Source organism: Salmo salar, chromosome 15 (genome assembly GCF_965601325.2).
Source record: "Salmo salar chromosome 15, fSalSal1, whole genome shotgun sequence".
Classification (NCBI taxonomy): Eukaryota; Metazoa; Chordata; class Actinopteri; order Salmoniformes; family Salmonidae; genus Salmo; species Salmo salar.
The window spans coordinates 41,273,886-41,345,974 of NC_138305.1; the positions used below are offsets into that span (position 1 = coordinate 41,273,886).

General features: G+C 42.7%; 1 protein-coding gene, 1 non-coding gene and 1 pseudogene across 4 annotated transcripts in view; 2 read left to right on the forward strand and 1 right to left on the reverse strand.

The window, feature by feature from the left end:
• The first annotated feature begins 5,972 nt into the window (after positions 1–5,972).
• On the forward strand, positions 5,973–6,028 carry LOC145860965 (U7 small nuclear RNA). Its single transcript, XR_014380770.1, has one exon. It is a non-coding gene; the product is annotated as a U7 small nuclear RNA (small nuclear RNA).
• Positions 6,029–15,802: 9,774 nt separating this feature from the next.
• Positions 15,803–58,325, reverse strand: LOC106571518 (mediator of RNA polymerase II transcription subunit 23-like; annotated as a pseudogene).
• A 6,424-nt stretch (positions 58,326–64,749) lies between these two features.
• Positions 64,750–72,089, forward strand: part of LOC106571364 (uncharacterized) — a 9,556-nt gene continuing 2,216 nt past the window's right edge. Inside the window, exons 1-7 of one of the 3 annotated variants that reach the window (XM_045695678.2) lie at positions 64,750–64,821; positions 66,829–66,961; positions 68,994–69,199; positions 69,314–69,489; positions 69,698–69,842; positions 70,190–70,329; positions 70,416–72,089. The exon at positions 70,416–72,089 is cut by the window's right edge and continues 2,216 nt beyond it. In XM_045695678.2, coding sequence (XP_045551634.1) covers positions 69,007–69,199; positions 69,314–69,489; positions 69,698–69,842; positions 70,190–70,329; positions 70,416–71,426 — 1,665 coding nt within the window. In that variant the 5' untranslated portion in view covers positions 64,750–64,821; positions 66,829–66,961; positions 68,994–69,006 and the 3' untranslated portion in view covers positions 71,427–72,089. The other 2 variants (XM_014144367.3, XM_014144368.3) reach the window with 2 other exon arrangements.

Genomic DNA, 72,089 nt, shown 5'->3' on the forward strand with positions numbered 1-72,089 from the left:
CAAGCTGCAGAAGGACGAGTAGGCTACAATTCCCCATCGTTTATCGGTGCAATTTTGGCGACCAACTAGCTGAAAAGGTTTGAGAGGGTTTATCTAATGTTCCTTCATAAGATGTCTCTCTGGTTAGCCTTAGTTGTTGATCTTGTTTTTGTTGATGTGCATAACTGAGGGAAAGAGCCTACATTTTCATGGTGGTTTGATCAATTGGACTTTAAAGTTCCCAAATGTAAGAGGACTCCCAAGTTGTATTGACATATTTGCAGAAATCCATTCAGGTGTATTTTTTGGTGAATGTGTTCTAATGATCTAAAGTCGCATTGTGGCAACTGCCTGTAAACGCACAGTCCGGTTCAAAGTGAATGATGGCAGGCCTGTGTGCAAATGGCTTGTTTACATATAGCTATGATTGGCTTAGGTGCACTGGTCTGCGTAAACTGGTCCTGGACGAGACAGATGTTTTTATTAGGTTTTATTTACTGCAGTCTATTAATTTTCCAAAAGCACAGACGCTTTCACACTCTATTGCTATAGAATTTTCACAAATGCCTTTAGTACGTAACAAACATTGTAAGAATTTATGAAAAGGTGAAAATGACCATATCTAAGTGTCAAATGTTTTAAAAAGTGTCATATTCTTCCTAGGGGTGTATATGAACAGATTTGAATAATATGTTGCTAAAATGCTGTCAGTCCCACTTTAAGCTGGCATATTAGTTGATTTAGAATGGGAAGATGTACCTAAATACATTAAATGTTTTCTATGCCAGGCCCAAATGACGCTGCATTTCAAGAATGACCTCAATCATAACAGCCACAGACAAGTTAAATGTGTCATGTTATGATATCAGTCCCAGAACAATTTATTTCAGTATATTTGTAATCCATGTTTGAGTGAAGTCAGAATTGAGTATTTCATTGTTATCTGGTGGCTGAATTCCACTGTCGATACTAGGGTCATATAAATCATATAGCAGACATTTGCTCTGTACTCTCTTACCTTTTCTCTAAGATTGTGTTTTATGATGAACTAACTAGCTGGCTGCCCTATGTAGAAGAGACCATGTGCATCTAATCCTGTGAGCCATGTGAACTGTCAATCATATGTCCAAAATAAAAACAATTTATTCTAATGCTTGGACAATCACCTCCATCCTCAACACTATTATATCTCTAGTTATACGACTCTGAAAGTTCTGATAGTCCTGGATGAATTGTGAATAATGATTGAGAAGTAATCTGAAACACAACCAAAACAAACTGCAAATGCATCCAACAAGTTTGTAGAGTCACAAGCTTGATGTAGTCAGTCATTGCGTGCTTGGAATATGGGACCAAATACTACATTTTTGATTGTTTTTAATAAAGTCATCTTTAGAGGTTTCAATAATTTTGACCCCCTAACTTTTTCAGAAAAAAAAGTATTACTTGTTAAACAAATATATAATATATAATTTCCCAATTTTTCTAGAGTATACAATATAGCTCAGTATGTGAATTATTGCTTATCTTTATCAAGGGTGTCAATAATTTCTGGCCCACTGTATGTATCTCTATGGTTGTGGCTTTGTCACCCCAAACACCTTGCATGATTGTAACAGTTCATGATAAATCCTGGCATGTATTCCTAGACAATGACAGCATGCAGGCTCACTCCACTAGGAGAAAACATATTTCATATTTTACTGTTTTCATTGGCAGGTCTGTGATTTCCACCTCATTCAACTGCTTGTGTTTGCATGTTGTTAGGTAAGATAGTGCCTTGTGAATATGTATGCTTTCTGGGGCATATTTTAACATTTGTCTCATATGCTCCATGTTTGTATTCCATTCATTACGTATTCATAACCAGAACTTTCCTCTTTTTGTTCATTGTTTTAATAATTAAATCTCTCATTCAGAAAAGAAAAGATGTCAGATCTATTCTGAACTAATGGAACTAAAGCAGAAAGAGATAGATTAGAGCTTTTGGTTTTACAGTGATGGGTAACAGATAGAAATAGATCCAGAATAATCACCCCTCATTAGATGCACAAACAATAATTTAGCATTTTTCTTTTCATGGCATGGACAAGGAAGACATAGTAGCACTGAGCATCCAACCCCCTCCCCCATAGATAATGAAGGTATTTCCACTTCCCAACAGTTTCATTGAGAGTTTAATTACTGCTGTTTTCACAACAAAGACAAAGATCTATAAATTGATTGTGCAGAGATGATTTTCTCAGGAACAGAACATAACATAAATCCTGTCAGTGAATAATTAACCTGCATGAGACTGTTTCATTTGTGTTAAATGAGGGGAGAGCTGGTATTTTTCTCGCTTCATCAATTTCCTATTGCTACTAATGATTTTGCCGATGCACCAAATACAACTATCGCATTTACGATCCATATGTTCTTTAAACTTTTTCCTCTTTCATCAGAAAAGATAAAAGCTGGTCATCCTGGGTTAGCATGTGTTCATTAGTGTATTTTCCCTGTTCCAGCGGAAACCTTAGGACTGGAGAAACAGGCACACAGCAGGACACGACAGACTGCACACACAGAGTGCTTTTTCCTTTCACCACCATCCAAACCTTGGAAATTGAACAGCAAGTTTTCTGCTTTTATTTTAATTTCCCACATTCCTAATATTGATGTCTGTCCTTTTGTTGATGCTTTTCTGACCACAGAGAGAGGGATTACTGTCAGTGAGCTGCTGGCTGCAGTGCACACAGCAGGTAGAATAAAGGCTGAAAACATGGCGTGTTGAAGTGCATAGATCAATGAAATAGCTCAAATCAAATTTTATTGGTCACATACACATGGTTAGCAGATGTTAATGCGAGTGTAGCGAAATGCTTGTGCTTCTAGTTGACAGTGCAGTAATATCTAACAAGTAATCTAACAATTCCCCAACAACTACCTAATACACACAAATCTAAAGGGGTGAATGAGAGTATGTACATATAAGAATATGGATGAGCGATGGCCAAGCGGCATAGGCAGGGTGCAGTATATGGTATAAAATGCAGTATATACATGTGATATGAGTAATGTAAGATATGTAAACATTATTAAAGTGGCATTGTTTAAAGTGACTAGTGATCCATGTATTAAAGTGTCCAGTGATTGGGTCTCAATGTAGGCAGCAGCCTCTTCGTTAGTGATTGCTGTTTAGCAGTCTGATGGCTTTGAGATTGTAAAACAGCTTCTATCTCAGTCCTAGCTTTGATGCACCTGTACTGACCTCGCTTTCTGGATGATAGCGGTGTGAACAGGGAGTGGCTCGGGTGGTCCTTGATGATCTTTTTGTCCTTCCTCTGACATTGGGTGCTATGGGTGTCATGGAGGGCAGGTAGTTTGCCCTGGCTGATGCATTGTGCAGATTGCACCACCCTTTGGAGAGCCTTGCGGTTGAGGGTGGTGCAGTTGCCGTACCAGGCTGTGATACAGCCCGACAGGATGCTCGAGATTGTGCACCTGTAAAAGTTTGTCAGGGTTTTGGGTGACAAGCCACATTTCTTCAGCCTCATGAGTTTCCACTGCTGTCCCTTTGATGTGGATAGGGGGGGGGGGGGGTGCTCCCTCTGCTGTTTCCTGAAGTCCACGATCATCTTCTTTGTTTTGTTGACGTTGAGTGAGAGATTATTTTCCTGACACCACACTCCCAGGGCTCTCACCTCCTCCCTGTAGGCTGTCTCGTTGTTGTTGGTGATCAGGCCCACTACTGTTGTTTTGTCTGCAAACTTTATGATTGAGTTGGAGGCGTGCATGGCCACGCAGTCGTTGGTGAACAGGGAGTACAGGAGAGGGCTGAGCACACACCCTTGTGGGGCCCCATTGTTTAGGGTCAGCGAAGTGGAGATGTTGTTTCCTACCTTCACCACCTGGGGGCGGCCTGTCAGAAAGTCCAGGACCCAGTTGCACAGGGCGGGGTTGAGACCCAGGGCCTCCAGCTTGATGATGGAGGGTACTAATGGTGTTGAATGCTGAGCTGTTGTCAATGAACAGCATTCTTACATAGGTATTATTTTTTTACAGATGGGATAGGGCAGAGTGCAATGTGATGGCGATTGCGTCATCTGTGGACCTGTTGGGGCGGTATGCAAACTGAAGTGGGTCTAGGGTGGCCGGTAAGGTGGCGGTGATATGATCCTTGACTAGCCTCTCAAAGCACTTCATGATGACAGAAGTAAGCTTTATGTATTATGGCCTTGATAGTAGTGAAATTATCAACAACAAAAAATTACATTAATGTGTGAGAATTCGAACCCTTCAACAGTTGAGGAAGTCTGCTTTATTCTACATTATTCTTGCAGACACAGTAATACACCCTCTCCATCTCTCTTCACAAAGCTCTGTTTCATGGGAACTCCAGAATTACACAATGAAACCCTCATCTCTCACCCCTCTGGGGACACTTAAGCACTCCACCCATCCATTCTGACCCGTGGTGTACCACGTCGTTGGACTGTAGTGGTGGACGAGAGAGAAAAGAAAAGCCCTTTTTTCCCCTAATGTTATTACCTCTACTCCGACAGGGGTATTAGACTTGTGTAACCAGCCGCTGCCTTCACAGCCTGACGAACCAGAGAAGATAGAGGAACACCAAACCCTCCCGCTCCGTTTCCCACTCCCGCTTATCTCTACCCACCCCAGTAATGAGACTGAGAAGCCCAGATTTAAAGTTGGGATAGAGGCAGTAGGGATTGAGAGGAGATAGATTCAGCAGCCCTGCTACAGCAGACTGTCATATCCCTGTGATCTCAGCTAGCCTAGCGGCTCCTGCGGCAGTGAAATTGCGTCAAGAGAGCTGATCTTTCTTAGGTGATAAACTGTACTGCTGTTGTAGACTACTGCGTAGTGATGGAACGATCTGATAGCCTGATACAGTGTGCTTGTTTTGATAAATGTGTCTACTACAGGTAGCCAGGTACGTGGATCCCTGACATTGAGGAGTACTTCATCATTTCCCCTGCCTCCATCACTGAGAAATGAATCACAAATCTACTACTACAAGTAGAGTAGGTCAATGCATCACAGCACTGCTAAAGCACTCTTTGTGATGGTCGAAATACATGTTCACATTTCTTTGACGAGTGCTGAGATAGAGTGGGTCTGGTCAAAGTCTTGATTTAATCCATCACTTAAGTCGCTGCGTCTGTGCTTACAAAGCCATTTATTCCAGTAAATCATCTTAGCCTTACAATGGTCAGTGGGTATGAAGGCCACTAATGGTTCAACATTACTTTCATCATCCCTGCCTTAGGGAAGGAGAGAGAGGATGATAGACAGCGAGAAGCCCCCATAGTTATAATGCTATTTCTTTTAGATTTCAGCCCACTATTATCCCTGACCATGAAAGCAAATATCTTCAAGTCCCTTTTATAGCAAGGTCAGACAGACTGAAAGGGTAGAAACCATCAGTGGATGAAGATGTTATTCCTGAGTGAGTGAACAGATCTACCTACCTAGCTACTTAAACTACCTGTAATAAACAAAGCTATCGCAACAAGTATACTGTATCACACTATCACATTGTTCCATTACTGCGCACTAGTCTAAAACAGCCGTACAGTTTATCACATATGGTCAACTCCTCTGTTGACGCAGTATCCCTTCCACAGAAGCCACTAGGCTAGCTGAGATCACAGGGCAGCCCACATGACTTACTGTACTATAGAATTCTGTAGTAAATTGTAGAATAATATAGTAAATACTACAGTATTAACCACAAACTCTGTAGTAAATACTACAGTAATGTCTGCAAAAACACTACACTTTTTTAACTAAAGTAAATACTACAGTATTTAATTAGCATATAACCTGCCCATTCCCCTTCCCCATATCCCAATTTGTGCCACCCATGACTGAGAAACCTACATGCCAAGTATAAATTGTGTTCAATACAGGTTATATAAAAGAGCAGAAGCTCTGAGCTATCCATTCAAACCCCAGTCCTACCTACCTACCTACCTACCTACCTACCTACATGTTATGCTATTTTAGTATTTCTCCAGTAGGTTTCCTCAAGGAGAAAGCCTCCACTTTTTTGTCAAAGATAATAAAACAAAAACACTGAACACAACAGTATATTACAGTTTGCAAAAACATTACAATAAATACTACAGTATACTACAATCCGCAAAAAACTATAGTATATACTATAGTTTTCTTTTACTACAGTATTTATGCTATAGTTAACTGTAAATACTACAGTATACTACAGTATTACAGTATTAACTATAAAGCCTGCATAGTATGTTTTCATGTCGGATGGCTGTTGCCCCTCTACCCCCCCTTTAAATCTTGGCTTCCCAGTCTCATTACTGGCCTGGGAAGAGATAAGAGTGAGCGGGAAACGGAGCGGGAGGGTTCGGTGTTGCTATATCTTCTCAGGGTTGTGCATCCACAGATATCATAAAGTGCAGCTGCAGTACAATTTTGGAGAGACACATCCATTGACTATAGAACACTCGTTTCTTTCTCTCTTTCTCTCTCTTGCTCTAGCTGTCTCTCTCCATCCATTTATTTCTCTGTCTGCTAATGAAGGGGGAGGCTGTGATGACTTCTTGTGGAACATGTCCCTCCATCCTCCCCGGCTCCCCTCCATCCTCCCAGGCTCCCTTCTGAGGAGAGATCTAAAGCTCCAGCCCTGATAGAGACCCCTAGTCAGAGTTGTGATAGATCTTTATCACTTCCTATTACACAGCTAGAGGAGAAGTGGCCGTCCAGCTTTCCACATTATAATGAAGGGAGATATGTGAGGGAATAGCATTCATTAGAATAACATTGTTGTTGAGGAGAGCATGTGAGTCCCACGCGGCTCTAGCTGCTGCCGCCCTCCACTGTGTTGCTCTGACACACCGCAAGCTCAGTAATACATGCACTCATCTTGTGTGCCTCGTCAAACCGCTTGAAGATGTGTGTTTTATCATCCTACTGCATAACTAATCTCCACAGCACAGCATCACTCCAACAGGGGAACAAAACACAGGCAACCAGATATGTAGAAGGCACAGTGTGCTGCACATGATCATGGTGTGGTATCTTACTGTGTGTAGGTATGGGGGCGATATCTATTCACTAGCTCAGGGCACCCTAATTCGAGTCAGTACTGTTCCTGTGCGATTGCGCTTCCACGTAACATTACCTCTCAAATTAGAGTTCAGACATGTAACCTTAAAAAACCTCTTGAGGATACCCTAGGATAGGGGGCGCCACAGCGCATTTTGAAAAAAAATCGTTCCCATTTTCAACGGCCTACTAATCAAACTCAGAAGCTAGGGCATGCATATACTTATTATATATGGATAGAAAACACCCTAAAGTTTCTAAAACTGTTTGAATGGTGTCTGTGAGTATAACAGAACTCAAATGGCAGTCAAAACCCCGAGACCGATTGAAACAGGAAGTGGAATTCAGAATTGTGGACTCGACTTCTCATCTTTCCCTATAAATCACACCGTTAACCATGGTTCAGTGAGCACTTCCTATTGCTTCCACTAGATGTCGCCAGTCTTTTCACAGTGGTTTGAGCCTTATACAGTCGAAACTCAGTGAATGAGACTCATTGGAAATTGGTCACAGGGGATGGGCCATCACCATTATGACGCCGGCGGCCATGTCTACCCCCACCTTTGGAAACGGTTTGAAAGACAATTAAATCATCCCCCTCGAATCTTATTGGCTCTCTTGGTGTTACAGGCCCTGAAGATTAATGTTTTACAACGTTTGACATGTTTGAACGAACCTACAGGCGGGAGAATCATTTTATCCGAAACTTCAGCCCTGCGCACATCGGAGAATTTGGAGAGAGCCCAAGGACGCGCTACCAACAGCAGGCTAATGGAACGTGAAGTATGGACTTTTTCGACCGAAAATACATCTGTTGTGGACCTGGGATTCTTTCTGATGAAGACAACTAAAGGTAGGCGATTATTGACAATATTATACAAGATGAGATGTGACATGCGATTGTTCCAAGATGGCGCCGAGCTCTGTATATTAGCTCATTTTCTGAGTATCGCATCTCCTTTTATCGCAAAGTGTGATTACCCAGTAAAGTTAATTTAAAATCTGGTATGACAGGTGTTCTCAAGAGATATTCATCTATAAATGTTAGATTGACAATATAAATTTAAAAAATCGTTATCGGATAGTAATTTAGGGAATTGTAGCATTGTTTACCGGGACGCATTTGAGGGGAAATTATTTAGTCAACGTCAGACGCCGATGTAAAATGCTGTTTTTATATATAAATATGACCTTTATTGAACAAAAGAATGCATGCATTGTATAACATGATGTCCTAGGTGTGTCATCTGATGAAGTTTGTAAAAGGTTAGTGCTGCATTTAGCTGTTTTTTGATTATTTGTGATGCAAGTGGTTGGTCAGAAAATGGCTATGTTGCTGCTTTTTACGATGGACTCATCTAACATAATCTAATGATTTGCTTTTCCTGTAAAACCTTTTTGAAATCGGACGACGTGGGTCGATTCAGGAGAGGTGTATCTATATAAAAAAATATATATATATATATATATATATATATTTTTTATTATGATTTTTTTTATGCTAATTGGCGATATGATTTTTCGCTGGATTTTGATCCCGCTAACGGGATCAGACGCTGGAGAGGTTAAAGCTGTGAGGATACACAAAACCATCATGATGACACATAGGTTTACAAATAAAATAGTTTACAGTTTGTTCATGATTAATCAAGCTAATGAAAATAGATTTTATCTTCAGACTTTATTGATATGAAGATGGTTAGATTTATCGAATAAATAATTATATGAAGCCTCCCAGTAGTTTACTTTCTCCCTCATCTTCATCTGCAGAGAATGTCTTGGCTTGGTTACTGTGGGAGATCGGGCCAAGTCTTCAGTTTCCCCCCTGAGGCAATGCCTAAAGCCAGTCTGCAGTGTGAGGGAGTGCAATGAACAGAAAAGCACAGAGACATATACCAGCGCATGTATTTATATTTCTCTGGAAAATAATCGCTTTTATCCAACAATAAAGCAACCTTGAGCTGTACTTGGAACCAAGCATGTGGATTCCAGATCCACCTACACTACATGGCCAAAAGTATGTGGACACCACTTCAAATGAGTGGATTCTGCTATTTCAGCCACACCCATTGCTGACAGGTGTATAAAATCGAGCAGACAACCAATCTCCATAGACAAACATTGGCAGTAGAATGGCCCGTACTGAAGAGCTCAGTGACTTTCAACGTGGAACCGTCATAGGATGCCACCTTTCCAACAAGCTAGTTTGTCAAATTTCTGCACTGCCAGAGCTACCCTGGTTAACTGTAAGTGCTGTTATTGTAAAGTAGAAGTGGTAGGGCACACAAGTGCACAGAAAGGGATCGCCGACTGCTGAAGCGCATAGCGTGTAAAAATCGTCTGTCCTCGGATGCAACCCTCACTACTGAGTTCCAAACTGCCTCTGGAAGCAACATCAGCACAAGAACTGTTCGTCGAGAGCTTCATGAAATGGTTTCCATGGCTGAGCAGCCGCACACAAGCCTAAGATCATAATGCCAAGTGTCGGCTGGAGTGGTGTAAAGCTCGCCACCATTGGACTCTGGAGCAGTGGAAACGTGTTCTCTGGAGTGATGTATCACGCTTCACCATCTGGCAATCCGACGGATGAATCTGGGTTTGGCGGATGCCAGGAGAACGCTACCTACTCGAATGCATAGTGCCAACTGTAAAGTTTGGTGGAGGAGGAAAAATGGTCAGTGGCTGTTTTTCATGGTTCGGGTTAGGCCCCTTAGTTCTAGTGAAGAGAAATCTTAACGCTACAGCATACAAGGACATTCTAGACGATTCTGTCCTTCCAACTTTGTGGCAACAGTTTGGGGAAGGCCCTTTCCTGTTTCTGCATGACATTGCCCCCGTGGACAAAGTGAGGTCCGTACAGAAATGGTTTGTCAAGATAAGTGTGGAAGAACTTCACTGGCCTGCACAGAGCCCTGACCTCAACCCCATCGAACACTTTTGGGATGAATTGGAACGCCAACTGCCAGACAAGCCTAATTGCCCATCATCAGTGCCCCGACCTCACTAATGCTGTTGTGGCTGAATGGAAGCAAATCCCCGCAGCAATGTAACAACATCTAGTGGAAAGTCTTCCCATAAGAGTGAAGGCTGTTATATCAGCAAAGGGGGACCAACTCCATATTAATGATGTTCGACGAGCAGGTGTCCACATACTTTTGTCCATGTAGTGTATTTCAGGTGGCTGTTCTGTCCACGAGAGGTGCAGGTGCCCTTCAGACAGCATTGCTTTCGATGCCTCTGTCTTGATTAGGGCAGTTGTGTATGGGTAGACTGGGCACTTTTTATCAAGTGTGATTACCAGAATGAGTGCTTGTCATCTTGAACGCTCTCCCAAAACTCTTCTCATTCTGATTATAATTCCCCTATAAACACTCCAGAACTGCCTGAGGGCTGGCCTGCATAATTACCTGATGCCTATTCAATTGTGAAAAAATGACTATTCCCCCGGTAGCAATGATGGATGCCACACTGTGTACCAATTGGAGCAGTATTGGAGAAATTAACAGATCTATCGTGTAATCATAATGGTATTCAGTCTACAGACCCATGTCATTATACTATAGCGTGCCTGCCTGGTATATAACTGCATCTGCTAGCTAGAAACAATAGGAAGCAATGTCAAGAATTGTCCCTCTGGGGCAATAAAGATCTATAAATGGAATGTCTGAATCCCTGTAACACTGCTTTGTGCTCAAGTAGCCTTAACCATGTTAGCTTGTCAACTGTGACCGCATGACTCTGGTGTGACCGTCCTGAAGGCTCCTCTGAACTTGGTTTGCTCTGGCTTTGTTTCTGTCTCTTGTCCACATCACACTGTCATCACTGTGGATTAAACTCTACAATTGTTCATGAAACACTGCATTATCTCTCTCCCTCCATCCCTTCCTATCTTTCTTTCTCTCTCAGACACACACACAAGCACTCAAGCGTAGACAAATACACACTCCTGTACACTATCTCTGGACAGCAGCCCACATCTCCAGGCCAAGGCTGCTCTTTGGGGAGTGAGGGAGGGAGGCCCTTGTCGCTGGACTGAACAAGCCTGCAGCCAGCGAGCGGGGTCTGGTCTGCCTCCATCTCGTCCTCTGGAGGCTGATGTGAGTGCTTGTAGCAGAAGTAATGAATAGCGAATAAGGTGGTTTAACAAGGTCCACGGTGCAGGCAGATTACACGCCAGCCATGAGGGGCAATGACAGACAGACAGACTGACAAACACCAGGTAGACACCAATCCTCCCTGTTACCATGGCAACCCTGGCTGGCGGTGAAAAATAGAGCACTAAAGATGGGAAGGGGAAATGTGCAGTTTTCCATTCAGCTGCAAATGACTGGAGTTCACTAGAGGCCAGAGACCAGGGCCTAAAATGAACACCTGCTAAATGCGGGTAGATTTTGACATTGGCAGGTAAAATGTCTATTTCATCAGCCACGTTTGCGGATGGTCAGGGCTACACAGTGCGAGCATTTCACTTGTATTTGTGAATAAAAAATTGTCAAGTATGATCACATTAATTGTCAAATAAATTCTGCCATTTTGTTTCATAGCTGGTAAATTAATCGCTGAAAAAAAGATGACTCCTATATAGCCTATTCCACTTGAAGAGCTGAGTGAAAGATTCATTTTAGAAGCGCTGCACACTGGCATAAAAGTTGATCCAATTTACTTGAAATGAAAGTCTAATGAAGTGAGACTTTGTCCTTGTGTTTCTTGGATACTTACATTGTTTTGTTCACAAGCTAGGTTGTTTTGTTATGTTTTAGTTTCAACTGCTAGGGAAGGGAAGTCAACGCTTCTAAGAGGCAGGTGAAATGTTTTGGTTATAAGACTCAGGTCACCAAAAATGTTATTAAATAATATACCACATTACTTCTTACTAGTAATACATGTATTGTTTTAGGAACATTCCAAAGCATGCTCATACGTTTTGTTGGTGTTTGTTGCTGTAATTTTAGCAGGAAAAAAATATTTGGGTTTGTAAAAAATCTGAGCGGCTGGTAGATTTTTTTAATCTACCTTCGGTGGCTGGCAGGGTTGGGTAGGTTACGTTCTAAATGTAATCCATTACAGTTACTAGTTACCTGTCCAAAATTATAATCAGTAACGTAACTTTTGGACTACCAAAACTCAGTAACATAATCTGAATACATTCAGTTACTTTTAGATTTATTTCCCCTAAAAAGGCATTAGAAGACAAAAATGTATGTTATCAATTGAACACCATCTATTGCAGGATAAATCAATGTTAATGTTTACATAGCTGGCCATATAGATGTTACATTTTACTTTATGGGTTGGTTATGTAGGCTTCTTCTAACCCATCGTTTTCTACTACATATAATAATAAGATTAAATGATATCTTTACATTAATAACCAAAGTCTATCAGAATTACAGAATTCCTGCGGCCTTGTGAATGTTAACCTGTTTAAAGGTCTTACTCTCTTTGGCTATGGAGAGTGTGATCAAAGTCGTCCGGAACGGCTTGTAGTCTCATGCATGCTTCAGTGTTGCTTGCCTCAAAGAGCGCATAGAAGTAATTTAGCTAATCTGGTAGGCTCACTAGGCAGATGGGTTTCCCTTTGTTGTTCGTAATAGTTTGCAATCCCTGCCATATCCGACGAGCGTCGGAGCCGATGTAGTAGGGTTCAATCTTAGTCCTGTATTGACACTTTGCATGTTTGATGGTTCGTCGGAGGGCATAACAGGATTTCTTATAAGCGCCTAGAATTCCCACTCCTTGAAAGCGGCAGCTCTACGCTTTAGCTTGGTGCGGATGTTGCCTGTAATCCAAGGCTTCTGGTTGGGGTATGTACATACGGTCACTGTGGGGACGACATCATCGATGTAGTTATTCATGAAGCCAGTGACTGATGTAGTATACTCCTCAATGCCATCGGATGAATCCCGAAAACAGTTTTGTAGTTTAGCATCTGCGTTATCTGACCACTTCCGTATTGAGCGAGTCAATGGTACATCCTGCTTTAGTTTTTGCTTGTAGGAATCAGGAGGATAGAATTATGGTCAGATTTGCCAAATGGAGGGCAAGGGAGGGCTTTGTACGCGTTTCTGTGTGTGGAGTAAAGGTGGCATAAGAGTTTTTTCCCTCTGGTTGCACATGTGACATGCTGGTAGAAATTAGGTAAAAGGGATTCAAGTTTCCCTTCATTAAAGTCCCTGGCCATTAGGAGCGTCACCTCTGGATGTGCATTTTTTTATTTGCTTATGGCCTTACACAGCTCGCTGAGTGCGGTCTTAGTGCCAGCATCGATTTGTGGTGGTAAATAGACAGCTATGAAAAATATAGATTAAAACTCTCTTGGTAATTAGTGTGGTCTACAGCTTATCGTGAGAAACTCTACCTTAGGCGAGCAAAACCTTGAGACTTCCTTAATATTAGATTTCACACACCAGCTATTATTGACAAATAGACACAGACCCCCACTTATCGGAGGCAGCAATTCTGTTTTGCCGATGCACTGAAAATCCAGCCAACTGTATATTATCCATGTCATCGTTCAGCCATGACTCGGTGAAACACAAGATATTACAGTTTTTAATGTCCAGTTGGTAGGATAGTCTCGAACGAAGCTCATCTAGTTTATTCTCCAATGATTGCACGTTGGCCAAAAGGATGGATGGTAGAGGTGGGTTACCCACTCGCCGCCGAATTCTCACAAGGCACTCGGACCTGCGTCTCCTAAATCGGCGTCTCTTCATGCGAATGACAGGGATTTGGGCCTGGTCCGGTATCAGCAGTAAATCTTTTGCGTCCGACTCGTTAAAGAAAAAATCTTTGTCCAGTTCGAGGTGAGTAATCACTGTTGTAATATCCAGAAGCTCTTTTCAGTCATAACAGACCGTGGCAGAAACATTATGTACAAAATAAGTTATTAACAATGTGAAAAAATACACAAAATAGCACAATTGGTTAAGAGCCCATAAAACGGCAGCCATCTCCTCCATTCCCAAAACTACAATCTGTTATGAACAGAGTGGACTATGTTTTGTAGACTTTACCCTTTGCTAAAGTTTTAAAAAATTGCATTGTTTAGGAGTGCAAAGGCGAATTGAGATATTGCACACACGCACTTCACAGAGTAGGCGTTCCCTAACGGAAATATGCAGATGCATGCTAGAACAGGCCAATAAGATCTCGTTAGCTCGTGCTTGGCTCTGCCCACCTCCTTGCTTGTTCTGCCCACTATGACTTATTTGTTCCCATTGGAAACGACAGTATGTGGTCTATCTTGGTTTAGTTATAAAAGTCTTTGGCGCAGTCATTATGGCTAAAGCTTTTCAGACAGAATACAAATCTACTGCAGCTCTCTTTTCTCAGAGAGATTTGCAACAGTATAAAGGTTACTTTTAAGAGCATCATAAACATGTATTCAACCATATGATTCAGAATATGAACTTACATGATCCTAAAATGGAAATAGTTCATGTTGAATTGTGAGGGCATGACTTTTCTGACAGAAACAGACCCTGGCTTTTCAGGCTGCCATCTACATTTACGTTGCCAGGTAACACAGAACAGCATTCTGCAAATATGCAATGACAAGCAACAGGCACTCCTGAATCATTCAGACACCCTGTAGCCTCAGGGAGAATCATCTTATGATATCCCTGACAGACACTATTAATCTCACACAAATAGGAGTCTGTCAAAGACTTCAATGGTTCATATCATATGTCTGTCTCATCAGCCAGGGAGATGATAAAGCATCAGTTTAGGAAATGACAACTGTGCCTCTCTCTTGCAGAGGCTTAACAATTTCCTATTTCAAATAGTGACTGCAAATCAATTATCTACTCTGAGTATAATAAACATTAGGAACACCTTTTGCCCTCAGAACAGCCTCAATCCGTTGGGGCATGGATTCTACAAGGTGTCGAAAGCCTTCCACAGGGATACTGGCCCATGTTGACACCAATGCTTCCCACAGTTGTGTCAAGTTGTCTGGATGTCCTTTGAGTGTGAGACCATTGTTGATACACACAGGAAACTGAAAAACCCAGCAGTGTTGCAGTTCTTGACACAAACTGGTGCGCCTGGCACCTACTACCATACCCCGTTCAAAGGCACTTATATTTTTTGTCTTTCCCATTCACCCTCTGAATGGCACACATACACAATCCATGTCTCAGTTGTCTCAAGGCTTAAAAATCCTTCTTTAACCTGTTTCCTCCCCTTCATCTACTCTAATTTGAAGTAGATTTAACAAGTGACATCAATAAGGGATCATAGCTTTCACCTGGATTCACCTGGTCAGTCTGTCATGTTAATGTTTTGTATGCTCAGTGTATATCAACTCAACTCATTGTCAACTTGTTACATGCATGCACCTGTTACATGCATTGAGAGTGGTATGGCCGGAAAGAAAACATGAATAATATGGAAATTGCATTGATTGAACACAGCAGAAAAAAGCTATAGCCATGAAATGTCGATGTCTGGTGACGCACTCTGGGAAAACATTTTATGCATATTTCCTGGCGTCCGTCTCACATCTGCAGCTCATTGATTTGTGCCATTTGTGACTGTGGCATGTAATTAATGGCCATCCTGTCATCCAGAGCAGGGCTGGCTGTCTCTCCAGTCTTTAATGACAGCTCTGGCCTGATTACCATTCATCAGGAGTCCCAGGGGCAGAACGCAAGGCAGCAGATGGAGGAGATCGGGCTGGGGTCCTGAGGCTGAGCATCTGAGAAACTGGAGGGCTGAGAAGCCCAAGAGGCTGGGGCTAATGGCCTGGGGGCAGGTGCTGAGTGTCTGAGAAGCTGGAGAAAGGCTGAGAGTCTGGTGCAGGCTGGGGAAAGGCAAGAGCAGGGTCAGGCCAGAATAGACAGTCATGGATGCCCCATCAGCCTTCTGAGCAGGTTTCCTGTTTCCTGGCACACCGTATTGTTAATTCTGTCACAAACCTCTTCGTCAGAAGATATGTTGAAATCGCTGTCGGACAAAGTGGACCAATATGCAGCGGATTGCGTGCTCATCATCATTTATTTTAAATGTGACCACCAGGGAAAAACAATAACCAAAACTCACGACAGGAACAGTGTAGCAGGCTAAACAAAAGCAGTGCTAACATACACCACAAAACCCCAGAACACATAAATAACACACCCCTCTAAGCTATACACAAAAAAAAACCCACCATACAAAACAAACATACCTCTGCCACGCCCTGACCAAATAATACAAATAATCCTCTATACTGGTCAGGATGTGACAGTAACCCCCCCCCCCCCCCAAATGTGCAGACCCCGGATGCACCTTACACAAAACCCAGTAGATACTCCAAAACAAACAGAAAAATCCCCCTAAACTAAAGGGAGGGAAGGGAGGGTGGCTGCCGTCAACGACGGCACCTGTGCTACACCCCCCCTCCCAACCCACCTATATTGGAGGCGGCTCAGGTGCGGGACGTGGACTCCGCTCCACCCTCGGCGTCGCCCACTTAGGTGGCGCCCCTGGCCGCGTCGGAGGACTGGTGGGCGACCCTGACTGCGCCCGGCTGGCGGGCGACCCTGACTGCGCCCGGCTGGCGGGCGATTCCTGCTGCGCCCGGCTGGCGGGTGCCCCTGGCTGCGCCCGGCTGGAGGGCGTCCCTGGCTGCGCCCGGCTGGAGGGCGTCCCTGGATGCGCCCGGCTGGCGGGCGACCCTGGCTGCTCCCGGCTGGCGGGCGACTCTTGCTGCGCTCGCCTGGCTGATGACCCTGGCGGCTCCAGACTGGCGGGCGACCCTGGCGGCTCCAGACTGGCGGGCGGCTCTGGCGGCTCCAGACTGGCGGGCGGCTCTGGCGGCTCCAGACTGGCGGGCGGCTCTGGCGGCTCCAGACTGGCGAGGCTGGGCTTACGCACTAGAAGCCTGATACGTGGGGCTGGTACTGGACGTGCCAGCCTGGAGACACGCACCTCAAGGCTAGTGCGTGTAGCGGGAAACACTGGACCGTAGAGGCGCACTGGCGGTCTCGAGCGCAGGACTGGCATCACCCCTACTGGCTGGATGCCCACTTTCCCCTAGGACATGCGGGGCGCTGGTACTGCGCGTACCGGCCTGAAAAATACCAGGCCTCGCCACAGCACCCATCACCCCAAAGCACGGGACCTGTCCAGTAGGTCTCTGCCCAAAAAGGGTACGGGGAGCTGGCCTGGGGCTCCATCCTTGCCCAGCCAAACTACCCTTGTGCCCCCCCCAAAAAAAAATATTGGGGCTGCCTCTTGGGCTCCCTTACCAGCCGTGTTCCCCGGTCCTCACCAGATTTCTTCCGCTGCTTGGTCCTTTTAAGGTGGGCAGTTCTGTCACAAACCTCTTCGTCAGAAGATATGTTGAAATCGCTGTCGGACAAAGTGGACCAATATGCAGCGGATTGCGTGCTCATCATCATTTAATTTAAATGTGAACACGAGGAAAAAACAATAACCAAAACTCACGACAGGAACAGTGTAGCAGGCTAAACAAAAGCAGTGCTAACATACACCACAAAACCCCAGAACACATAAATAACACACCCCTCTAAGCTATACACAAAAAAAAAACCACCATACAAAACAAACATACCTCTGCCACGCCCTGACCAAATAATACAAATAATCCTCTATACTGGTCAGGACGTGACAAATTCTCAGACGAGTGAGCATGGCATTTGGAGAAAGAGCTTGTTGTACCCTGCTGGGAGAATAACAAGGACTGAGAATGCATTGCATTTTCAGATGCAGTCAATATAAACATACTTGATAAAATACAATTGCAAGGGAAATAATGTAATAATGATGTACAGTGCCTTCAGAAAGTGTTCAGAGCATACAGGTCGCAGTGGTGGGTAGTATATGGGGCTTAGGTGACAAAACGGATGGCACTGTGATTGACTGCATCCAATTTGCTGAGTAGAGTTTTGGAGGCTATTTTGTAAATGACATCGCCGAAGTCGAGGATCGGTAGGAACTTGAGCGTGGCTGAGGTTAGTAAACACAGTATCCAAGGAAGGGCCAGAAGTATACAGAATGGTGTCATCTACATAGAGGTGGATCAGAGAATCACCAGCAGCAAGAGCGACATCATTGATGTATACAGAGAAAAGAGTCGGCCCGAGATTTGAACCCTGTGGCACCCCCATAGAGACTGCCAGAGGTCCGGACAACAGGCCCTCCGATTTGACACACTGAACTCTGTCTGAGAAGTAGTTTGTGAATCAGGTGAAGCAGTCATTTGAGAAACCAAGGCTATTGAGTCTGCCGATAAGAATGTGGTGATTGACAGAGTCGAAAGCCTAGGCCAGGTCGATGAATACGGCTGCACAGTATTGTCTTTTATCGACTACAGCAATATAGCAAGGCTAAATACAGGGAGTACCGGTACAGAGTCAATGTGCGGGGGCACCGGTTAGTCGAGGTAATTGAGGTAATATGTACATGTAGGTAGAGTTATTAAAGTGACTATGCATGGATAATAAACAGAGAGTAGCAGCAGCGTAAAAGAGGGGTCTGGGTAGCCCTTTGATTAGCTGTTCAGGAGCCTTATGGCTTGGGGGTAGAAGCTGTTAAGAAGCCTTTTGGACCTAGACTTGGTGCTCTGGTACCGCTTGCCGTGCAGTAGCAGAGAGAACAGTCTATGACTAGGGTGGCTGGAGTCTTTGACAATTTTTAGGGCCATCCTCTGACGCTGCCTGATATAGAGGTCCTGGATGGCAGGAAGCTTGGCCCCATTGATGTACTGGGCCGTGCGCACTACCCTCTGTAGTGCCTTGCGGTAGGAAGCCGACCAGTTGCCATACCAGGCAGTGATGCAACCAGTCAGGATGCTCTCGATGGTGCAGCTGTAGAAACTTTTGAGGATCTGAGGACCCATGCCAAATCGTTTCAGTCTCCTGAGGGGCAATAGTCTTTGTCGTGCCCTCTTCACGACTGTCTTAGTGTGTTTGGACCATGGATAGTTTGTTGGTGATGTGGACACCAAGGAACTTGAAGCTCTCAACCTGCTCCACTCCAGCCCTGTCGATGAGAATGGGCGCGTGCTCGGTCCTCCTTAGAGACTTACCCAGAAAGACTCACAGCTGTAATCACTGCCAATGGTGATTCTAACAGTATTCAACCCACTGAGTCAATACATATCTAATCAATATATATTCGTTTTTTGTTGTTTTATTTATATTTTTACAAATGTTAGAATTTTTCTTCCACTTTGACAGAGTATTTTGTGTAGATTGTTGACAAAAAATCAATTTAATCCCACTTTATAACACAACAAAATGTTTTGGCATTGTAGCTGTTAACGGCAACTGAATTTGTGGGGGGTATAGCAGCCATTACAGTGCAGCCTACAATAAAATGTCAGACACAGCATGCACTTCCAGAAAAACAAACGGTTGTTTTTCATTTTGGAATAAAGAACTCAAAATTCTAAAACAAAAACAATCTTATGTTCAGCCTGTTCCCTTCCACAGAACATAAACTTTCAGCCCTCGTACAAGTAGCATCACTTGTTTTAATTGACCGTCTCGGCTTTAACCAGGGATTACTGAAAGCAATCATGCTTATTGTAGCACCTGTGTGACCCTACAGAAAGGGCCTGATCCTCTGAACACAGGAAGCAGCAAAGCACCTTACCCAGACTGTCCCCACTCCCTCCCTCTCTCCAGTTCTTCCTCCTTATTTTTTCCCTCGCTCTCTCCCTCAGGCTCCCTGGAGTCACATTGGATCTCTGATCTGGTCTGAAAGGTCTGGCTGGTCACTGTGACCATGGCAACTGCAGCAGTCCACCAATGGCAGGCCCTTGGGACCATTAACAGGAAGTAGAGGTGAGGTGGGAGCTGAAGACTTGGCCCTGTCTCTCCACAGTAACCAAGCCAAGACTCTCTGTAAAGGACGATATTTGTTTGGGCATCCTGGTTGTGTAGGAGAGAGTAAGGTCTGCTACTGGAAGACTTTGTGTACTTATTTATTAGTGACACTTTCTTTACATAATTCCATAAAGTAGAAATCTGAACCTAACGTAACATTAATCTCATTAATTAGATTTATCGTGAGCAAGCGAAATTCGATTGGCCTGTGTTGCCTTTACCATGTATTTATATATCGTCTTTTCCCAAATTATTTTATTATTATACTCCCTGAGAATAACTCTATTAATGTCACCCAGCAGCTACATATTATCAAATCCAAACAACAAACCATTAATGCCAAATAAACTCTTGGGCGGTTACCCAGGGACATAAATATGATGATACAATAATTGTGCAAATAGATCCCCAGGGGCATACAAAACATTTGAGAGGATGTGAGTAACTTAAACCCCTCCACATCTCAGACGACAAATACCCCGGTACGTAGGCTAAGCATCTCAGTGATCATTTGTATCGACAGGAGCCCGCTGCCACCTCCCTTTTACATAGCCATCAATATTCAGGTCCTTTTTATATTGATTGACATATGTGCAATCAAAAGTCATGTGGTGTGAACGATCTGGAAGGGCAACTGGGAGAATAGATACTGTAAGGGTTAGTTCAGGAATGTATGAAGTGTGAACACTGATATACCATTAGTGCCTTGCCACTGTCCTCCAGGACTCCACAGCCTGCTGCTTTTTTACTGAGCTTCAGCATCAGCAACCACTTGATGCATTTCACGTGTCTCTCTATTATGCATGGGAATACTTGGGAACAGATTTCCAAAATGTAAATCACTTGGAGCTGATTTCCTGGTGTTTTTACAGTCTGTTATGTCCAACAATGAAAATTAAAAAATGTATGTTTTTTTTGGCTTAGAAAACTTTGGGGGGGGGGGGGGGGGAATAAAAGCACCTGCGAGCCAAATTTGTCCGTCAGTTGGGGGATGCTGGTCTAAGCTACTATATTTCTCCAGTTTCCAACTGGAAAGATGGGAGAGAAAAAATGTAAAACCATATACTCAGCTAAATTTATATCAACAAGTGCTAGAGGCATGATAGCAAATACACTGCCCCAGTTTTTTATCAAGAGCGTCTTTAAATTAGTGTCATTGCATACAGTACCAGAATTACAGCCATCTTATACTGTATACATCATTCAGTGCAGCAGTTGACAGCTTTCTGAAACCTCTTTATAAAATCTATTTCTTTCTATAGATTATGCGAATCACATAATCCATAGAACATCGCACTAGGCCTGGGCTTCCGGGGCTTCAACCCCGGATGTTTTTGGTCAAACCCAACCTTTTGATTGGCAAATCAAGTCTTGTGAGTTTCCATAAGCACGCATCACTTGCGCTATGCAGTATAAAACAACAAATGGAGTGATGCGGTGCCTGCTGTGATTGGTCAAGATTTCACAATGCAGTGTAACGCTCACATCCCTTGGCCCACCCCTACAGCACCAGTTAGATGTCATCACTCAGCAAAACGCCTGTCACTCAGTATGAGTGTCTATAAGAATCCTAGGGCATGGAAATGAATTACTAAGGTTAAGTAAATACATAAAAGATGATTACCCTATTCCCCTCGTCTGAGTTCATTTCCTATTCCAATGTGACATTAGTGTCCTTGGAAGGTGAAAGGCTCCTTTAGGAGAGTGTAGCCTTGTGCGTCTCAATGAACACTGGACTCATTCCCAAAAAGTTGCTATCATATACTCTTTCTGAAAGAACTACCACTCGTACTGTACATAGTACCCACCTAAAATGACTTCCATTCCAGTTAGCACAGGCCTTGCAACAGTGCTGACATGAAATCACACATCCCCCCACTGACTGCTAGTGCTGTCATGCTGTTTGTCAGAGCCCCATCTCTAACTTGGTAATGTCTTAAGAGCCTGCTTTAGCAGCAACACCTAATTTCCTGTCAATATCTGAAAAATTATTGAAAAAAAGCTACCGGCACTGAAGGCAGCAGACAGTGATAAGGTATGATTGACCCAAATTATACATTAATTTATGGGAGATATGAACACATGCATAACACATCTAAAGGACTTTTCTGACTTATCACAACTGGTAAATCAAATAAACACAGGCACAGTCAGCCCCTAAAGAAAACACTAGCAACATTGCCGTTTTTTCTATGTATAAGAGAATACTATATGAAACACCATCAAAGGACTAGACAAGGGAATCCACAAGAGGTTTGTAACGATGTACGCTGAGAGTCGGGAAATAAGTTCAGGGAGTGAATACATTTAATTAATAAATGAACAAAACAAGAAACAAACAGCACACCGACATGAAACAGCAACAATGACGACTGGGGAAGAAACCATAGGGAGTGACATAAAGGGCAGGTAATCAAGATGGAGTCCAGGTGAGTGTCATTATGCACGTAACACTGGTGACAGGTGTGCGCCCTAATGAGCAGCCTGGTGACCTAGATGCCGGAGAGGGAACACAAGTGACAGGGTTATTATGATAATTCAGTCAAATCCACTTGACAGCTTCTTATTCTGCTTGAGGAGTTCTAGAGCATCCTCAGAACCAGTCAATCAATACTCATTCAAATCCATTCTCATGTTTTTACACATCTCACTATGAGTGGATTGACTCACTCCAATCATGTGGAGATAGTGTTAACACACTAAGCCTCTCCAGTCAGTTTGTGTTTAAAGAACAGTGAGTTGTTGACCCTGTTCTGACCTTAGTGTTTGTGCATCAACATACAGATGTAGAATCTTAATTTGAGACAGTTTGCTACAGCAGGAAAATAATCCTGCATCAAAAGGAAATGTGAAGTATGTGGATTATATTTAATGGACACTTTTGTAGGGGTTGATACATGTTTTCGTAAGGAAATATCAAGTCTGAAACTTCGAAGTGAAATTACAAACTAAAGAAGCCTTTTTAAAACTCAAGCACACTACAAAGTTATCCTGCAACAGGGTGATCAAATTAAGATCATACATCTGTACAGACATCTGGCAGAGGTCCTGAGCTGACAGACTACAGATCCTTTCTACAGAGCTCAGTACAGAATAACACAGATGATCAGACAACAACAATCCAACACAGTACCCTGTAGTCTAAGACATTTTTATTATTATTATTTAATGTGAAAAATACAAGATCAACCACCTCTTTCATGATTAAGTGGGGAGTCACAAGGCGCTGGTCCGTCTCATGTTATTACAAAGGAAGAGCAATAACAGAGCGAGAAGCATACATCAACCCTGATCTTTTATGTACACACTAGGAGATCAATGATTGCAGAGGAAACACTTGTCTTTTTCCAATACACTCCTCAACAAGATCTATGAAAAAGCACTATAAAGCTAAAGTTTATAAAAATGTATGTCTGTGATGTGTAACAGTTCATGTCTGTGTCTGGTTGTGCTCGGTTGTGTTTGGACTGACTGGCTGTTTTAAAGCTTTGGAACAAATCAAATCAAACTTTATTTGTCACATGCGCCGAATACGGTTGATGGTAGACCTTACCGTGAAATGCTTACAAGCCCTTAACCAACAGTGCAGTTCAAGAAGAGTTAAGAAAATATTTACCAAATAAGCTAAAGTAACACAAAATAACAATAACTAAGCTATATACAGGGGGTACCGAGTCAGTGTGCGGGGGTACAGGTTAGTTGAGGTAATACAAACGTGCACACACACAGCACGTGCACATACCCACCCACACACCCACCATCAGCTCTATTCTCTCTAATGGACGAGGGAGTGTGGAAGGGAATTTCATTTACAGGCCTTTTGTGTGGGATTGTATGGTGTATTCGGGTTATACTGGGACATGGGGGAGGAAAGGAGGGGGGATATATGGACAGAAGTGGCCATAGGTCAGTACCTCTAGCATGCAGTGGGTCCTCTCCTGTTGGAAGCGCTGGAGGAAGGGCCCCACCAGGTGGTCCACATAGAGGAGTTGGAACTCTGTCTTTACTATGGGCTTCAGCACCTCAGACAGAACCTGGGGAGGGAGGAGAGAGGAGATGTTAGATGTCTAAGAAAGATAGAGACTGAAGAGGAGAGAATGGACTGCTCTCTCAAAGACATACTGGGAAGGAGGAGAAAAGGATAAAAACATCTCTATAGAAATTCATGAAAGGCTTTGTAAAGCCAAGGACCTGATATTAAGTGACTAAGGCGCTCACTGTGAGAGCTGTGTGCAAATGGGAGAAGACAATGGAGGCACTGAATTTGAATGATAAACTACAGGCTTTTCTGAATGAACAGACAGCGGATAATAAACCAGATGTACAGCAGAACAAAAGCTTCAGAGTGTGTTTGCAGATGACAAGATAGATCCCAGGGGTGGGTGGGTGTGTGTGTACACACAGAGTTTTTCCAGAGCGAGAGCCATGTGTGTTCTGTGTTTCAGAAGCGTCAGTGTGAGGCGTACACACTCGGCTGCCTGTGCCACTAGGGGTGTCTCATCACCGGGCTCTGCCGTCAGAATGCTGCGTCGCCCGCTGAGATCTCCCATGTCTCATGTTCCGCCCTCCCACATATCACGGCCCACACTGATGGCATTTCCATCTGCTTCACAGTAATGTAATCTCAGCAGGCCATAGCTCTGCTGTCATTTCACATGACAGTCCGTCGGAGCAGGAAAGGCACTTGCTGACACTTTAGCTGACTTTTGAGTCCAGCAAGGCCTGAACACACCGTTATGGGGGAGATATTCCCAGGCTAGTTGAGAGGCCCTGCTGAGCTAAGCCTAAACTGGGCCTGGGAGGCAGCAGGACTTTAACATCTATGTCCAGATAAAACAAGGTAGGAGTGGAGCAAACAGAGGTTTAACTAAACTCCAGCTGATAGGAGTCAGCAGCTTGGGCTGGCAGAGGCCTGGGCTGAGGGAGGAGGCAGGACTGTGGGGGTGGAGGGAGGAGGAGTGAGAGAGAAAGAGGAGGGTAGAGGTGTCCCAATTATCTCTCTTTCTTCCCAAAATGTGTAGGTGTTCACTTCCCTTCTCTCATTTGAAAGGAAATGACTGGTATAAGAAATATTATGGAAACTGCCACTAGCCCATGCCTGCACCAATCCAATGCTTTTAGATTTGTGGGAAGTAATGAGTGTACAATTTAGGAGAACAGAGATATACAGTGAGGGAAAAAAGTATTTGATCCCTGCTGATTTTGTACGTTTGCCCACAGACAAAGAAATGGTCAGTCTATAATTTTAATGGTAGGTTTATTTGAACAGTGAGAGACAGAAAAATAAAACATCCAGAAAAACGCATGTCAAAAATGTTATACATTTATTTCCATTTTAATGAGGGAAATAAGTATTTGACCCCTCTGCAAAACATGACTTAGTACTTGGTGGCAAAACCCTTGTTGGCAATCACAGAGGTCAGACGTTTCTTGTAGTTGGCCACCAGGTTTGCACACATCTCAGGAGGGATTTTGTCCCACTCCTCTTTGCAGATGTTCTCCAAGTCATTAAGGTTTCGAGGCTGACGTTTGGCAACTCGAACCTTCAGCTCCCTAGCTCCCTCCACAGATTTTCTATGGGATTAAGGTCTGGAGACTGGCTAGGCCACTCCAGGACCTTAATGTGCTTCTTCTTGAGCCACTCCTTTGTTGCCTTGGCCGTGTGTTTTGGGTCATTGTCATGCTGGAATACCCATCCACGACCCATTTTCAATGCCCTGGCTGAGGGAAGGAGGTTCGTCCCTTTGATGCGGTGAAGTTGTCCTGTCCCCTTAGCAGAAAAACACCCCCAAAGCATAATGTTTCCACCTCCATGTTTGACGGTGGGGATGGTGTTCTTCGGTGTCATAGGCAGCATTCCTCCTCCTCCAAACACGGCGAGTTGACTTGATGCCAAAGAGCTCCATTTTGGTCTCATCTGACCACAACACTTTCACCAGTTGTCCTCTGAATCATTCAGATGTTCATTGGCAAACTTCAGACGGGAATGTATATGTGCTTTCTTGAGCAGGGGGACCTTGCGGGCGCTGCAGGATTTCAGTCCTTCACGGCGTAGTGTGTTAGCAATTGTTTTCTTGGTGACTATGGTCCCAGCTGCCTTGAGATCATTGACAAGATCCTCCCGTGTAGTTCTGGGCTGATTCCTCACCGTTCTCATGATCATTGCAACTCCACGAGGTGAGATCTTGCATGGAGCCCCAGGCCGAGGGAGATTGACAGTTATTTTGTGTTTCTTCCATTTGCGAATAATCGCACCAACTGTTGTCACCTTCTCACCAAGCTGCTTGGCGATGGTCTTGTAGCCCATTCCAGCCTTGTGTAGGTCTACAATCTTGTCCCTGACATCCTTGGAGAGCTCTTTGGTCTTGGCCATGGTGGAGAGTTTGGAATCTGATTGATTGCTTCTGTGGACAGGTGTCTTTTAAACAGGTAACAAGCTGAGATTAGGAGCACTCCCTTTAAGAGTGTGCACCTAATCTCAGCTCGTTACCTGTATAAAAGACACCTGGGAGCTAGAAATCTTTCTGATTGAGAGGGGGTCAAATACTTATTTCCCTCATTAAAATGCAAATCAATTTATAACATTTTTGACATGCGTTTTTCTGGATTTTTTAGTTGTTATTCTGTCTCTCACTGTTCAAATAAACCTACCATTAAAATTATAGACTGATCATTTCTTTGTCAGTGGGCAAACGTACAAAATCAGCAGAGGATCAAATACTTTTTTCCCTCACTGTAATTGGGACGTACCCCATGACTGGAGGACAGTTAATCCAGGCTGCTGGTGGGCCTGACTTGGTGAGGAGAGTTAGAAACAGAGCTAGTGGGGAGAGACAGGACCAGGCTGGAGAGGCAGAGGACAGTTGATCCAGCCTGGGCTGAGAGTCCAGAGAGCTGCTGGTACCAGGACTAGAGAGGTAGAAACCAGCTAATCAGGGGGCTACTGGTACCAGGACTAGAGGGGTAGAAAACAGCTAATCAGGGTGCAGCTGGTACCAAGACTAGAGGGGTGGAAAACAGCTAATCAGGGTTCAGCTGGTACCAAGACTAGAGGGGTGGAAAACAGCTAATCAGGGTGCAGCTGGTACCAGGACTAGAGGGGTGGAAAACAGCTAATCAGGGTGCAGCTGGTACCAGGACTAGAGGGGTGGAAAACAGCTAATCAGGGGGCAGCTGGTACCAGGACTAGAGGGGTGGAATACAGCTAATCAGGGGGCAGCTGGTACCAGGACTAGAGGGGTGGAAAACAGCTAATCTGGGGCTACTGGTGGGTCTTACTTGGGTATGAGGGAGAGCTGTCCGATGCTGGAGTGGTGCCAGATGGTGTGGGCCAGGGCCAGCACGTAGCTGCAATACATCTAAGAGTAGGACTGGCGGCAGGCGGTCCAGAAGTGCGAAGGGGTACCCCACCCACTCAGTCTCTGATGTGAGGCACGGGTTGCCCAGCACACTCATAATACGGTCCTGCAGGACCACCCAGTAAGGCTCCTAGAGATGAAAACATACAACGTTAAGCTCGCTTCTTTTCAGACTTTAGAGAAGCTTCCAGACAGGAGTCTGGAGGATGGATGAAGTTATGTTTATTTGGGTAAAGCCATCACTCTTGTCTTACAGCCCAGAATTTCACAGTGAGCAGTAAAAGACCACAATTTATGGACCTTGTCTTTCATGGATAGTTGAAACTTAATCATGCGAATGGGGAAAAACAAGTTTGCTGTATGCCATGAACTACATTCCTGATCTGTAACAAAGCGTGCGTGTGTGTGTGTGTGCGTGTGCACGTGTAGAGAGGAATCTTACAGGCAAGGAAGTGATCACCAGCGTTCATCCAGGCACTTATGTTCCCCCAAGACAACAGTGGTTGGCTGTTAGAGGGCACATGACATCAGGAGGCCAATCCACACACAACATAAGCATCCACACACAACACAGATACAGACACTGTCATCTAGAGGGGCACACACTGCAGAAAACTAACACACTGCAGTGATTCAGCACCACTTCAAGATGACTCATCATCCATTCCTCACACAAGGCTTCTGCATAATAATGGAGACTTTTATTTAACCTTTCTTTAACTAGACAAGTCAATTAATTACAAATTCTTAATAACAATGACAGCCTACCCTGGCCAAACCCAGACGACGCTGGGCCAATTGTGCACCGCCCTATGGAACTCCCAATCACGGCCGGATGTGACGCAGCCTGGATTCGAACCAGGTACTGCACTGAGATGCAGTGTCTTAGACCACTGCACCACTCGGGAGCACATGCATCAAGAGGACAGTGCAGTCAGAATATATGTTTTTTTTATATAGTCTAGAGCCCGTTCTCAGACTTCTCCCCCTCTCAATGGCTGGTTAGCAGCCCCTGTTCGACCTACGAGCCTTGACCCCATGCTGACCTCTTGAGGACGACGCTGAGCAGAGCGTTGCCAATGTCCTTGCCGGCCACTGCCAGGGCCATCAGCTCTACACAGGTGACATGCAGGGCGTGGGAGGCCGGGTTGGGGAACTCATTGAACCTCCAGTCACAGTTCGGGAATGGCCCGACAGTCAGGGAGATTTGAAAATTCCAAAAACAATGACTTTAGCAGTATATATTTTGTTATGTTTGAGCAAAATAACAGTATTAGTCATGGGAAAATGCATAGAATTGCAGGAAATTTCTCTCAGCTCCATGGAAAAATGTGTAGAATTGTGGAAAATACATGCTATACCAGGCTGTGTACACAATCAAAGCTACAGACCACAACCATTCCCCCTCCCCCTCCCTCACGTGAAACTTGTAGAGTCCTCCCAGGTGGTCCAGTAGCGTCTCCGGGCAGCAGCTGCAGGAAGTGGTGGATGACAATGTTGAAGACGAGCAGGATAAGGAGGCACACGTTACCGAAGTAGATGGGCAGGTAGTGGGACTGATGCTACATGGGCGGATTTACATGCTCCGCCTGACCCTCAAAGTACATGAAACGTCAAACGCTGTAACTGTCTCATCTTTAAGCTTTATTAAAAAAGCATGTTTGATAACAGCAAAACAGTAAGTGGTCAAAGCAATAGTCACCACAGCAGAACAGAACGAGAGACAACCCATTTCCACTGCTCAGTTAAAGAACACAGTTGAGCCAATGTAAATATCAAATTTAAACAGGACCAAACGTCAACAGGGAATGGAGCAGGCTGAACAATAGCGGCCTCTCGTTGACATTCACGTTCTTATCGCCTTGAGCCACTGTGTGCCTAGTGGTTCTTTCAAACCGTCTTTCTGGCAACGCTGCTCTTTTCATGCTAGCAGACAGCAGAGTCGGAGCCAGTATGGTACCATGTGGTAGGTCATGTGGGCTTGAGGAGCTGGATGATAAAGTAGCACCTGGGCCTCGTTACCCTCGTGACTCCTCATGGCCTGGACAGGAGGGGGGAGGAGAGGGAGAGATGGGGAGAGATGAGTGAGGAATGGGAAAGAGAGGGAGGTTAATAGGGAATTAAACATGTGTTTGATAGCTGCTGAACCGGCACAGATTAATATTGAACAAAGAAATATGAATGTATGTTATCACAATGTAATTGAAGCTTCCAAAGACTTAAATAGAGTTCAAACATATGACTGGACCATAGTTCTAAATCTGTTTGTCTCATTCTTAGGGATGGATCGAAATTTACAGAATGGTTACCTGGAGGAAAATTTCAGAGCCGGGGAGGGTTTAGTCTTTTTTAAATCTAGTCCAACGGAGGGTCATGTAATTCGTAATTAATGAAATTTCAGAATTTAGAATTAGTTGCTTATTAGGCTACAGTATACACTGAGGATACTAAACATTAAGAACACCTGCTCTTTCCATGACAGTGTTTATCTGGTCAGTCTATGCTCCCTTATTGATGTCACTTGTTAAATCCGTTTCAATCAGTGCAGATGAAGGGGAGGAGACAGGTTAAGACCAGGCACCACAGGCTAATAGGGATTTTTTTTCTTATTTAGTCTAGTCAGACTGAATCTTTACCAGTTGAAAGTATACATAAATACAACATGTTATTGTATTACAAGTTTGATATATTTTAACATATATATATGCAAATGAGACAACCTACTTTAATATGCGTCAATTTGCATATTACAGGAAACCATTTTTTTTCAACACATTGCTTCAAGGCAGATTCATTTTTTATTTTTATTGTGATAAGACACTCAATGGTCAGACTTTTACAGATCAGTTGATCAAAATATTGATAAACACTTCACATGTATGACTGATGCATATTTTTCATATATTTACATATAAAATTACACTTAAAATCAAAACAACACAAGATATAAAAAAACAGCCTCTGTAAAAGTCTGACTATAAGACCTAAGAACATGTATGTGGAATAATGTGAATGTACGTCCTTGGAAGACTAAGAAAAATGAATTGGCGCACGGGGAACATGTAATTTTCAGAAAATGGCCGATAGAGATATGCTAATGCAATTCAAATGTACTTTCCATAAATATGACCATTTGTCACATTAATTAAACTCTTATTCATATATCACTTAAAAACTGACAAATAAACATCAAATATACCTTTTACAAATAAATACATTAGCACATTTTACATTTTAGTCATTTTAGCAGACGCTCTTATCCAGAGCGACTTACAGTAGTGAATGCATACATTTCTTCTTTTTTTTTTTTGTGCTGGCCCCCCGTGGGAATCGAACCCACAACCCTGGCGTTGCACACACCATGCTCTACCAACTGAGCTACAGGGAAGGCTGCACGTTTAATACATTTGTTTCTAGCAATAGAGCATATGCTTTGAATACTGGTCTGTTGGGCAAATATGCAGTTTTGGGCAACTTCTCATATCGCTTTGCTCAATTTGTCACATACAAGGATTTTGTATGGCTGTTGAAATGTGCAGAACAAGAATCAGCTATGCCTGCCCCATATGTAAGGCCCTCTTTGAGTTGTTGCTAGTGCCGCTTTACTTTCTTGACTTTGTCATGGGACCTGCGCCTACGCTTGGCACACTCCGTTGAAGCAGCATCAGCTCTCACAACACGCCTCGCATCCTCCTCTCTGATTGCTTCCAGTGTCACCAAGGTGCTGTCAAGCCACAATTTGTCCATCATATTTGATATAGCAGTGGCTCCCTCATTGAAGGTTGCTACTGCCATACTGGCTGCTGCATCAATGTGGCTTTAGCCCACGAAGACAGTTTTGGGGCATCGCGACCATATTAGAGTTCAGACATTCATTTGCATTCTGGGTTCCTCCGTACTGCATTCTTTTGAGGAGGTTATCATTTGACATCCTATGATATAGAGGTACCATTTTCTGTGCAACCTCTCTATTCAAAAATGTATGGCCTCCATGGTTTTGTGACTGGGTGGATCTTCACCATTTTCTTGGGCTCGCTGGTACCAGCACCTTGATGACGAACATCTACCGTGATTAGGGATTTTGTCTGTTGACATGGAATGGACAAGACCAGCTCAGATAGCATTCTTCATGCCCTCTACATCACCCTGGTTATCAAGAATCTCACCCCCGTAATAGTTTTGCAGACTCTTACATTTTTGTGCATTGAGTTTCCCTACACCTCTCCCCCCAAGGTGTTTCTCTGAACTAAGTTTACGAAGCGCTGTACCCATCCTCTTGTGGGCATGATTGATGCATTCTAGTTCCCCTTTCTCAATGCCTGGGTAGGGATCTAATTTGACAACTGCATTGTATGCAGTACTGTCACCATCTGAGAGCATCTCGGTGGTAGCGACTGACTGATCTGGTCCACATGCATTTAGCGGATTCCTGCTCCCATTGCTTTGCTTGAACCAGAGAAGTTTTGAGCACAGTCATCTGCATGTGAATCCTTCCATTCCCAGAACTCCTCCTCACTAATTCCACTTTTCCTTTTCGTCACACATGCATGGCAGTATGAAGACAACACCTCATAGTCTATCACAAGACCTGTTGCAATGTCTATGCACACACCTATCCGGTTGATCGCTGCTAGCTTTCATCTTCGTTTCAACTAATGCGCTTGCGCGCTGCTGCCGCACCTCCTTTTACTCATCTACCTGTACTGCCACTGCCTCAATCGGCTGATCAGGCTCAATTTTATTTCATTCAATGCTTTTCTCGCATTGGCTAACTGAGCTCGACTATTTTTATTCACATACTGTTGGTATATTCTTTGAGATTTGCTGATTTTGTCTCGCTTTACGTAGATCCTTCGCCAGAGATATTTTCAAACAAGGAAGTGCTGCGCGCACGTGAGGCATTTTAACCAATCAGGTTGCCGGAAAGGACCTTTAAATGCCAGTAACCAATCGGATGTCAGGAAATTACTAATCTTTCAGCACAAAGCACTACGTCTACAAAGCATATCGCCATGTATGGACTAGCTAACGATATGCTCTGTAAAACAAGCTTTTGAATGATATATGATTCAACATGGAGAGTTTTAAAAATAGTGGTTGAATATCTACATGAAACATGCTAACAAGAACAAAATGTATGCTAGGTGTAGTTGACGGAGTTGGGATAAAATGATACAAATAAAGTATTTATATACATTATTGCCGATTTATTTAGACATTTTATGAAAGTAGGGAAGTCATAATAGTAGTTATATAAGTTATAGTAAAATATCCCAAAATCTGAAAATTGACCGATGGATGCGAAATCTAAATGTTTGCCTGTGGTGCCTGGCCTTAAAGAAGGAGAGTCCATGCCCCCAACAAATTGAGGCTGTTCTGAGAGCAACTCAATATTAGGAGGGTGTTCCCAATGTTTGGTATACTCAGTGTATATCGACGTGTGCCCGATGCAGCTTTTCATCTCTGATTCTCCGCTTGGCTCGCAATATCAAGTGCGCCTATAGTGTGGTCTTAATCAAATGACCCATAGCCTATAGGCTACAAAATGCATGCTCGGGGGAAGCACAGAGCAAAGTTATATTTCTAAGATCGCTGCTGGGATGGTGTAACTACAACTAGGCTGCATTACATACTGCAATGGATATTCCATCCCTGAGTCCCGACCTGCTCTGCTCTTACTGATCAAAACGTATTGTGTGCTGCCTAAACAATGCTGTGCTGTGTAGGCCTACGGTGGCAGTTCAGGAGGAGAGTCAGGCTTCTTCCACTCTCTTGCATGCCTATAGCCTATGTTCTGTTCAGTTTGAGAAGGAGAGCGTGAAGATGAGAAGGAGGACCGGAGGTCAACTTTGATAGCTTGCTACTACTAGAATTGATTTTTATAAAACAAACAATATGTTTCTTGGACATGATGTATTTATCAGAGTTATTGACTTCACAGTAAGCCAAATTCGAGTAACTTACATTGTGGTGCTGAAACTTGAAGCAACAGCCGTGGCATAATAGGGGCGGCAGGTAGCCTAGCGTGGGGCCAGTAACCGAAAGGTTTCTAGATCGAATCCCCGAGCTGACAAGGTAAACATCTGTCGTTCTGCCCCTGAACAAGGCAGTTAACCTGTCTCTGTCAGGTCAGTGTATCTCTGTCTGTTCCTAGGCCGTCATTGTAAATAAGAATTTGTTCTTAACTGACTTGCCTAGTTTAAATAAAGGTTAAATAAAAAAATACATCAGAAATGGACTGCTCATGGTGCTGTAAGTAGGTAAATTTGAGTAGTCAAAATTCATTTAAACAGTCTTCATTTTAATTAGACTTTAACAACAAAGAGGGATTTGTATTGTAGCCTATTTCTTCCTATTTAATAAATAACAGGTACGCCTCCCTGTTCGATAGACGGAATTAGGCTATAGGCTGCTATATCCATAGATGTGTCGGTCAAATCCTCCACCCACCACGCACTCTTTAATGAGCGTACCTCCGAGTCAGTGAAAAGCTGTTAAGTTAAAACCAGGACTCGAATTGAGGGGGTTTCAGAGGGTATGCCATAGGCCTACCTCTTCTTAAAGAAAATGTCAAAAAGGACAGGCCTACCACTTATTAGTTTAAGATATTTAAGAAAATAACACAAATCCGATTATATAAAGTGATCTATAACAGTGCAAACAAGCTGTAAAATACTGTCACGTGTGCTCCTGTAACAGTTCTGCTTCGGTCCCTCCCCTACCGTGGGCTCGAACCAGGGACCCTCTGCACACATCGACAACAGCCACCCTCGAAGCATCGTTACCCATCGCTCCACAAAAACCGTGGCCCTTGCAGAGCAAGGGGAACAACTACTTCAAGGTCTCAGAGCGAGTGACGTCACCGATTGAACCGCTATTAGCGCGCACCACCGCTAACCATTTCACATCGGTTACACTCACCCCCCTTTTGACCTCCTCCTTTTCCGCAGCAACCAGTGATCCGGGTCACGGCACCAATGTAACAGTTTTGCTTCCGTCCCTCTCCTCGCCCCTACCTGGGCTCGAACCAGGGACCCTCTGCACACATCAACAACTGACACCCACGAAGCATCGTTACCCATCGCTCCACAAAAGCCACGGCTCTTGCAGAGCAAGGGGAACAACTACTTCAAGGTCTCAGAGCGAGTGACGTCACCAATTGAAACGCTATTAGCGCGCACTCCGCTTACTAGCTAGCCATTTCACATCGGTTACACTCCCTCTCCGGCCTTTAGGTCACCAGGCTGCTCTGTGGTATTAAAAAAGATTCTGCTAATATGTAAAATGACGTAGAATTGCATGAAATGTTTATAAAATGCTTTTTTCTCGGACCTGCAAATACGATGATAGATTCATGCAAGGCTTTTACTATAAAGGAGATATTTTCATCCCTACTCTTGTCCACGGTGCGCTATGAAAACTACTGCATAACCATGTAATACTCACAGGACGAAGAACAGTTTCTAAAACGGCATTTCTAAGGCTCTGGTCTGTCCAAGACGTGAGGGTTAACAGTAGACATGTTCTCTGCTATCCACTTTGTTTAAATTCATTATTTTGGGTATAGGGGAGGGTCACGTTTCCAAGCGTTAAGAATGGGTTTAGTTAAAATATATTTAGCTAAAGGGAGGGCCATCCATTTTCATTTCAGAGAGGTACGATTTTATCCATGTAACCCTTATTATAAATAATGTTCACACCCTTACCAGACACAGGATGAGTCTGTCCAGCGTGACAATGTTGTACTTCCACACCATATTGTTGAGGATCTCGATACACTTGTTGAGCTGCTGGCCACCGGCCGACGTGGAGAACTCATAGACCAGGAAGTCTGCAAATGTCCTGACATGGGCCACCAGAGCCCGCGCTCCTATCCTCTCCAGAACGCTGGGGCAAGACATGACACACTGCCTGGTCAGGATGATGGCCTCACCTCACAACGAACGCACAGACACGTCAAATTGGCATAATGTACTGTAACATGGCTCATTGTTTACCATGAGTCATCATTACTAGTCTTCCTCTGAATTCAAAAGGCCATCTGTCAATAACAAGATCATTTCATGATTCAACGCAAAGCTGTTGTCTCAAACACTATCAGCACCCTTAAAACAATCATCAACACAAACAACCACCAAACAGCTTTCTGACACCATCTGCCTCTAGGTGTGTGTGTGTGTGTGTGTGTGTGTGTGTGTGTGTGAGTGTGTGTGTGTGTGTGTGTGTGTGTGTGTGTGTGTGTGTGTGTGTGTGTGTGTGTGTGTGTGTGTGTTCCTCAACAGCATCCAGAGACAGAGCGCCAGGGGCCCACAGCAGCCCCTTCCTCTTCCCAGTGGTAGTTCCCCCTGCAGACCCCTTCCTACCACCACACCTGGCCACACCACAACCACTATACTGGCATCTCCCAATCCCCCAGCTTCCTGGTAGACAGGCCCTATTTAGATAACAGGAGAACAGTTTTACTGTACCAGCTCTGCTGCGTTACAAGACAGTCATTACCAGACTTCCAGTCACTGGAAGAGTAAGCACACTTTCCCCTCCAAAGCCTTTAGCCACTTCTTAATTTAAAGCCCTTTTGGAAAATACCTGAGGCTTTCACTGGCGGTAAATCATATTACAAATGGAGGTGTGCGGCGCTTGACACAATGCTACAAAAAGCCCACCATGACTGCCTTCTCGAGAAAGCCATCACTCTCTGCTGGGTAGTGACGTAAAGAGCGCAGGCAGGTTACAATAGAAAAGGCTTTATTCATTCCGGACACTCAAACTCTGTGGGGGAAAGAGGGTGCAGATTCTTTCCTACAGATGAGAGATGGAGGGAGAATTGGAGAGAAAGTGCCAGGGTGGGAGAGAGAAAGAAAAGGGAGGGAGAGAGAAAGAGAGAGAGGGAGAGGGATATATAAAAAAAGAGAGGGAGGGATAGAGAGCGGGATAGAAAGTGCTAGGGAGGGAGTTGAAGTGTTTAATAACATTCGCAGCAACTCTCTCCGGAGGGTTACGCAAACAACAGTCCTTCACAGACCCATTATCACTCCTCCTGCCTGGTGATAAGCAGAAAGTCTCTGCTCTCCAAACCCCTGGCCTGCAGAGAGAGCAGACATCAGATAGAATATAGCCTCTGTTGAACAGTAGTTCTCAGCACATGGCTTGCCATGTGGCTCCAGGGATTGGTTGTGAGGCTGTGCTGATTTTTACACTGTGAGAGGGAATCCACAACAGCACTTTAGCAGCACGGCACTGGCTACAGGTTGTCAGTCAGACTCCACAACTTCTGTTTCAGAAAACACTTTAAAACTGCCTTGCTAGTATAGACTGGTCCTGTGAAAAAAAAATTAAAGATGGTAGCGGCAGGGAAGCTTTATCGGTGCTGTCAGAGACAGTGGAGAGTAGAGATTCACATTTAGCCAAGTGTAGTTCTCATTCAGCGCTTGTGATTAGAATGACAAGTGGGCTGATGAGGAGTGTGTGTGTGTGTGTGTGTGTATGGTCAGGCTGTTTCCATCCACACAACGTACAGTTATAAACAGGGTGTGCCGATCTCGTAAAACTACTATTCGTCTGCGTCACACTTGATACTCATAATAGGATTCACTCGTGATCGGAAAACCCAGAAGTGTGCTTTAAATGCCTGTAAAGCCATTTACTGCACTATCACCCAGAGCGCATCTCAGAGGGTTTCCACTATTTACCACAGCCACAGAGTAAAAATGGGCTATATTGAAAAAAATGTATGAATTCTTTTTTTAAATTTAAGGTTAGGGTTAAGCATAAGGTTAGCAGTGTGGTTAAGTTTAGGGTTAGGTTTAAAATCAGATTTTAAGAAGATAAATTGTAGAAATAGGCAGGGTTTATGACTTTGTGGCTGTGGTAACTAGTGATGACCATCAGAGTACAAAGAACAAGAACGGCATATGAAAATACGCATGATTCATTTACTTAGTTCTATTCAATTATCAATGAAATAGGCTAATAAATACCTTAATGGATGTCTAGCTATTGCTGCTGCAAGCTTTTGACTCTGTTAATCACCACATCCTCATCGGCAGACTCAGTAGCCTTGGTTTCTCAAACGATTGCGTCGCCTGGTTCACCAACTACTTCTCTGACAGAGTTCAGTGTGTCAAATCGGAGGGCCTGCTGTCCGGACCTCTGGCAGTCTCTATGGGGGTACCACAGGGTTCAATTCTTGGGCCAACTCTTTTCTCTGTATACATCAATGATGTCGCTCTTGCTGCTGGTGAATCTCTGATCCACCTCTACGCAGACGACACCATTCTGTATACTTCTGGCCCTTCTTTGGACACTGTGTTAACAACCCTCCAGACGAGCTTCAATGCCATTCAACTCTCCTTCCGTGGTCTCCAACTGCTCCTAAACACAAGTAAAACTAAATGCATGCTCTTCAACCGATCGCTGCCTGCACCTGCCCAGCATCACTTCTCTGGACGGTTCTAACTTAGAATTTGTGGACAACTACAAATACCTAGGTGTCTGGTTAGACTGTAAACTCTCCTTCCAGACTCACATCAATCATCTCCAATCCAAAGTTAAATCTAGAATTGGCTTCCTATTTCGCAACAAAGCATCCTTCACTCATGCTGCCAAACATACCCTCGTAAAACTGACCATCCTACCAATCCTCGACTTCGGCGATGTCATTTACAAAATAGCCTCCAATACCCTACTCAACAAGCTGGATGCAGTCTATCACAGTGCCATCCGTTTTGTCACCAAAGCCCCATATACTACCCACCACTGCGACCTGTACGCTCTCGTTGGCTGGCCTTCGCTACATAATCGTCGCCAAACACATTGGCTCCAGGTCATCTACAAGACCCTGCTAGGTAAAGTCCCCCCTTATCTCCGCTCACTGGTCACCATAGCAGCACCCACCTGTAGCACGCGCTCCAGCAGGTATATCTCTCTGGTCACCCCTAAAGCCAACTCCTCCTTTGGTCGTCTCTCCTTCCAGTTCTCTGCTGCCAATGACTGGAACGAACTACAAAAATCTCTGAAACTGGAAACACTTATCTCCCTCACTAGCTTTAAGCACCAGCTATCAGAGCAGCTCCCAGATCACTGCACCTGTACATAGCCCATCTATAATTTAGCCCAAACTACTACCTCTTCCCCTACTGTATTTATTTATTTTATTTATTTTGCTCCTTTGCACCATATTATTTATATTTTAACTTTGAACTTTCTTCAAACTACAAATCTACCATTCCAGTGTTTTACTTGCTATACTTTATTTACTTTGCCACCATGGCCTTTTTTGCCTTTACCTCCCTTATCTCACATCATTTGCTCACATTGTATATAGTCTTATTTTTTTCGACTGCATCATTGATTGTATGTTGTTTTACTCCATGTGTAACTCTGTGTTTTTGTATGTTGTCGAACTGCTTTGCTTTATCTTGGCCAGGTCGCAATTGTAAATGAGAACTTGTTCTCAACTTGCCTAAATAAATAAAGGTGAAATAAATAAATAACTAAAAAATTCCAGACACATTTAGCCTATGCCTATTTAGCCTTTAGCCTATGCCATAGCATTTGTACAATGAAAATAAACTCAGACTTCCCCCCCCCCCCAAAATTACATTACAGCCTTATTCTAAAATGGATTTGAAAAAAAAGTCCCCCTCATCAATCTACAAACAATACCCCATAATGACAAAGCAAAAACAGTTTAAGACATTTTTGCATATTTATTAAAAATAAATAGTATTCAGACCCTTTACTCAGTATTTTGTTAAAGCACCTTTGGCAGCGATTACAACCTTGAGTCTTCTTGGGTATTACGCTACAAGCTTGGCACTATAAGTACACAAGGCGAGACCCAGATGCAGACACAGGAGGCAGATGGTTTGAGTCTTTGATATGTATTATTCAATCCAAAAGGGGTAGGCAAGAGAATGGTCGTGGACAGGCAAAAGGTCAAAACCAGTTCAGAGTCCAGGAGGTACAGAGTGGCAGGCAGGCTCGAGGTCAGGGCAGGCAGAATGGTCAGGCGAGTACCGAGTCCAGAAACAGGCAAGGGTCAAAACCGGGAGGACTAGTAAAAGAGAATAGATGCAGGAGTACAGGAAAACACACTGGTTGACTTGAAAGAGATACAAGATGAACTGGCACAGAGAGACAGGAAACACAGGGCTAAATACACCAGGGAAAATAAGCGACACCTGGAGGGGGTGGAGACAATCATAAGGACAGGTGAAACAGGTCAGGGTGTGACAGGCACACCTGTATTTGGGGAGTTTCTCCCATTTTTCTCTGCAGATCCTTTCAGGCTGGATGGGGAGTGTCTCCTGTGTTGTCTTGGCTGTGTGCTTAGGGTCATTGTCTTGTTGGAAGGTGAACCTTCGCCCCATCCTGAGGTCCTGAGTCCCCTGGAGCAGGTTTTCATCAAAGATCTCTCTGTACTTTGCTCCATTCATCTTTCCCTCGATCCTGACTATTCTTACAGTCCCTTCAGCTGAAAAACATCCCCACAGCATGAAGCTGCCACCACCATGCTTCACCGTAGGGATGGTGCCAGGTTTCCTCCAGACGTGACGCTTGGCATTCAGGCCAAAGAGTTCAATATTGGTTTCATCAGACCAGAGAATCTTGTTTCTCATGGTCTGAGTCCTTTATGTGCCTTTTACTGAAGAGTGGCTTCCATCTGGCTACTCTACCATAAAGGCCTGATTGGTGGAGTGCTGCAGAGATGGTTTTTCCTTCTGGAAGGTTCTCCCATCTCCACAGAGGAACTCTGGAGCTCTGCCAGAGTGACCATCGGGTTCTTGGTCACCTCCCTGATCAAGGCCCTTCTCCCCCGATTGCTCAGTTTGCCCAGGCGGAGAGCTCAAGAAAGAGTCTTGGTGGTTCCAAACTTCTTCCATTTAAGAATGATGGAGGCCACTGTGTTCTTGTGGAACTTCAATACAGCCTTCCCTGTAGCTCAGTTGGTAGAGCATGGTGTTTGCAACGCCAGGGTTGTGGGTTCGATTCCCACGGGGGGCCAGCACAGAAAAAAATGTATGAAATTGTATGAAATGTATGCATTCACTACTGTAAGTCGCTCTGGATAAGAGCGTCTGCTAAATGACTAAAATATAAATATAAATACGGCAGAAATGTTTTGGTACACATCCCCATATCTGTGCCTTGACACAATACTGTCTCGGAGCTCAACGGACAATTCCTTCGACCTCATGATTTGGTTTTTGCTCTGCCATGATCTGTCAACTGTGGGACCTTTTAGAGGTGTGACGTTTAAACAAATTTGGCATTGTGAACGTTTAGAAAAAATTCCTAACCACAATGCAGTTATCACAAAACTACCACTAACAGGTCCAAATCATAATCATCATAAAGGCAAACATTTAAATTAAACAAATACCTAATGCAACAATGCTGTAACTAGGAGATATACATCTTTCAAATTATTTGCCATGGATATAAAGCGCACCGCACGTTGTCATCAGCTGCATAGTTGGAAAAATGGCAGAGAGGGAGACAAGGAAGCGACAGCAGCGAAGTCTTGTATGGCAATACTTTGAGAAGTTAAATGAGAAGGTGATGAAATTCAAACTTTGCGAGGTGGAATTGGGCTACAGTGGCAGTACAGATGTAATGCTGAAAGGAAGGCACCGTGAGACCCAACCCATTGCTGGCAGCAGTGTGACAAGGGACAGAGTGAGAAAATCCCAGTGCTGATTACAGAAATGATTGCAGTTGATATGCAGCCATTGTCAATGGTAGAGGATGTCGTGACAGTCCTGATGGATCAGTTTTACAATGATTGCTCTACAAGTACAAAGCGCGATCTCTCAAATGCCATATGTGGCGTTAACAGATTGTTGGACGTCTATGAACACGCTGTCATAAATCACTGCAACGAGCCATCACATTAATGAGAAGTGGGACATGAAGTTCCATGTACTAACCACTGAGAACAAGGAGAGGCACACAACAGAGAACCTAAAACGGTATTAATACCATCGTTGCCCAATGGGTGGGGGACAGCAGTAAGGTAGGTAGCCAGCCAGGATCATGTGGATTGAACTGCATTGCCCCCTACCGGTCATACACAGGACCATATCTGAATTGTGAATTCCTGTCATTTTATGTTATTCATATCCACCACTCTTGACAACTGTGTTTCTGAACGTGCGGAAATAATTGTGCATTCTGATACCTGGCCCAGACCGGTTTCAGGGACCTCGGCAACTAGTAACTTGCCCCCATTGACCAAGCCACTTGGGGGTACTGTTGCCACAGTAAATGCTTGGGGAGGAGGGCCCCGAGCCAAACAACCTTTTTGACGAAACAGGCTCATCCAAATTCATCCGCCTGTCCCTCTCAGGAATCCAGAGAACCGGCACGTTTATTTGGAAGCACCGTGCTAGGATTAGCCCTTGTTAGTCTCTGGAGTGAAGTAACTCGCCACTCATCTGCAAAAACTTTAAACGGGTAAGCGACACTTCGCTGCAGGGACAGGAGATAAATACCTTCATCCAAACCTGGAGGAACTCTGCTTTGATAGAGAAAACGCCATCAAAGGCGCGTTTACCACCAATTGTTCACTCTCCTCCGCTGATTCCAAAGATGACTGATGTCAACAGATTCTCACTTTGAAAACCCTTCAGAGCCAATCAGGAATAGTGCATAATCTCTGCCAACGAAACCAGCATGAGCCCCACTCGGCTGGTTAGTCTTTTTGAACTGACTCTTACCACTGGCCATCTTCCTCAAACAAGGAAGAACTGGCTACACAAGCAGAGCAGAAAGTAGTTAGCTTTTAGCAAACACAAAAACCATTACCAAGACCCAAAACTCGCAACATCTAGGGGGACAAGTACTCTCTCGCCACTAACAGACACCTAAGTTGGAGCCGAATCTCGTAGCCTTCAAGTGCTTGAAAAGTTTGTAAATTGCGTGACACGTTATTCCTTCAGGCTCACTGAAGAGCAAAGAATTTAGGAAATGGATGCAGGCCCCGGTATTATAGCCCGGAAGGTGGGGCTTCAGAGGGCGAGCTCGGCATCCATTGGCCCGTTGGGCGTGATTTCAGTTTGCTTCGGTGAATAGGATTGGTCGTTGACTCCTCATAGTATGTTATACTGAGTGATAGACTGAAAGGGAACTGTCCTTTGTCTGGAGAGGGAGCAGCTGCACCACAGGGAGACCATGCCCTCTATTCCCCATTCACTTAACATTCACAGAGCTCACCTAATCATCTTATCAAAAAAATGTTACCTTATTACAATGTTCCCATGTTAACTCATATTATTTATTAATGATATATATAGATTGAAATACATTTATTTGGTCCTAATCTATGGATTTCACATGACTGGGAATACAGATATGCATCTGTTAGTCAAATCAAATTCAATCTTATTTGTCACATACACATGGTTAGCAGATGTTAATGCGAGTGTAGTGAAATGCTTGTGCTTCTAGTTCCGACCATGCAGTAATATCTAACAAGTAATCTAACCTAACAATTTCACAACAACTACCTTATACACACACAAGTGTAAAGGAATGAATAAGAATATGTACATAAAAATATATGAATGAGTGATGGCCAAATGGCATAGGCAAGATGCAGTAGATGGTATAGAGTACAGTATAAACATATGAGATGAGTAATGTAGCGTATGTAAACATTATATAAAGTGGTATTGTTTAAAGTGGCTAGTGATACATTTATTACATACATTTTTCCATTATTAAAGTGGCTAGAGTTGAGTCACATTTTTAGAGTGCCCTTTTATCATCCCTGGCACAAGGTGCACCTGTGTAATGAGCACGCTGTTTAATCAGCTTCTTGATATGCCACACCTGTCACACCTGTAAGGATTTTCTTGGTAAAGGAGAAATGCTCCCTAACAGGGATGTTAATTTTGTGCATATGGAACATTTTTGGGATCTTATGTCAGCTCATGAAACATGGGACCCACAGTTAACATGTTGTGTTTATATTTTTATTCAGTATAGATACAGAGATAGATATCTATCAGATTCTCTGAGTCAATAATTCTCTATGGCTGCCCCTGTAGACATAAACCCTAAGCTCAGTCAGGGACTAACTCTCTGTACCTGAAGAGGAGCAGGGAAGATGCTGAGGGTGTGAGAGGCCCAGCTGTGAAGAGTGAAGTTCATCATGGTCTGCAGGATGTCCTTACACCAGTACCCTGGATGGAGTCAGTGCCTGTGAAGAAATCTGGGACAGGGAAAGCAGAGGAAGGAGAATTAGTCTTGTGTTGGGACAGTAGTACTCATTGCGCAGCCCACGGGCCTCCCTACTTTTGCAGCTCGTGGTTATTTTCCCATTTTCCATTCATAATACATAACAATGATACAATTTCAATTCAATGTGTTTAATGCAGGCCTGAATCACTTCATTGAATATATCTATTGTTCCCTGGATGGTAGATAGATGGCAGTATAGCGTAGCTGTTGAACAGAAAGGCCAAAATACAACGTTTGCCGAAATAGAAAGCAACCGCTCACCTACAGCGACTGACACATCAATATGCTACTAGCTCATTTTGCAGTCTGGTCGACATGGATCGATTTATTGTTAAAAAATAAACGTAAATCTATTGACAATGAAATTGAGGGGGAAGAGCTGGAGAACAACGTGACAGCTATGAACGAACAACCACCAGATAACCAGGAAGATGGAGGCGGGGAAATGCAGCTAGCTAAATGATACAGTCGATTCAAGAAGAACACAAAGTTCCAAGAGAAATGGACAGACAAGTATTCTTTTGTACTGCATGACGGGACTAGCTCAATTTGTCTTATTATACAAGGCAGTCAATTTTTTTAAACAAGCACATTTAGAGCGACATTTCCAGTCACACCATGCCCACTTTGACAAAACATATCCGCCACGAAGCAATCTCAGAAACAACAAAATAGCGCAAGTCAAAGGACAGCTAAAAGGACAACGACAAATGATGGACAGATCTTGCACTGTTGCAGAGGAAACGACAAGAGGCAACATAAGAGATTGCTTAGAATACTCGCGAGAAACAAGAAGGCCTTCACAGACGTGGAGATTGTAAAATAATGTTTTTTGGCCTCAGTCGAAATATTGTATGCTGATTTCAAAAACAAGAAAGCTATTTTAAATCAAGGGACTGCAACTCTCAGACTCGACCATAACAAGACACATCGGTAAGCAACTGATTACTGACATATCCATGGCGCCGTGTTTTAGTATTGCGCTTGACGAAAGCACTGATGTAAGTGACATTGCCCAATTATATTTGGTTCCGCTTCCCTCAAAACGAGTCGTTCATAGAGGGACTTTTATGTTTACTGCCCCTTCAGGGACAAACACGAGGAGAGGATATTCTGAAAACCCTTGTTACATTTTCTGCTGATTAATAATATTGACTGGTCAAATGTGGCATCTGTGTGCACTGACTGCGCCCCAAACATGTGAGGAAAGGAGAAGGGACTCAACAATGAGCATTGTGAAACAAAAACAGAGAAACAGACTGACCAATGCGCACCTGGCTTGCCTCACAAGGACAGCAACAGCAGACTATACATTTAGAATGAATTCAGTCAAGGAGCAGAAGGGACATTTTCGCTCATCCAACTACTGAGGTAACCCTTAAAATGGGTCTTATACATGTGATGTAGCCTATTTGATGTGTGTATGTATATATTTGTGATGTACTGTACATCAAATCAATTGCATGTGCTCTATTGCTCTGAATTTGCTCTCAATTAATAATTGATAATATTGGAAGAAAAAGTACAACAAATGAAATGACTGAATGACTGTCTCAACCCAAAGTGGCCCCCTTACAAAAATTGTGAGTAACACTGGGTTAGGAGAACATTTTCTTAACGCTAACCTACTAGTTAGCGTTAAACACTGACCTATAATGAGTTTCACAGCCTTTATCAGAAACGTGTTAAATATTGAACTAACATTAGATAGAGGCATACCTGTCATGTGGGTGGCTTTGACCAGAGTGAGGATGAGGGCACGGTTGAGCTCCTCATATTCAGCTGACAGCACTGTTTTGGGGTCACTGAGGAAGCGGAATTATAAAAGCTAGTGGTTATGTTGTAGAAAATAGCGTATTTGCAAAGCGCTGACCCATTCCGGTGTTTCTAAGGAATGTTCTTACCTAATTACTTCAATAGCACATCATTCACCTTCTCATTTTAAGACACTGCTGTATAACACCTTGTCTTGCACTGACTTGACCTCAGAGTATAGACTAGTACTAAATCCTTCCCAGTCTGAAGTATCTGTCAGCATTATTGTAATGAGTCAGGAAAAACTGCTGGCCCTTATAAACCTGGTCAAAAAACATCTGGCCCTACAAATAGCGTCTGACTGTGCCTGATCCTGGGGTTACTGACCAAAGGTGAAGCTGGTTCTTGTTGGTCTGGGGCACTGCGGCCAGCGAGTGCAGGTGGCTGAGCGGCTGGACACGGTTGTGGGGCTGGATGTAGCGCATATGGTAGCTGAACTTCTCCAGCAGAGTGTGAAGGATGCCCCAGGCGTGGGACCTGAACACGTTGGGCAGGGGCTGGCCTTGTAAAACAGGACATCCTGTTGTTATAGTTAGAACATTATGTTGAGCCATCTGGTATTCATACAGTGCCTTCAGAAAGTATTCATACCCCTTGACTTATTCCCCCCAAAATTGTGTTACAGCCTGAATCCTAAATGGATTAAATATTTTTTTTTTTCGTACACATCTACACAAAATACCCCATAATAACAAAGCGAAAACTTGTTTTTAGACATTTTTGCTAATTTATTGAAAATTAAATACAGAAATGTCTAATTTACATAAGCATTCACACCCCTGAGTCAATACATGTCAGAATCACCTTTGGCAGCGATTACAGCTGTGAGTTAATGGGTAAGTCTTGAACTAGATAGTTGGTTATGTGCTCGTGAGTAAGTATTTCACGGTAAGGTCTACACCTGTTGTATTCAGCGGATGTAACAAATAACATTTGATTTGATTTGAGTCTAAGAGCTTTGCACACATGTATTGTACATTTATTATTTTTCTAATTCTTCAAGCTTTGTCAAGTTGGTTGTTGATCATTGCTAGACAGCCATTTTCAAGTAATTAGGCCACTCAGGACACAGGGGTGCCTCCGGAAGGCGTGTGTGCCTTCCTGTGCCGGGTGAGCAGGGGCCCCAGGGGGGGCGACCCTCGGGGGGCCGCCGGGAGTGTGAGTAGCGCTCTGGTGGCGCTGCTTGCTGTGTTGTAGATTGTCCTGCTGAAAGGTGATTTTGTCTCCAAGTGTCTGTCGGAAAGTAGACACCCAGGTTTCCTCTAGGATTTTGCCTGTGCTTAGCTCTATTCCGTTTCTTTTTATTAAAAAACTCCCTATTCCTTGCCGATGACAAGCATACCCATAACATGATGCAGCCACAACCATGCATGAAAATTTGAAGAGTGGTAATCAGTGATGTGTGTTCTTGGATTTGCCATAACTATTCAGGCCATAACTTTAATTTCTTGCCACATTTTTTGCAGTTTTACTTTCGTGCCTTGTAACAGGATGCATGTTTTGGAATATTTATATTCTGTACAGGCTTACTTCTTTACACTCTGTCATTTAAGTTAGTATTGTGGAGTAACTACAATGTTGTTGCTCCACCCTCAGGTATCTCCTATCACAGCCATTAAACTCTGTAACTGTTTTAAAGTCACCATTGGCCTCATGGTGAAATTCCTGAGCGGTTTCCTTCCTCTCCGGCAAATTAGTTATGAAGGACGCCTGTATCTTTCTAGTGAATGGGTGTATTGATACTCTATCCAAAGTGTAATTAATAACTTCACCATGCTCAAAGGGATAATCGATGTCTGCTTTTATGTCTACCAATAGGTATCATTCTTTGCGAGACATTGGAAAACCTCCCTGGTCTGCGTGGTTGAATCTGTGTCTGAAATTCCCTGCTCGGCTGAGGGACCTTACAGATAATTGTATGTGTGGGGTACAGAGATGAAGTAGTCATTCAAAAATCATGTTAAACACTAATTGCACACAGAGTGATGCGACTTGTTAAGCACATTTTTACTCCTGAACTTATTTAGGCTTACCATAAAGTGGTTGAATACAATTATTATTTTTTTAGGGGGTAGATCAACTTTAATCTGGCAGATATATTATAGCTTCCATTAATGTAATTGTCTGCATCATCTCCAATCCCCCATATATTTTTTGTAAATATACATACAGTACCAGTCAGAAGTTTTGACACACCTACTCATTCAAGGGTTTTTCTTTATTTTGACTATTTTCTACATTGCAGAATAATAGTGAAGACATCAAAATTATGAAATAACACATATGGAATCATGTAGTAACCAAAAAAGTGTTAAACAAATCAAAATATATTTTATATTTGAGATTCTTCAAAGTATCCACCCTTTGCCTTGATGACAGCTTTGTACACTCTTGGCATTCTGAGCCCTAGGACCATGCCTCAGGACTACCTGGTATGATGACTCCTTGCTGTCCCCAGTCCACCTGGCCGTGCTGCTGCTCCAGTTTCAACTGTTCTGCCTGCGGCTATGGAACCCTGACCTGTTCACCGGACGTGCTTGTTGCACCCTCGACAACTACTATGATTATTATTATTTGACCATGCTGGTCATTTATGAACATTTTAACATCTTGACCATGTTCTGTTATAATATCCACCCTGCACAGCCAGAAGAGGACTGGCCACCCCTCATAGCCTGGTTCCTCTCTAGGTTTCTTCCTAGGTTTTTGGCCTTTCTAGGGAGTTTTTCCTAGGGAGTTTTTCCTAGCCACCGTGCTTCTTTCACATGCTTTGCTTGCTGTTTGGGGTTTTAGGCCGGGTTTCTGTACAGCACTTTGAGATATCAGCTGATGTACGAAGGGCTATATAAATACATTTGATTTGATTTTGATTTGATTCTCTAAACCAGCTTCACCTGGAATACTTTTCCAACAGTCTTGAAGGAGTTCCCACACATTTGACTGTACTGTATATACACACAGATAGTGTGTATATACAGATATACACACAGATATATATATATACATCCCCACACACACACACACACACACACACACACACACGTACAGTACCAGTTAAATGTTTGAACATACCTACTCCTTCAAGGGGTTTTCTTTATTTTACTATTTTCTACATTGTAGAAGAATAGTGAATACATCAAAACTATGAAATAACACATATGGAATCATGTAGTAACCAAAAAAGTGTAGCCACCCTTTGCCTTGATGAAAGCTCTGCACACTCTTGGCATTCTCTCAACTAGCTTCATGAGGAAATCACCTGGAATGCATTTCAATTAACAGGTGTGCCTTGTTAACCTCTATGGGTTATGTGGGACCTACTCAACAGCCAGTGTAATCCCGTGGCGCGATATTCAAATACCTTAGAAATGCTATTACTTCAATTTCTCAAACATATGACTATTTTACACCATTTTAAAGACAAGACTCTCATTAATCTAACCACACTGTCCGATTTCAAAAAGGCTTTACAACGAAAGCAAAACATTAGATTATGTCAGCAGAGTACCCAGCCAGAAATAATCAGACACCCATTTTTCAAGCTAGCATATAATGTCACAAAAACCAAAACCACAGCTAAATGCAGCACTTAACCTTTGATGATCTTCATCAGATGACACTCCTAGGACATTATGTTATACAATACATGCATTTTTGTTCAATCAAGTTCATATTTATATCAAAAACCAGCTTTTTACATTAGCATGTGACTAGCATGTGACTAGCATTCCCACCGAACACTTCCGGTGAATTTACTAAATTACTCACGATAAACGTTCACAAAAAACATAACAATTATTTTAAGAATAAAAGATACAGAAATCCTTTATGCACTCGCTATGTCCGATTTTAAAATAGCTTTTCGGTGAAAGCATATTTTGCAATATTCTGAGTAGATAGCCCGGCCATCACAGGCTAGCTATTTTGACACCCACCAAGTGTGGTACTCACCAAACTCAGATTTACTATTAGAAAAATTGGATTACCTTTGCTGTTCTTCGTCAGAATGCACTCCCAGGACTTCTCGTTTACACCCAATGTTGTTTTGGTTCCAAATAATCCATAGTTATATCCAAATAGCGGCGTTTTGTTCTTGCGTTCAAGACACTATCCGAAGGGTGACGCGCCAGCGCGTATCGTGACAAAAAATGTCAAAATATTCCATTACCGTACTTCGAAGCATGTCAAACGCTGTTTAAAATAAATTTTTATGCGATTTTTCTCGTAAAATAGCGATAATATTCCAACCGGGAGATGTTGTTTTCGTTCAAAGACTGAAAATGTAAAATGGACTCTTCACGTGCACGCGCGCACCCATGTCATTGTTCTCAGATCGACCACTATCCAAATGCGCTACTGTTTTTTGCCCAGGGACTGCAGATATCCTCTGTTTTCGATAAAGAGGCTATAGAAGGCCAAGAAATGGTCAGAGAGGGCACTTCCTGTATAGAATCTTCTCAGGTTTTGGCCTGCCATATGAGTTCTGTTATACTCACAGACACCATTCAAACAGTTTTAGAAACTTTAGGGTGTTTTCTATCCAAATCCAACAATTATATGCATATTCTAGTTTCTGGGCAGGAGTAATAACCAGATTAAATCGGGTACATTTTTTATCCGGCCGTGAAAATACTGCCCCCTATCCTAAACAGGTTAATCCAACCACATTGTCCGATTTCAAAAAGGCTTTACGGCGAAAACATAATGTTAGATTATGTTAGGACAGTGCCAACACAAGAAAAACCACACAGCCATTTTCCAAGCAGGAGAGGGGTCACAAAAACCAGAAATACAGCTAAAATTAAGCACTAACCTTTGACGATCTTCATCAGATGACACTCCTAGGACTCAATGTTACACAATACATGTATGTTTTGTTCGATAAAGTTGATATTTATATATAAAAAAAACATTTTACATTGGCGCGTGATGTTCAGAAAATATTTTGCCTCCAAAACTGCCGGTGAATCAGCACAACAATTTACAAAAATACTCATCATAAACGTTGATAAAATATTAAACTGTTTTTCAAAGAATTGTAGATAAACATCTCCTTAATGCAACCGCTGTGACAGATTTTTAAAAAAGCTTCACGGGGAAAGCACACTTTGCAATAATCTGAGTACGGCGCTCAGAAAAATACATCAGGCAATACAGATACCCGCCATTTTGGAGTCATCTAAAATCATAAATAGCATTATAAATATTCACTTACCTTTGATGATCTTCATCAGAAGGCACTTCCAGGAATCCCAGGTCCACAATAAATGTTGTTTTGTTCGATAAAGTCCATAATTTATGTCCAAATACCTCGTTTGTTGTTTGCGCGTTCAGTAAGCTACTCCAAATGTAGGTGCGCTGAAAATTTCACGACGAAAGTCAAGAAAGTTCTATTTACGTTCGTAGAAACATGTCAAACGTTGTATAGCATCAATATTTAGGGCCTTTTTAAACTAAAACTTCAATAATATTCCAACTGGACGATTCCAATGTCTTGAAAAACGTTATGGAACACAGCTACCTCATCAGGTGAATGCGCGCCAATGAACTCATGTCATTTTCTGAGTCACCAACTTCCCGGCCATCTTGTTCGCTCTCTGTTCACTGCAAAAGCCTGAAACAAGTTTCTAAAGACTGTTGACATCTAGTGGAAGCCTTAGGAAGTGCAAAATGAACCCTAAGTCACTGTGTGTTAGATAGGCAATGACTTGAAAAGACTACAAGCATCAGATTTCCCACTTCCTGGTTGGATTTTTCTCAGGTTTTTGCCTGCCATATGAGTTCTGTTATACTCACAGACATCATTCAAACAGTGACAGAGCTGTAGAGTTCCTCTGTAGAGATGGTTTTCCTTCTGGAAGGTTCTCCCATCTCTGTAGCACTCCACCAATCAGGCCTTTATGGTAGAGTGGTCAGACAGAAGCCACTCCTCAGTAAAAGGCACATGACAGTCCGCTTGGAGTTTGCCAAAGGGAACCTAAAGGACTGTCAGACTATGCGAAACAAGATTCTCTGGTCTGATGAAACCAAGATTGAACTATTTGGCCTGAATGCCAAGCGTCACATCTGTTGGAATCCTGGCACCATCCCTATGGTGAAGCACGGTGGTGGCAGCATCAGGCTGTGGAGATGTTTTTCAGCGGCAGGGACAGTGAAACTAGTCAGGATCGAGGCAAAGATGAACAGAGAAAAGTACAGAGAGATCTTTGATGAACCTGCTCCAGTGTACTCAGGACCTCAGACTTGGGCGAAGGTTCACCTTCCAAAAGGACAATGACCCTAAGCACACAGCCAAGACAACACATGAGCGTCTTCGGAACAAGTCTCTGAATGTCCTTGAGTGGCCCAGCCAGAGCCCGGACTTGAACCCTATCAAACATCTCTGGAGAGACCTGAAAGTAGCTATGCAGCAACGCTCCCTATCCAACCTGACAGAGCTTGAGAGGATCTGCAGAGAAGAATGGGAGAAACACCCCAAATACAGGTGTGCCAAACTGGTAGTGTCATACCCAAGAAGACTCGATGCTGTAATCGCTGCCAAAGGTGCTTCAACAAAGTACAGAGTAAAGGGTCTGAATACTTGAATACTCATATTTTTTAAAACCTGTTTTTGCTTGTCATTATGGGGTATTGTGTGTGGATTGAGGAGGAAAAACAATAAGCCTGTAACGTAACAAAATGTAGAAAAAGTAAAGGGGTCTGAATACTTTCCAAATGCAGTGAGAAAATATTTGCCCCCTTACTGATTTTCTCTACGTTATCAGATCTTCAACCAAAACCTAATATTAGATAAAGGGAACCTGAGATAACAAATAACAAAATAAATGTATACTTAAATAAATAAAATAAAGTTATGCAACACCCAATTCCCCTGTGTGAAAAAGTAATTGCCCCCTTATACTCAATGACTAGTGGTGCCACATTCAGCTGCAATGACTGCGACCAAATGCTTCCTGTAGCTGTTGATCAGTCTCTCACATCACTGTGGAGGAATTTTGGCCCACTCTTGCATGCAGAACTGCTTTAGCTCAGCAACATTTGTGGGTTTTATAGCATGAACTGCTCTTTCAAGTCTTGCCACAACATCTCAAATGGGATAAGGTCTGGACTTTAACTAGGCCATTCCAAAACTTCAAATGTGTTGCTTTTTAACCATTTTCATGTAGATTTGATTGTGTGTTTTGGATCATTGTCTTGCTGCATGACCTAGCTGTGCTTCAGCTTCAGCTCATAGACGGATGGCCTGACATTCTCCTGTAGAATTCTCTGATACAGAGTAGAATTCATGGTTCCTTCTATTAAGACAAGTCTTCCAGGTCCGAGGCAGCAAAGTGTCCCCAAACCATCACATTACCACCACCATGCTTGACCATTGGTGTGAGGTTCTTGCTGTGGAATGCAGTGTTAGGTCCCATTATGTCTGGCGAAAACCAATCTCGTCTAAAATGTTGACGCAAGTTTGTCAAAAAGCACCTGGAAGACTCTTCGAAGAATGTTCTATGGACAGATGAGTCAAAAGTCTAACTTTTTGGACTGTGGACATATTTATCATGATCTTAAAACATATTTTTAGCTTTGCTTTTCCCTAGGATGGTTTTTAGTTATTCAGTTTGTCATTCTTTTGTTTTGTATCTTAGGTTTGTGGTGTGGTAAATATTTCAGCTTTTATTTTCATTGTTTTGTTATATTTTTCCTGTAAAGCAAATTGCGTTGCATTCCATGTCTGAAATGTGCTGTATAAATTAAGCTTAATTTGATTTGGAACATAGCAGACCCAAATGTCCGCGCTATATCTGACGTGACTTCTTTTTCTACAGTGAAAGGCATGTTTGTTCAACATAATGTTTTATTTGAACGTTCCACAACGCTGTGCCCTGCTGAACACAGCCCAGGACTTACTGATGAATGCCTTGATGCCCAGGGACTCTATCTCCATGTAGACCAGCAGTCTGCTGTAGTTCTCCACCAGGACTGGGGCCAGGGCAAACTTGATCACCCGCGTGGCAATGCTGTTGATGAGGCTAGAGTGAAATTAGACGGGACATTTAGTCTGATTTTATTTTTATATTGAGTTTTCGCTTACCTTTTTTAATAGGCTTTGATCACTAAACTGTCAGAATACCGCATATGCAAGTGTTGGTATTTGCAGAAAACAGCTGAATGTTCGAGGCATTATTGGCTTAGAAATTGCAGATGGCTTTTTATTGTAAAATCAATAAGCACTGAATCCTCTGCAAAGCCGCCAGAGCATATTTTTTCATGACTTAAAGAACTCATCTCTGTAAAAATAGCTTTTAGGTTGAAATCGATATATGTTGTTTAAACTCATCACCACCACCACCTTCTATCCTCAGTTCTAAATGGCAACTAACAGCAGGGAAAATACAACCATGATCAACAAGAGAGGGAGGAAGACGTCTCGCTTCAACATGCTCATCTGTTTTTTGTGATGTATCACAGAGAAATGTAATTTCATACACACTGAACTGAGTGAGGTGAGATGACGACAACGTATAAATGTTATGTTTAAATATAAACTCATTATTTAAAACTCATTCCGTTTTAAATAGGGCAGTATTAATGGGAATAAATTGACATGGCATGTCATTAAAAAAAACACGACAAAGATCCAAATGAGTATTTTTACCACAGTATTTCAAGCAGGGTGTTTTTTTACTTAATTTAAAACATCATAGGACGCATCCTCAAGTCTTCCTGTAAGCCTCTCGTATGCTGAGGATATTCTATTTTTACTTCAATAACCCCTATTAAGAGCTCTAACTACACTGACCACAAATAAACGCAACATGCAACAATTTCAACAATTTCACTGAGTTACAGTTCATGTAAGGAAATCAGTGAATTTAAATAAATTCATTAGGCCCTAATCTATGGATTTCACATGATTGGGAATACAGATATTCATCTCAAAGGAGAAATGCTCACTAACGGGGATGTAAACAAATTTGTGCGTACGGAACATTTCTGGTATATTTTATTTCAGCTCAAGAAACATGGGACCAACACTTTACATGTTGCGTTTATATTTTTGTAAATGAAGTATGACGTTACGACGCCGAACTGCAGTCAGGTCAATACCCTGGTGAGGACAATGGTCACGCAGATGAGCTTCCCTGAGACGGTTTCTAACAGTTTATGCAGAAATTCTTTGGTTGTGCAAACCCACAGTTTCCTCAGCTGTCCGGGTGGCTGGTCTCAGACAATCCCGCAGGTGAAGAAGCCCGATGTGGAGGTCCTGGACTGGCCTGGTTACAAATGGTCTGCAGTTGAACCTACTGTCAAATTCTCTAAAACGACGTCGGAGGCGGCTTATGGAAACAGCTCTAGTGGACATTCCTGCAGTCAGCATGCCAATTGCACACTCCCTCAAAACTTGAGACATCTGTGGCATTGTGTTGTGTGACAAAACTGCACATTTTAGTGTCCTTTCATTGTCCCCAGCACCAGGCACACCTGTGTAATGATCGTGCTGTTTAATCAGGTTCTTGATATGCCACACCAGTCAGGTGGATGGATTATCTTGGCAAAGGAGAAAATCTGTGCACAACATTTTTGAGAAATATGCTTTTTTTGTGGAACATCTGTGGGATCTTCTATTTCAGCTCATGAAACATTGGACTAACACTTTACATGCTGTGTTTATTTTTGTTCAGTGTAAATTAATCATTACTGTTGATGTTGCTGTATTATCCTGTGAGCAGAACAGTAGTAGTGGTTGTAGGGACAATAGAAATATATGGTATCTGTATCTATCTCAATGGTAAGTATAGCTCACCTCATCCTGGCGTGGACAGTGAGAGAGTCCAGGAGATTCATGGGTAGTGGTGTGACGGAGGCTGATGCGGTACAGTTGGTGCCAGGTAAGGTTATGCGCATGCTGCCGTTGCCATAGATAGATAGTCTCCACCAGCATGTCCATGGGCAGAGTGAGGCACTCTGAGTTAGTGGAGTAGGCATTACACAGCAAGGCGGTCTTATAATCCATCATCCCCAGGGACTTGTTCCTCAGACTCTGCTGGAGAAACCTAAACACACAAGGACAGGTAGAGTTCAATATGAGGCAAGTCGTTTAAATGCAATTGAATCCCAGATTTGAGATGTTGCTTTTATCTCAAACTCAAGGGATCAAAAATCATGCATCTGAGAGTAACACTGCATGTTGGTGACCACTGTAATACTTTTAGACTGACTGCCTAAAGCCTTCTTTCTGCATGCTTCGGTTCAGCTGGTGCCTACCGAGCGAGTGTGCTCGCATACTCCCTTTAAAAAAACTTTAACTTGAAAAACAATAACAAAATGTGGCAATAGTACTGTTTGTCCATCTTGAGACGCCATAGCCAGCATACTTCCTCAAAATAGTCAGAATTAATCAAGAAATCTGTCATTAATTTTGACGTTTTGCCGATCTTAATCGCACAATTTTACATTAAGATGTTTATTGCAGTATTTCTCAAGTGACAAATTGTATATGAAAACGATTCATCTCTCGCTGAATGACAACAAACACTTAATTGAAGAATCCATTCTGTTGACCAATCACCAACGAAGGGGCGTAGACTTCGGCTACAGACTACCGACTTCGAGTTGTCTTGAGATTTCTTTGTGTGTGCACTAACAGCTGGAAAAACCCTTGCCGAAGACCAAAATGTCATCATAATGTATATGCATGAACTGTTCTGAACTGATTCGGATGGGAAGCATGTGGACACCTTACATGTAAGTGTATCCATCTGAGCTTTCTAGTAGACAGCATGACAGATAAGAGCTGGTATTAAGGGCCTATTGTTCTATAAGGTGGAGGAGACAGTCTCTTACTCATGGTGCAGCTTGAGGGAGTGGGAAATGCGGATCTGGCGTGGGTCGACTGGGGCTTGCTGATGTCCGGCACCGGGATGCACTGTAGAAATACACACATCACAATGTCTTTAGCAATCCCAATAAAACCTTAAATAAATCGTCTTCAATAAATCCTCAATTCATAACAATATCTTGTAAACAAAGTAGACACCAAGTAAATAGCTTTAGAACCGGACTATTATAATGCATTATTATCTCATTGAAACACGTTACTCATCCGTTCACAATTTGCTGTATCATCATTGGTCAAAAGCTAATAAATAACCACTTAGCTCCGGGCTAAGCTGTACGAGTCAACCATGGTGTGTGTGTTAGTGCAGCGTTAGTACACAGATTCAGTATTTACATGCTAATGCAAGATTTGGCTGGCAGTTAATTGATGGAGATGGGGCTGCAGATGCCTTAATTGCGTTCCCTTGGATACAGCAGCTCCAGATGTAGTTAGGCTCAAAGTGGAGGATCCTGGTTCCTGCAGGGCTGCTCAGACAGATGGAGGAAACTGAAATAACAGGCCCTCAGAGCTCTGATGGCAGCACAGTCACTTCTTACTTGAGCTACCACACAGATACACAGGGGGCAATGCTACTGTATAGTCCTACTCCATGATCTCCCCTCTAGATACAGTGAGCATGCTAACCTCTACACCGGTAGACATACACATACCAGGGGAGAATGACTGGCCCTTCTCATTGAAGCCACGGAAGTTCAAGGCCACCCGTGGTACTACAGGCCTGGTTTGCAGAAAACAGGATCCCCCATTATTAGGAATGGAAAAATTGCAATCTTTGTGTGTCAAAAATATTTTTTTCAAGAAAATAATTGATTCCAATACACCAGATGTATGACCTTGAACCGATAATTTTATAAATCACACACACAAGAAATAAGGACAATTTAGCAGCCTACAGTACCCCGGTCGGCCTTCAACTCGAGTTACTCAATGAGAGGGGGCAGCACCGAGCTAGCCTGCAACGTCACTTCCTGGAGTAGCTCAAACTGCTATGTTATGTCTCCATGACACACCATCTTAATAATATTTTATAAATTTTTTGGGTACTTTTTCTCCTTTTTCTCCCCAATTGGTAGTTGGACAAGACAACAGTCTTGTCCCATTGCTGCAACTCCCCTAAGGACTCGGAGAGGCAAAGGTCGAGAGCCTTGTGTCCTCCAAAACATAACCCTGCCAAGTCACTGCATGCTTAACGCGGAAGTCAGTCGCACCAATGTGTTGGAGGAAACACCGTCCAGCTGGCGACAGAAGTCAGCTTGCAGGCGCCCGGCCCACCACAAGGAGTTCCTAGAGGACAACGGGACAAGGAAATCCCGGCCGGCCAAACCCTCCCCTAACCCGGACGACGCTGGGACAATTGTGCGCCGCCTCATGGGTCTCCCGGTCACGGCCGGCTGTGACACATCGAACCAGGGTCTGTAGTGATGCCTCAAGCACTGCGATGCAGTGCCTTAGACCGCTGCACCACTCGGGAGGCTGCCATCTTAATCTTAACCAACTTTATTTGGCTTCAATGCGCTATTGAGTCACATAGGAATGGATGTAGTCACGTGACCCATGGCTTTGTCCATTCATATATTCAGTCATTGTCACACACACACCTCTTTCTCTGGGTAGAGCAGGTCGAACAGCTTCATGACAGGGAGGAAGTCTGCCTGGGCGTTCTTCTGGATGCTGCCAGAGATTAACTGGAGCAGGACCCATATCAGGTGGTCTCTGCCTTTGATCAGGCCTCGGCCGGCCAGCTGAGGAGCAACACACACAAGACAGACATTTTAGACACGGTCTGTCTTACGGTCTCTGTCTCACACACTAACTGTGTGGAACAGAAGTGCTTATTCATCCGCTAATGGTAAAAATTAAGCAAGAACAAGTGTTAAAGATAATAGGACAATTGACTGTGTCCACATCTACAAGTGTGTTTCTGTTCCAATCAACACCATCCCACCTTCTGGTGAAGCGAGAGCACCATGTGTGGGAAGCTGCGAACTGGAAGAGCACAAAGAAAATAAGCTGGCTGGGGAGGTGCTGCCACAGGAGCTAGCTGGTGCCGCCGTCATAAAACTGCTCCTACATCTCAGAGCGCTCAATGGCGTACACCAGCTGGTCCTCGATTACCGGATGTGAGGGGGGAGGGCCCAGAGAGAGCGATGCCAGAGGTCAGAGAAGGGTGTAAAATTCAGTTAATGTCAATACAGGGAATTCGCTTGACTTTGGGTGGGGTGTTCCAACACTGACCTGCACTTCACCAAAACAAGTGAGATCAGCCAATAGTGGATTCAGAAATATTGTTCATTTAAAAAAAGGTGGCGCTTGACTGGCCTCATTGACTGCTTCATTCTAGTTCCCTTCCCTCTCACCCCAAACACTGTCTCACACCAACATCACTAAAGTCACTTGGCCCAAATGGGAGTCTCAGAAAAGTTGGTTAGAACAGAACACACACACAAAAAACAGCATGACATGAAAACTACACCACTGCCAAAGAAAGCCCTGATCCCAGAGAAGATGGACTATATCACCAGATTGGTCACTTTTGCGATCAAATAATTGCCAAAGTAATTTCAAAGTAATTAATATGCATGCACTTGTATTTTTAATACATTTGCAAAAATGTCTAAACCTGTCTGATGTGTAGGCAATTTGCAGACTATTCAGATTAGAATGGCAACTGCAGAAACCATACAATTTAAAATGAACTACAACTTCCGTTTAAGAACAAGTTTTATCAAATAAAAACTAAATAAAAATGTTGTATTGTCACAGATACCAGATGGGTGCAGTGAAATGTGATGTTTTACAGGGTCAGTCATAGTATTACTGTGCTTTGCCCCTGGAGCAAATTAGGGTTAAGTGCTTTGCTCAAGGGCAAATCAACATATTTTTCACGGTGTCGGCTCGGGTATTTGAACCAGAGATGTTTCGGTTACTGGTCTAACAGCTAGGCTACCTGCCGCCCTACATCACCTTGAAGAGCATTTGGAGTTAACGGTTTCTGTTGCAAAACGAATCGGCGTAATGAATGCACCCCAGGTTAGTTGACAAATCTATGGCGTGTTGTTCATTAGCCAAGGAGTAACTCAGACTATGGAACAGTGTTGGAAGAACTACCCAATTGTCATCCTTGAGTAAAAGTTAAGATACCTTCATAGAAAATGACTCAAGTAAAAGTGTCACCCAGAAAAATACTACTTTAGTAAAAGTTTAAATCATTTGGTTTTAATACTTAATTATCAAAAGTAAATGTAATGGAAAAAATATACTCTGCGATGCGTCGTGCCTAAGAACAGCCCTTAGCCGTGGTATATCGGCCATATAACACATCCCCGCGTTCTTTATTGCTTAAATATGCTCTGAAGCTGGGTTTCCATGAAATCGCCATGTTTCAACGATGAAAAGTAACATTACGAAATCATTTCAGAAATCGCAAAAGCACTTTGCTCCATTCACATAGCATGGATTGCCTTTGGATGCAACGGCCACGGAGTTTCTAAACTGTACTGTCTTTGCTAAGGCAAATATTTGTATAACAACTCTAGAACTGTCATCATCTGTAGTTCAATTAAACAGTTAACTGGACGTTTGTACAGCCTTAAAAACAAACCGATGTGGCACAATCAAAACTAAATTGTTCCACATCTGTACAGTAATTTCATCTAATATAAAAAAAATATGATCTACGGTTCAATGAGATCAGTGGCATATCTGAAATGGAAATATGACTGAGACCGCTACATTTAATATGTCTCGTCCAGTTAAAATGAATTCAACGTACTTATTCATAATAATGTAAAACATCAAGAGCTTCAAATCGAGTGGTGCCATTGGTGCTCTTTTGACAATCTGATTAATTATTCAGATCAGTCAAACCAGTCTTCAATCAGGCAATCAAGTACATTAATGACTGCACTACCGTCTCAAGAATGTTGTGGGCCTGACAAAGGGTCAATGTTATTGTGCCCTACAAAACTAAAGTTATTACAAAATCTTGTATATTCTTCTGTAAAAACATTTAATTATCATATATCATGTCACATAAGTTATCAAATAACCTGTGTTACCCAGTCAGAATAGACCAGTGCTTTAATTAGGCAATAATTGTAGGGTTAATGTGTGCTTTACAACCGGTGTGAAGAGAACTCGATCCGGTGGAATACGACGATACAGAGCGCTTATTTCAAAGAGCGCTCTGTAAGCCACGCCCCAGTGGGCAGAGGTAGGCATGTTGGACTGGGACACGTTTCAATATGATAAGTATCTTTACAATGCGTCCGCCTTGGTTCTGTGTAACCTAGTTATGCTAATATATTCGAGACCACTGTATGCATTGAATAATACATTCATAAATGGCAAAAAGGACAATCAAATAAAGAAATTAATCTTAAGAAACAAGTTTTTGAAGTGTCTGTCCTAAATCTAGGAGAGATTTTTTTTAAAGTCATCATATATATATATATATATATATATATATATATATATATATATATTATTTTACACATATTTAAGTGCACATTTTCTGCCTGACTGCGGTGCTCTTTACCTGATCTCTGTTAGGATTTTCTTGTGATCACAACTACTTATTTTGCTCAAATAAAGATAGAATTCAATTGTTTTCTTTGAAAAGATGGGCCTGGCTGAGAAAAGTACATTCCTCTTTCTGTCTAAGTGTGGGGCTGTTTACCGCAATTTTCTTCATTATTTGGTTAACAGAACAAAACAACTTATTTTTCTCAATTCGAGATTGAATGAAATGGTATTTCTTTGAAAACATAGGCCTGGCTGAAATGAAAAATACATTAAGGGGATGGGACCCACAGAGACAGAGACTGATTATCTGTCTGCATGTCTCTTTATTTCCAATGCTGGCTGCCATGGTTGAATGCTACCCAAATTGAATCAGACAGGGTAACATAAACAGGCCTACAGTGACACATAGAGGTCAAACGGGTGTGTGTGTGTTAGTCAGATTATCCAGTGTCCACAGCAACACTACTGATTATTCTCTACTCCAGTGCATGTGGTGTGTACTATAGTCTTAGCCATTCTCTCACTAACTCTTAACTTTTATTTTTCTCTGTATCTCTTTTCGGAGGGGCTGAGGCACTTGGACCGTGACTGAGGACAGCTGGGCGTGCCTGGCCCAATCCCACCTGGCTCCCCTCTACATGCCTGTTACTTTAAAATCCATAATTAACTTATACAGCTCTGGATCCAATGTCTTACCCACTACTGTAACAACTTGTGTCAATTATTTGCTTGTTTATATAACACCCTTTTTTACTAATAATTCAAAGGTGTGTGACCATTAACTTTGGCTGCATATCCATTTAACAATGGCGTAAAGTAACTCAAGCCAATGCTTACACCTATCCAATGCTTGGGTACCCATTAGGCGAGGGATGGATAATTGGTATGCAGCCATTGATTTTTAGGTGGCTTCATCAACAGATGGAATGTCTCCCAAATGGCACCATTTTCCCAATACATAGTGCACCACCCTGCCTACTGTAAACCATTTCTCCATCCCATTCCCCCAGTTAAGCAAAATAAAGGGAGAGCCGGTGACAATAATTGATGTTGTAAATTACTTTCCTGTCAATTACTTTATTTTATAAACGTACTCTATTGTGTGTGTGACCTTTTTGAAGTTTTAATAAAACCTTAATTCAGCCAACAAATCCATCTTTTCATTGATGCAGTATTCAACAGACTGAACCGTCATGTACCAATGAGATTAATTAGCATTGCATTTGTGTCTGGTGTTGTTGCCATTCAGGCTCATCTAGCCTTGGTATGGAATACCTGATAACTAACAAAATACCTCAGCCATAGGAAATCCTTAGGGAAAGAAGTCACACTTCCAGTTTGCAATACTTTTTATTTGACTGCTGTAATACAAAGATACAGGCCGTATAAAAGCATACATTCAAGACCCTATGGTCAGATCGCTTTTCATAAAGTCGTCATGGTAACAGGCAGGTAGCAGGTAGAGTGTGGACAGCTTGGATTGGGCCAGGCATGTCGAGGTGTCAGGCCAGGGAGTCCTCAGTCACGGTTCTAGAGCCTCAGGCCCTCCGAAAGGGGAGACAAAGATAAGATGAGTGTTAGTGAGAGCATGCACTGGAGGTAGAGAATAATCAATAGTGTTGCTGTGGACCCTGGATAATCTAACTAGCACACACCTGTTCGACCTCGCTGTGATACTGTAGGCCTACTTATGCTACTTTTCTGAGTAAATTCGGGTAGCATTCAATGTCCTGCGTTTGTGTTAACCATGGCAGCCAGCATGGTAAATAAAGAGATGTGCAGGAAGATAATCAGCCTGTGTGTCTGTGGATCCTTTCCCTTTAATGTATTTTTCATGTCAGCCAGGCCTGTCTTTCTTTTCAAAGAAACAACATTTTTTTAAATCTCTAGTTATGTAAAATAAGGTGTCTATTGCTTCAGTCCTTGTTTCATTTTTCACTTCTTGTTACCTGGTAAATAACCAACAACCATGGATCACCTCAAGGAGAATAAGGTGAGAAAACTGTTAATGTCATCCAGGCCCATCTCTTCAAAGAAACACCATTTATTTCAATAGCTAGTAAAATAGGTCGTTTTGTTCTGGTCACGAGATAATCCAGAAAATTGCTGTAAACGGCGCCACACTCAGGCAGAAAACGGAATCTTCTTTTCTCAGCCAGGCCAATTTTTTAAAAGAAAAATTATATATCTATTTGAGCCCAATAAGTAGTTTTGTTGTGATCACATGAACATCCTAACAATTCAGGTATGCAAAAGTGGCTCCACCGTCAAGCTGTAAAATCTGAATGTTCTACCAAAATGTGAACAATTAGTTTCCCTGCCTGATATGGCTGCTACTTAAAAATACATGATATTCACTGCTATAAATACATCTCTGTGTGAAAAGGTGTCCTCTGATCTGTTTTGTCATAAACTCAATGTATTCCGAACACTGCTGGTAACCAGATGTTCCCAATAATTTAAGTAGCCTAGTAAAAAATGCCCCCCTCTGGTATGTTCTATTGCAAACTGTCTAGACTCGTTGTTGTTTACCTGCTTACTACTCAAATACACTCAAAGATATTTGGCTTATTAGGTCAAAGACGAAATTAACTGCAATAGATTGGTCTCAAATAGCCTATATTATCATAACTAGGTTACACAGAACCATGGTGGACCCATTGTAAAATGAGATAGTTTATCGTATTAAAACCTATGGAAAGGGGAGACTCTTACGAACACAATGGTGTTCTCCGTTTTGCTCTTCAACCCAGGGAACTTGTCTGACGGTAACAGGTGTTGTGCCGAAAATGTCCCCCCTGCCAGAATTCTCCCTCCCTTTGGGTGAACGCGCACACACTCAATTCTTCATTGCTGCGACTTGCTTGCTAGTTGAGATTTCTGCTCTTCACTCTGTCAGTTTAGCCTACATTTCACTGATCTTAGTAGCAGAAAGCATTTCTTATTTGTGTCCTTCAAGGAAGCTGTCAATCCCTCCTCTATGTTTAATATAACACACATACATTAATTATTCATTTCGGTTGCCTATCCTAAAGTGAAGTTTGTTCTATAGAAAGTATTTGACTCTGATGTGTGCCACAGAAACTATTTGACTCTAGTGACAAAATGAAGGAATTTAGAATGGGGGGAGAATTTCGTCAGGCAAGAAAATGGCCTTGCCGAAATCCCCCCCTCCCCTTCTAAATTCCTTCATTTTGTCACTAGAGTCAAATAGTTTCTGGATAGGCAACCGAAATGAATAATGAATGAATGTGTGTTATAGAGGAGGGAGTAAAATATAGGCAAGCAATAAACATTTCAGAACAACTACTAGTCGAATAAGACATGGGAGAGATGACTTTTGGCAAAGAGATGTATTTGTAGACTACACTTGAAACAAATAGCCAAACCGAAAACTGCAGACATTACTAGTGCCTCCCCCACAATCAAATTGCCATAAAAAATGTAAAGGAAATGCAGCTTAACATGATAATTGACAGTTACCTTAAAGGACACAAATAAAAAAAGCTTTCTGCTACTAAGATCAGTGAAATGGGGGTTCTGGCAGACTTTCGGCACAACACCGGTACCGGTTTTAAAAACCGAAGGAAGTTTGAAGGTAGTTTTGAACCTACCCCCAAAAAGGTGCTAAATATGTGTAAAATAAAATAATAAATATATATATTTCCGGATTTTTTTTTTATGTCTCCTAGTTTAAACCTTGTTTCTTATTTTTAATTTTTAATTTATTGTACTTTGCCATTTATGATTGTATTATTCAATACGTTTCTATGGGCTTTAGTAGTAAAGGCCAAAATCAATATTTTATCAATTCATTTTGTAATACTTTTGATTCTAAATCAAATAGCTAAATGATCCATAGTATGACCATCTTTAAAAAAAAAATCCATGTCAGTTTAGCAGCCCCCTCCCCCCAACGTTTTAGAATGAAAACGTGTCCCAGTCCAACATGCCTAGCTCTGCCCACTGGGGCGTGGCTTACGGAGCGCTTTCTCACCATACAGATGCGTGTTCACTAAATTCCTCCTTGCTTACTGTAAATAACTCCACCCATTTCACGTATTGACAACAAGGCTACCTGACCAAGGTAAAGTAAAGCAAATAGCAACATAAGACACTGAAGGAGATCCTCGAACTGAATAATTTACTGTAGCCGATTGGTTGAAATGTCCATGAGCTTAATATTATATATTTGTTTTACCAATGCTACCGGAAAGAATGGTCAAATATCTCTTGATTATTTATCTATGGACGGCAGGTAGGCTTCGTTTTCATTGGCTGCGTCTCATAATCAGTAATTACAAGGAAAATGTTTACTATTGTGGTATGTAGTGTAGTTTACATCTTATCACATATTGAGCAGGCAAGTTTAATTATGTCTTAATCTCAATATTTTGCTAATACAAAGTATTATTTTCCGTCAAGCTATAGGAATTGTTCAGCTGTCATTGTTCAGCTGTTGTAGATCAATTTGGAAGATACATGTTGTATATCATTTAAAATTCCCATTTCCCATCAATAATAATACAAATAAAACACTTTTACCCCCCACACACAGACATTTATGGCATAATGCTGTGCCATAAGGATACTAAAATATTTTCAGTACATTTATTAAGTGAAATATAATAGAAACAAAAACTATTCATAAAAAAATACAAGTTGGACATAAACTAATAATTTTCACTGCCTCTCAAACCTGATTCTGGGTTCTATTCTTCTTTGCTGTCACTGTCCTTAGGCTCACTGTTCTCACTATCAGAGGGTATGATCCTAACTGCTCAATTGCTTGTCAATGTCAGTGGATATGTTGACAAAAACATTGACCAAGGCCATCTTTTAACATCATGTAACATGCCTTTCATTACCCTGAAAAGTACCCTAACTACACAACGTTGCCCTGAGGCAACAAATATAAAACTTTTTTGAATATATATAAAAACAAAATATGTTCAAAACCAATCAAATATGCTTCTTTAGAAATTCCTACACAAGTACATGTCTCTATTCACACAATGCTTTCACTTCACTCTGCTTCCTACCTCAATTGATACGTCATACCAACTTCTGCACCTCATTGGATTGTTTACAGACATTTCATCAAATATGCATAAAAAAACATGTTTTGTTGTCACATACACCGCCCGAATAGGTGCAGTGAAATGTGTTGTTTTACAGGGTCAGCCATAGTAGTACAGCGCCCATGGTGCAAATTAGGGTTAAGTGCCTTGCTCAAGGGAACATCGACAGATTTTTCATCTTGTCGGCTCAGGTATTCAAACCAGCGACTTTTCAGTTACTGGCCCAGTACTCTAACTGCTTGGCTACCTGTCGCCCTATGGGGGGTGTGAGGGGCAAAAAGGTTTTCTGTTGCCTTAGGGCAACGATGTCCAGTAGATGGTTAAAAATGCATTTTAAGCATGCTTAACCAATGTAATCATTTTGTGTCATTTTAAAACTTGCCCAAACACACCTTCAGCTGTAGCCAACTGCAGCACTTATGTGGGTGGCATTTACTTTGGTTTACTTTTGTTTTCACTCCCTCTACTGTATTTTATCCCAACCTTAGATAGTATGTGCTATATCGAAAAAATATATAGTTACAGAGTTGAGTAGTGACATATATAACACTTAATGCTAATGCTATGCTGAGGCATTGATCACAACAAAAAGTATGTTGAAGTTATGAATGGAGTTAATATGGTTAATATAATCATGAGAGGTCCTTGAAAGACCTGTTTGACTGAGCACATGTGGTATTCTGAAACACACAGGAAACAAATGTGGTCTCGTGCAGTTGGGAAAATAAGCGTTTCTTTGTGAGGGCTTATGAAATATCTTATCTCTCAACCTTAATCACATCAACATCCTGTTGTTGTTCTATACAATGTTTCTCTTCAACTAGAACTTTAAGACATTCTACAGTATGTTAAGGAAAAAGGATGTCATTTCATTCTCTTAATGATCTTATTATTTATTTTAGAATTGTTTACAGGGAGTGATGCTCTCTAAAAAGTGTAATGTGTCTCAAGTTGACAATTTGTAATGCCCTTGGCAGTTGATCACCTACTTTCTGCTGTTTCTCCTTTCCTAGTTGTCTCACATGGGTCCAGTGTCGGATGTCCTGAAGGAGTTCATTTTAACTCTGTGAACCTGAGGAACATTGTAAAGTGGCATCCTGGGAAAGACACACCAAATGACACACATTACACAGTGGAGTATGCAATGTAAGGTCACTTTTATACATTTCCATAATCTTGGTACCCAGAACCAAATCAGCTCCTCAATTTTGTCACGAGAGACTATTTCCATGAACTAGTTAAGCAATAAGGGCCGAGGGGGTGTGGTACAGTGGGGGAAAAAAGTATTTGATCCCCTGCTGATTTTGTACGTTTGCCCACTTACAAAGAAATGATCTGTCTATAATTTTAATTGTAGGTTTATTTGAACAGTGAGAGACAGAATAACAACAAAAGAATCCAGAAAAACGCATGTCAAAAATGTTATAAAATGATTCGCATTTTAATGAGGGAAATAAGTATTTGACCCCTCTGCAAAACAGGACTTAGTACTTGGTGGCAAAACCCTTGTTGGCAATCACAGAGGTCAGATGTTTCTTGTAGTTGGCCACCAGGTTTGCACACATCTCAGGAGGGATTTTGTCCCACTCCTCTTTGCAGATCTTCTCCAAGTCATTAAGGTTTCGAGGCTGACGTTTGGCAACTCGAACCTTCAGCACCCTCCACAGATTTTCTATGGGATTAAGGTCTGGAGACTGGCTAGGCCACTCCAGGACCTTAATGTGCTTCTTCTTGAGCCACTCCTTTGTTGCCTTGGCCGTGTGTTTTGGGTCATTGTCATACTGGAATACCCATCCACGACCCATTTTCAATGGCCTGGCTGAGGGAAGGAGGTTCTCACCCAAGATTTGATGGTACATGGCCCCGTCCATCGTCACTTTGATGCGGTAAAGCTGTCCTGTCCCCTTAGCAGAAAAACACCCCCAAAGCATAATGTTTCCACCTCCATGTTTGACGGTGGAGATGGTGTTCTTGGGGTCATAGGCAGCATTCCTCCTCCTCCAAACACGGCGAGTTGAGTTGATGTCAAAGAGCTCCATTTTGGTCTCATCTGACCACAACACTTTCACCAGTTGTCCTCTGAGTCATTCAGATGTTCATTGGCAAACTTCAGACGGGCATGTATATGTATTCTTGAGCAGGGGGACCTTGCGGGCGCTGCAGGATTTCAGTCCTTCACGGCGTAGTGTGTTACAAATTGTTTTCTTGGTGACTATGGTCCCAGCTGCCTTGAGATCATTGACAAGATCCTCCCGTGTAGTTCTGGGCTGATTCCTCACCGTTCTCATGATAATTGCAACTCCACGAGGTGAGATCTTGCATGGAGCCCCAGGCCGAGGGATATTGACAGTTCTTTTGTGTTTCTTCCGTTTGCGAATAATCGCACCAAATGTTGTCACCTTCTCACCAAGCTGCTTGGCGATGGTCTTGTAGCCCATTCCAGTCTTGTGTAGCCCTACAATCTTGACATCCTTGGAGAGCTCTTTGGTCTTGGCCATGGTGGAGAGTTTGGAATCTGATTGATTGATTGATTGCTTCTGTGGACAGGTGTCTTTTAAACAGGTAACAAGCTGCGGTTAGGAGCACTCCCTTTAAGAGTGTGCTCCTAATCTCAGCTCGTTACCTGTATAAAAGACACCTGGGAGCCAGAAATCTTTCTAGTTGAGAGGGGGTCAAATACTTATTTCCCTCATTAAAATGCAAATCAATTCATAACATTTTTGACATGAGTTTTTCTGGATATTTTTGTTGTTATTCTGTCTCTCACTGTTCAAATAAACTTACCATTAAAATTCTAAACTGATCCTTTCTTTGTCAGCAAACGTACAAAATCGGCAGGGGATCAAATACTTTTTTCCCCCACTGTATACCACGGCTAAGGGCTGTTCTTATGCATGACACAACGCGGAGTGCCTGTATACAACCCTTAGCTGTGGTATATTGGCAATAAACAACAAACACGGAGGTGCCTTATTGCTATTATAAACTGGTTACCAATGTAATTAGAGCAGTACAAATAAATGTTTTTCCATACCTGTGGTATACGATCTGATATGCCACAGCTTTCAGACAATCAGCATTCAGGGCTCGAACCACCCAGTTTATAATTGTAAATAGATACCCATGATCCATGGATTTAAGGACACATCTCATGATGTGTTTATTTGTCGTCTCCTAGTTATGGTGACAGAATGGATAGTGGGGCGACACAGGTGCGCTGGAGGGTGAAGAAGCAGTGCAGAGACATCCCTCAGACCTGGTGTGATCTATCCAATGAGACCACTGACCTGGATGAAGGCTACTTTGCCAGAGTCAAGGCTGTGGGCACAAACCTATCCTCCAAATGGGCATTCACGGAAAAGAGGTTTGACCCCAAAGCTGACAGTAAGTTGAGATCCTCTTCAAATATAATTTTCCTTATCTATGAATTAGGAGCGATAGCGAACCACTTCGAAATAAAATCAGAGAAGGATATGAAATGTTTATCATCCCCAACAGCAACCTTTGGACCTCCACTTGTAAAACTTGTGATGAAGGAGAATAGTGTTACTGTCAAGCTGAAGGGTCCAATGAGATGGAAGACTGAAAACATGACAAAAGAGTACTCCTTGTTGAAAATATACCCTCAGATGACATACAACCTCTCTGTGTACGACAACAGAAGCAGCAAAACGGTTGGTGTTATGTTGGTTACTGTAACACTGTGTAAATAATTCAATTACATAATATAGGGACTTTAATCAGTGCAAATTGCTGCATTAATATATTATAATAGACAATTCTATGTTTTTATATCATCGTAATTATTTTATAATGCAGATTTTTATGAGTGTTAGTTCAATTTTCTGTATTTTAACTTTCTGTATTCATTTTGTCTTTTAGCATCACTTCACTGTGGAAAACAGATCCTTTGAATATAGGTTGCTTGCCTATGAAACCCAGTATTGTTTCTCTGCTAATTCCCAGGTCCTATCACTTCCTATACCTTGGCATGCATCTGAATGGCAGTGCCTAACAACCCCAAAGGGTAAAATAAGACTCGAGTTAATCCAATGACCTAGTGTGCAGTGTTTTTGTAAATGTTTATTACATGCATGGATGTCTGTCAGGATAAACCTGCCCAACAGGTTTTGGTAAATCACAAAAGCATTCCAAGAATTGTTCTCTCTACCGGTAAATGTGACAGGAGACATTAGGTGTTTTCCCATGGTGTATTTTCTCTTCCTGGTAGAGAAGGAATTATATTGAATTTGAAGGTGTGTGTGTGTGTGTGTGTGTTCTCAGCTGTAACGTATAGACTTTTCTCTTCCTGTGATGGCTGTACACTGTATAGATCTCTTGTTTGATCTCTACCCGACCACTCTGTCTTTACAGATCCCTTCTACCACCAGCTGCTACTGATGCTGATGGGAGCCGTTGTACCATCAGTTATCTGCCTTTTCATGCTGATCCTGGCCGGATGCCTTGTCTACCACTTTGTCTGTGGTAATAAACAGAAAAGTCCCCCTTTCCTGGTAAGAATAATATGTGACTAATAGAAGCCTTCAACAATGGCTACGAAGTGCAATTTACTAAGATGTCACCCTTTTTGCTCTTTCAGGAAATATTGGACATTCAGAACCCACCGATGACTTTCTGTCCTGAGCATGCTGTGACAGTGAATGTGGTACTGGTCAACATTGCCAAGCCCATGGAGTTGATGGCCATAAAGCCTAACAACATCCCTGCCCTGATCCACCAAACAGAGCGGGAACTCGTTCTACCCTACACTGCCCAGCAAGCCCCTGGCATAGAGCCTCCAAAGGAGGGATCATGCGAAGATGAGTTCGGTGAGGCCCAACCAGAGCCTCTAGACTACGGCTTTGTTGGAGCGGTCCCAGAGATGCCGGAAGTAAGGGAAAGTGAGGCATCTGACAGTGAGAAAACCCTGCCCCTGCGTCTCAGCCAGGTCAACCCGTACATAGCACAGAGATGTGCACCAGGTTCACAGGAGCCTGTGGAGAATGTTTTGACTGGGATCTGTTTAGACATGGACCCCAAGACAGGGCTCTTTAGAATGCCACTGCTGTCTGATATAAAGCTGGGGGTGGAGAGCACAAGTTACAAAGAGCCTGATCAGGTGGGTCCCTACGCACTACAGCACTTCTCTGTCAGAGAGACCACTGAGGTGGACCTGTGGGGTGACAAAACTGAAGAGCCCCAAAGTTACCCCTCAGACTACGGCTTCGTGGGAGCAGCCCCAAAGCAGCAGATGGTGACAACAAAGTACCAGACGCGGTCTAACAGGAGGGATAATCAGCCCCTGCTGCTAGCCCAGGTCAACCTGTACAGAAGCCAGAGGCAAGCTCTGTTTCCACAGGAGTCTGAGGAAGAGGATGGATTAGGTGGTGGTAACTGTGTTGACTGGAGCCCTACAACAGGGATCCTCCAGATGCCCTTGCTCTCCAAGCCTATTCCAGAAGTGGAGGGAGCGAGGAAGGACAGGGAGTCAGAGCAGTTAGAGATCTTACCCAGTGTGTTAGTGAGGCAATCCTCAGAGGAGAGTGAGGGTGAGAGTGACCTGACTAAACTACAGAATGTCTGGAGTCTAAAGATCAACATGGAGGACTAACCTATTAGACAGTTAACCTATTGGACACACATTATTACAGCAAAAAAGTTTGTTTACCGTATGTGGAAGAATAATTCAGATTGCTGTATGTACCAATTGATTCAGTTGCCAAGTCAAATGAAGGACATCTTTTTAACTAATCCAAAACGCTTTGTAAATGCTTCAGCAATGTGATTGTAACTAACTTATTTTTGAGGAGGTTTTGTTTACTTTGTACCTTTTTATCCATACTTTTCTGCTAACTTATTACGATTGACGTATTGCCAGATAGCTTTTTTGTTTACAATTTAATACAAAGTTTATATGAAGGCACATGCAATGCCACTTTACCTCATGATGATTAACAAGCAGGAGGAGTGTGGCTGTAAAGGTTTCTAACCACATACTAAACTTCAAAGCTTACTGTCAACTTACAGAGAATAATATGTCCTTTCCCTTTGACTATGAAGACAATGCAAATAAAGGATATATACAGTACCCGTCAAACTTTTGGACACACCTACTCATTCAAGGGTTTTTCTTTATTTTGACTATTTTATACATTGTAGAAAAACAGTGAAGACATCAAAACTATGCAATAACATATAGGGAATCGTGTAGTAACCGAAAAATTGTTAATTCAGGTATATTTTAGATTATTCAAAGTAGCCACCCTTTGCCTTG